Consider the following 65,515-nt stretch of genomic DNA (forward strand, 5'->3'; position numbering starts at 1 on the left):
CTGCAGGTGGAGCAGGAAAGGATCCACTCGATATATCTGAGTGGATCAGAGGGATGTGGTTCCATTAGCCACCCACCCGGCTTGCGGAGGCATTAGCCTGCTGGATCACAGGGCCGGGGAGGTGGAGGGAGGGAGCGGTGGAGATGACCGAGTCCGTCAGGGTGCTATTTGGAGCCGTCAGTCGCAATTCAGTTCACTGACCACCTCAACAGTGCAGTCAGGCATTCAGCCAATCAGCTGGCAGATGAGTGTGCCTTCGGGGGACAGTTTGGCCATATTCTACACACACGAGATGTCCTGTCCTCACGATGTATGTCACATCCAGTAAAACCACGTCTCTAATAAAACCGTAGAGATCCTTTCAAACAGCTCTGCTTGTCAGTGCTTTTCTGCTCCAAAGGAGAGAAAGATGATATTATTGATTGTACTTTGCTTTATTTTTTATAAGTAGATTTGTTTTTAATCTGAAAAACGACATGTTTTTGAATCACTTATTTCTCAGCCATACAAATAATATACATTTAAATATTAAAATGTAAAATGATACAACAGGATTCCACAAGAATATGTGTTTAACAGATGTCCGTTGCCCTTTAAAGGCATGTCGTCCGTATAATGACGGGATTCACAAATGCAAAGTGCCTTTTTTCCCCATTAAATTCAATAATTGTGAAGATGCAGACAAATCTCTGCCCTTCAACTCAAACTGTACAGTGGAAATCTCAGAAGAATACAATAACACGGTTATGGATTGGCGGTATATTTAAGGTAACGATCGCTCCTTGAATAGACAATTGTTTCTGACAGCAAGGCCGATAACATCATTTCCCTTGCTGCTGCAGCTGCTAATGCAATATAAACACTACACACATTTCCATTTATGGCAGCCTCCAAAGTTGGTTGTTTGATTGCAACCCTGTAGGTGAACTCGTGAACCTTCAAAAGGCATTCAAATATCAACAGTCTAAAATGTGTGTTTTAACAGTTTCTCTATTAAAAACAAATCAAAAACACAAAAGAGGAAAATAAAGGCGTGAAATAGGATGATTTCCCTGAGGTATGAAATTCCAGGAATAGATCTTTTGTCCTGTGAACAGCCTGAATAATTTACAGCTGTTACTCAAAAAGTGGAGATATTTAAATTCTGAACCAGTGTAATTTCAATTCTGAGATATCTCTGCATATCTACAACATTGATATGACTATTAATGATAAAGTAGACCTCTGACAATAAATTACCTGGATACATTTTGTTGCTCAATTTGACAAGTTGTTGGCTTGACCCAAATCGTTTCACACTTTTAAAATGTTATGCTCAATATTTTCAGGATTATAATGCATAATTGGGCATAATATTCTCTGAACAATTACAAAGACTGCTTACCATCCTGGTGGTCCAAAAGCTAGAAGAATCAACAAGAGCGAAAAAAAGAATGCTAAATATGGCGACATCTGCAAGTTGTAAGTATTGGGGTTAGGCAGAAATAAAATGCCCTGATGTCTATAAATCATGTGCCTGCAAAAGCATGAGGACAAGCTTGAGTTTATATCATGTCTCTTACCATTTATTATAGGCATTTATCTAGCCAGCTTGTTTACTAAAATGCTAACAACTGATAATCTTTATATAGGATGTCTTGCCTGACATTGTCAGTTTATAGGATTATAAACTTCATTCTGCCATAAAAGCATTCTGCTGAGGCTGTTTTGTATGTAAGTATGGATGGTGGCTAACAGATTGCAAACAGACTTTAGTAACTGTATTCATTTCCAATCATGAGTGAGTTCATTGGTACACTAAATAATGGGCAGCAACTAGAGCCTGGTTCATTTTTATTTCAAATCTATCTAAAATGTACATTTCCATTACTGCCATTGTTCTGTAGCAAGTTCAGTTTCTGCTTGTTGTTCATTTAAAGCTTTCTTCATGCCTTCCTTGAATGTGACTCTTTCCCAATTATTCAGTGTGATTACAATGAAAGCAACACATGCTGTTATAAATAGACCTCACTTGCTGCTTCCCTGTCAAAACGCCAGTATTGAGAATGTACTTCATCCACAATGCGGGATTCATTAATCGATTTACTTCCGTTAATGTGCTTAGTTTCACCGTCAAATTAACAACAGCCTAGATAGGACTGGTTCAGAGTAATCATTGGAAAATAGTGAGAAATCCATTGTCATGGATCTATATAGTGTAGCATTTGCATAGATCTGCTACTGTATGTGCATTCTGGTAAGATTTCCTGATTCTGACTCCTATTTTACAAGAGGAACCCTTCAACAGCTATATTATCATTACCCAGGATTTATATTAATTCTGAATTTTGACATGACGTGGCCAATGAAAATGTATATGGCATACATAATGAATGTTCTAAAAATGTCATTAAAAAGTCAATAAATGTGAAATAATTGGCATAGATTCTCATTTAGCAGAGTGGGAACAGCTTCACTCCATATAAAATAATGTCCTTGATGGCCTGGCTGCAACCATCCTTGAGGGAATTGAATTGAATCACTACATACTCTCAGCACGTGGCCTAAGTGACGTGTTGCTTGCTTCAAATAATGTGATGCCATTTCCCCCCACAGAATGCAAATGGAAACATTTGGGAAGTCTGTGGATGGACTTGGCCACCGTGAGTTGTGAAAGCCCCAGCCAAGCGTGTGGGGACAGGAGACTTCTATTACTCTCGCTCGGCTCAAACTTTGCAGATTCCAACTGCCAGGATCACGGAAACCATTTTAGAATGACTGACGTACCAGGAGACAATGTAACCCTCAGCAGAGCACACAGGTGTGAAATTGGACAAGCAGATTGTACCAGAGTCTCATTCTTCCACATGCAAACCACATCAGAGTTATACAAAGGTTTTGGCTCTACAGGGGAAAGGTCGCTGATACACACATCGGTATTGTACCCTCAAAGGGAAAAGGAAATGACTTGAATTTTTTTAAAATGCATATCAGTGATACATATAACAAACCGACACATACTATATTTGCCGTTTTTTTAGGTAAAAAAGGGCCCTCCTCTATGTGATCTCAAAAATATGTCATGCAATTGGATTTACACTATACTGTTTTTTAATATATACTGCTGTCTTATTTGAGACCCTGTGTGCCATACATATAAACATACATGTGTACATATGCACACATATAAGCATGCATGCAGATACAAACATGCAAACACAAACATACAAATGTGTGTGCAGTTCAGATGTTTTCTCAAGTGTGTATCAGGGGGAAATAATTTAGGCTGTAAGGATGTACGTATATTGAGTTATCCATGGATGTAACACACTTATTTGAAATGGCAAGTGTTAAGATGTGATCTGCTCGATAGTGGAGGAATTAAAAAAGTTAACATAAAATCTTGGGATGAAAATGCATGAGACCTTTGGGCTGCACTAATCCCTGACCTCCCAGAATCCTTCAGCCAGCTGGAAAATATTGTGCTCAGCAATGATTTGATTGGATTACTATGATAAAAGCAATGAATTTGCAGACGGGTCTCTTGGGTTTCCATAATAAATAGTTGCACTAATCTATGCTGTGTTTTGCCATTAAGAATTTTTATTTTATTTTTATAAAGGATTAATTAAACTTCATACCTGCTGAATAATACACAGATTCAGAAATTATTTAAAGTGACGCTTGATAAAGGACCCAGTGATAAAATGACCTGGACATGTGACAGTTATGAATTATAAAGAGAACCTATTGACAATTCCTATGAATGCAATATGTTTGTATATGAGCCTCATTTGAGTACTATGTGTATTTGTGCAAAAAATAAGAAATCCAGAAATGTGCATTCTAATGTTTTTTCCTCCATTTTTGATGTGCTGAGCCTCTAAATATTCACAAGGACCCATGTAAAGTGGTTTACAACAATGAATGATGAAACATATATTACTATCACGAGGAATAGGAAATAAAAACATTACCACCACCAAGAAGAAAAAGAAGAACTAATAAACAATGCAAACAAATGAACAACATGACTAATTCCCAATGCATTTATTAAACCTGACAACATACATTACTTTGTTCATTACATTTCAATAATTCTGGCAGTAGGTAGCCTAAATCATATTTGACAAAGGCTAAAAAACGGCAGTGCTCCTGCATACATGATACTAAACAGGGTATTGCAAACTGTACGCCAGTAGCCTACAAACAGTATAAATTACTTCCGCGAACCAATAGTTTAGATGGTGGAACGCATTAAAATACTTCAGTTTTCCATTTCAATTGACTTCTGTTATGCTCACTGAAACCAACAGATGTTTAATAATTAAAATTACGTCTCGGAGTTCATGTTCATGTGTCCAAATTTGAAAAGTGGTTATATACATTCTTTGTGGATACGCTTTGGCGACATGGAAAAGTGGTCCCCAGTGGTCCCATCGAAACATTGTCCAGTTTTGTAAACAGGAAAACAGAGCAGATGACCTATCTTTGTGTCAATTACTGACCATAATCTATCCTTGTTTGCAAACTTGTTCACACAGGTGCTACAGTCATGGAAAAGGCATTGTAGCATTTGTCCGTCTTCCGATGTGGCTTCTGTTAATATGCACCCACAATGACAGCCTCCACCTCTTTCGATGGTCTCCTGTCCGTAACCAAAAAGTTGATCATCCCCTCAGATTTAATGAGAAGATTACACCCTAAAAAGAAAATTCCGAAGACCACGGTCAGCGAGAGCACGCACATGACCGCTATTTGCACAACTCTCATGATGAAGAGGCTCCTCTCATCCGGCGCTGTAGCAACAAAACCGTTATCTGTCACTACAGACGAGAAGTTGCAACATTTCAAAATCCCATCAGTTCTGTTGGAAAAGAGTCCACTGTCTGATTGATTGAACGCTGTAGAATTCATTTCTTCTAACTTTCAGTGCAGAGACGACACGCTTAAAACAAGTGGCCCTTACTTTTGCAGTTTTGCAAAACGTTGAAACAGATTTTACGGACTCCACATTACAGTGCTGAAAAAAAACTTTATACTTTGTAGCAAGTGGGGAAAAATCAGATAATATGCCAATATTGAGCAGGCTTTTTCTTTCCTTTCTTTTGGCAATTTAGATGCGAGGCGATCCCCAGTTCATGCAAAGAGGCAACAGTCAATGCCGCTTCTCTGGAAACAAGTGGCTAATATACCTGGTTGGGTGAAACCATTTCAAGAAAGAGGAGACTGAATTTTGTTTTTAAGTGGCAAGAATCCCTGTAAACAGCGCCCCTCTGCGCACAATCTCGTATGATACATTCAGCAACTCCACAGTTGGTCAGTTATTAGGCAACATTTCGTCAGAGGAAGGTCTCTGATTTTGTCCTGTCGTTTGAAGATAATACGTCTTTTCAATCCACACAACATAAAGCCCTGTATAAAATATATGTTTTGTAATATATAAAACTAACTACAGTGTCTACCCATTATGTTCTATTCACTAGATTACCCAGAATGTCGACATACAATGTAAAATTAGATTCGTCGCACAGTTCTAATCCCTCCAATCCTAAAATAAAGTCAAACTCCTGGTATAGTCATTATTAATTATGAATTGAAACTTACAGAGCTAGTTGTAGCACTGGATTCAAAGACCGGGGTGCTGACCAACGCTTTCCGTTGTACACTGTCCTTCCATCAAAAAATAATTCAGTGCCAAAAATTAAGAAGCAGAGCAAAACTACAACGGAATAACTTCAGACGCAAACATTCCGATGTTACGTGTGCGGTAAAAACACGACCACGAAGGGACTCGAACCCTCAATCTTCTGATCCGAAGTCAGACGCCTTATCCATTAGGCTACGCAGCCAACGCCTGCTTACAGCCGAGTTTTAAAACATGAAAGTCCTCCCCAGTCTTTTGTTATAATCACCTAGATTTGGAAGTTAGAAGTAATTAGTGAAATCAGCGGGCGAGTTCATGGGTGGAAGAAACAGATGGCAGGACTTTTACTTTCTGACCCCTGGACTTTTTTCTTATTTTTACCCCTTGATTTGTAAAGTGTGTCGATACATTGTTGATAAATGTTATTTAAATTTTAAACTGAAATAAACTTAAAAGTATTGCAGTATTTTCTTTTGTAAGCTGTCACCGAAAAAAATACCCCGGTACTCATGTTGAAAGCTTTACAGCAGTGGTCCTGGAGAGCAGCAGGGTGTGCAGGATTTTTTGTGACTCAGCACTTAATTGATCAATTAAAGCAGTTAATTACGCAGTTAAATCACCTTACTTGGTTTCTTGGGTTTGAATTGGTTGTTGATATTATTAAGGCGAAAACAAAAACTAACACACAGCGAGTGACTACCGGATGCTCGGTCTCCAGGAACAAGGTTGGGCCGCCCTGCTTTAAAGCATTGCTTCCAGGTTGTTCAAGCAAAATGTTCCTCGCATAACTGTTTAGTCCAGGGTTCAGCAATCCAGGTCCTGGAGAGCTGCAGGGTGCGCTCTCGTTGTTACTCAGCACTTTATTGATCAATGAAAGCAGTTGATTACATAGTTAACTCATCTCATCTTGTTTCTTGGGTCTGAATTGGCCTGCCGCTGTCCAGGACCAGGGATGCCGACTCCTCGTTTAGTCAAATTTTATTCTATTATGCGCAGCAGGTGGCAGCATTGCTCCTCTTACAGAAACATGCTCTTTGGCACACAGAGCACTTCGCACGCAAGCGCAATGTTATTCTATTCATCTAGCTGTTGCATGCACTGACAAACGCACTATTCTGTACTGACTGACGTTGACAAGTTTAGCCTTATTATGTTTCAGGTACTTAATGCAGTATTTTAGAACATCAAAAAACGTCAATATCTTAATTCTACGATATATCAATATTGTATATCAACAAATTATGGGAACTTGAACAATGCATATATTGTACATTTATTTAAGAGGCAGTCATCAAATTGTTTATCTTGTCCTCTCCCAAAACTCCTAATGTCAGTGCCTATCTAATGCATCAAATCACTGATGTCCTTTTATTGATAGTTTTAGCAATTGTACAACATCTGAAATCTGTCAAGCACATTGATAACCAGCTAATATAAACATACCCACTGCTGAATAGTTTTGCAATGAATAGTCTAACACTGCTCTGGTGAATAGACATCCAAAACATGTTTATTTATACCCATTAAGGGCATTATTGTGAGAAAGTTTGTCTTAAATATTAATGCACGTCTTAAATATCATGATATTAATGCACATTTTGAATATTTTATATATTGTTTTGTAATGGGAGATTCGTCTCATAATGACAATATGTTCACAAGAGCATCAACATGAATTTTGGCTATCAGTTAATATACAGACATTCATTGGTGAATCCATGTGCACAAATAATATATATATATATATATATATATATATATATATATATATATATATATATATATATATATATATATATATATATATATATATATATATATATATATATATATATATATATATATATATATATATATATATATATATATATATATATATATATATATATATATATATATATAAAAAAGTCTCATTATTAATGATGCAAGCTGATGCTTAATGGGATACTGTTGACTGTATGTTATGCTTATATCCATTTTGCCATTCTTCAGGTTCACGGTCCACTTTTTGGAGAGAAATAATTATTATCTCATTATGAATCATGGGCGGCACGGATGGTGCAGTGGGTAGCACTGCCGCCTCACAGCAAGGAGGTCCTGGGTTCGAATCCCCGTCGGCCGGGGCCTCTCTGTGCGGAGTTTGCATGTTCTCCCCGTGTCTGCGTGGGTTTCCTCCGGGTACTCCGGTTTCCTCCCACAGTCCAAAGACATGCACGTTAGGCTGATTGGAGAGTCTAAATTGCCCGTAGGTATGAGTGTGTGAGTGAATGGTGTGTGTGCCCTGCGATGGACTGGCGACCTGTCCAGGGTGTATTCCTGCCTTTCGCCCAATGTATGCTGGGATAGGCTCCAGCCCCCCTGCGACCCTGATCAGGATAAGCGGGTTCAGATAATGGATGGATGGATGGATTATGAATCATTATAAGTTGTATATTATAAAAATCACTATAAAATGTAGGGGTATGAATTTGCAGGGATGAATTATATTGTGGGAAACAAACCACAGCACTTACCATACAGTGTGTTATGACCACAGATCCATGATAAACTTTTCTTTCTATGCGAAGATTATTTATTTTTTTATTTTTTCATTTTTTTATTTCAATACATCTATAATTATAATAGAACTCCCAGTGGATATTTCTTGGACACTGCATTATTCACGTCAATGAAGGGTCCAGTGTAAAACACTGAGCTCTGGAATGCATTTTCGAATAGCGGAAGCCCCCATGACATAATTGTGACATGGCAAATATGTCTGGAAAAGGTGAGACCAAATTCAAATGACGTCAATGGTCTGACGTCACAATAAGAAATTCAACACGGTGGAGCTCTTTCGGTACATAAAAGAGATCATTACATTTGTAAATTAATTTATAGACAACTGATTATTAAATGATTCATTCGGTTACACATCTTGCCACCTAAACAGTAGGCTACTTTTCCATACGTCGAAAATTCTCAAAGAAATACATTTACCAGACGTCTTTGCTAAACTGGTAGGCGAGCACGTGGTGATTGCCATAGATTACAACCAATCACACGCTCGTAAATGAACAACGAAGCGTTGCGGAATCATGTTAGACTGCACCAGGATAGCTTGCTGTTCCCGTTATGTACTGTCAGAATTCAAGTGTGCGTGAAGTCAAGTCGTAATATTTTATGCGTTTCAAAAGACAGTTGATTACAATGACATTATGATTCCTCCTTATATTTAATGCGCGTTGGAAATATGCTATGCGAGAACGGCGGTGCCCCGAAATAAATATCAGATGATCTCAGACGAACGTGATTTTCTGCACCCCTAAGAGACGTCAAGATATCCCCGCAGCGCTATCATTACAATAACAACACGCGGAATTTCAAACTAGCTAAATCTTAGACATTTATTTCTTAAGTTCTTAATGGAGATTGGTGTAATTGTTTTAAACTCATGCAACACGTTGTTGACAAGAAAGACTATAGCAAAGCATCGTTTTCTCAGTTAGCTACCATTTTCCAGTAAGTATTGAAGACTTCTTAGTTCTGTCTTATGTAAAGTCATACTAAAAGCTGTATGATCCATCGTATGGCAGAAATGTTCATTATCTACAGTAACCTACCATTCGCACATTCTTTCACTTTTGCTGTTGGCTAAATGCTCCTTGTTTTGTTACGTATTATTATGTATGGAAAATGAAAATATCGAACGCTTTTGCAAGACCATTGAAGTTTCTGCACTATTTTATCATGCTTCGGTAACTTTGAATGAAGACGGTATTCAGTCTGATATTTTACCCCAATAACTATTTGGGACGTGCATTTTCTAAATTCTATTTCGTCATTGTCTCTTATCGGCAGTTATATTTAAAGATGGCCCTTGAATTAAATTGATCGTCTTTTTAAAACGGCTGTAGACATTTTTTAAATGCTAGCATTCATAAAGCCATCACTGTAGTTGCCATTGGAGACCGACAAAGCTGCAAATCTGCAGTGATGAAGGTATTGATCTCTTGTCTCTACTGTCAGATGACACAAAATACAGTGGAAAGCATCAAGAGTGGCTTTATTATTAAAACTATTTGGATACACAAAAGCCATTTATTGCAACTCTAAAGGTCAATGGGATATAGCCCATCACATTCTACAACTCAGAATTGCTTGGAACACCTCATAGTGTATTGAGGGCGTTTTTGCTAAAGCATGTTGCTCATTTAGCCTCTGTTATTTAAGCAGTCAATGTATGAATTTAATTAAATTTTTCCAACATGAATGGTCCATTGAAAACTGGGAGTAAGATATTGTTGTAATTGTAGTGGGCATAGGGCTACATTCAATAAAGAATTAATTCAATTTACATATGCAATTTTCATGTCATCTTGCTGAACTCACAAAACTGTGTTCATGAAGAAAACATTAAACACACGTATCTAATTATCAAGTTAATGTTGAATGTTGAGTGAATATTGGCCATAGTTGCTGTGGCTGTATCCAATTGTGTCAATGTTAACATTGTTTTTGTTTTGTTTTAAAATTCAGAGTGGGTTAGTTAATCATCATAGTTGATTAGAGCCTTAAGGGCAAAAAGATACTCCCGGAGGAAAGTGGAGGACCGGAAACGCTGGCACACAGGATCACACAGGAAGAGGTGCCTAATATGGACTAAGAGCATCAGTGTAGCCTATGCTCTTGCTGTTGAAACTGTTATTGCTCATGCATGGTGACTGTGCCTCACCTGGGACGCTTTGACAGACAGATTGCTAATGAGGTCCTGCCGGTGTTTGTCATCTGCACCCTAAATTGGATTTGACGCCTGTGACACACTCACTGAGGCTATGCCCTGGTGTTCTCCTGACTGGCGTCACAGTGATCCATGGAAAGAGAGGGTTAATGAGGATCAGGCTTTTAAATCCTTATCGTCACTTCTTCGCTCTTGTAGTTCCCCTGTTTTCCCGTTCCTGGTTCCCTAGTTGGTTATTTTCTTTCAATTTCCCCAGAAGAAATACACGGTATACACGTTACACAGTCAGTTGTTGTCATAAATAGCTAGACGAATATATTATGCCATAATATAACTTGTAAATTCTGGATATTTTATTGCACTCCAAACTCATTTCTGGCAATGTTGCTATTGTCAATGTCAGATATGACAATTTGGCACAGCCTATCGGAGAATATTTTATATGGACATCGACATTATCATATTTTCCTTTTGGCTAGGTGAGATTCAATCAAAACTTAAAAGTTTATTAAAAACAACATTATTAAAAGTTATGAAGAGGTGGGAAAGACTGATGAGTCACAAAAGGTGTTTGCTGTACGACTCATTGGGTCCGATTGACTGGAGCCTGCATGCTCTGTATAACATAAATGAAGGCAAGCAAAAAAGTGAGCACATTGTAATAGTGTATTTTGCCTATGAGGCCTTGATGGCAAAGACACGTGTGTTTCTTCTAATTCCTGATTGTTATGAGACAAAGCATACTTGTGCTGTGCTGCTCAACAGACAGGAAATATTCACCTGTGCAGATGGTTGATCCATTTCAGGGCAGTCTGTGCGCACTGCATGGGGCGCAATAGGTGCCACTAAACCCTCCAGAAAACATGCTGCAGAAAACGTGGCAGGTAGCTTAAAAAGATAAATTGGTGAGATCTGCGATACTAAACCGGAAATGACTGCTGCTTTTTTAGGACTCCAGCCGTCTGTGTGAGTGACAGGTGGTCCAGCTGGACATGTAGCAGATCAAAGCACTGTCAACAGAATGCATTTTGCTTTTCATGTGCTGGGATGAGCTGGCAAGAATTCAAACTCAGTTGTTCAGGTTATCTGAACTTTATTTTTCATCAGTTTCTCTGAAGGCTGGAAATTCTTTTATTTATTTATTTATTTATTATTATTTTTATCCGATTTTTTCCCCTTTTTTCTCCCAATTTGGTAGCCAATTGGACCCCGTCTGATTCAATTAGAGCTAGTATTAGATACACCGCCCACACCCCGTCCCTCGGCGGCCTACGGGAGAGCGACACGCCTTCTTCAAGCCGTCTCGCCTCCCAAGCTGTAACCGTGATTCCGAGGCGCCCGAGGTGCTTGTTTGTGCGGCTATCTACTAACCCTGCCAAGTCCCTCCCTCTGGAGCAGCGAGCCAATTATTGCTGCTCCACGTGAGCCGGCCAAACTTGGCTTTTGGCAGGACCGAGAATCGAACCCCTGTCCCTGGTGTGCAACTGCAGCGAATGGAAATTTTTACTTTTAATGGCCAACCTACATTTCACCATGGCTTAAATTAAGGTGACCATTCCTGACTGTCATTTCAGTCGGTACTGACTGCTAACTTAGCACTTTTATTTGGTAGCGATGGTGCTCCAAGCTTTTAATATGTTCGGAGCACCTATGAAACTTTAAATACCACAAAACAATTAAATGATTTAGGAAAGTGTGTACATCACTGACATAATGTGGTCGTTAATGCTAACATTAAGCAAGTTAGCTAGATTAACTTTCATTTTATTTAAGTACTTGGGTGTGCTAAGTTAATGGAGCGCGTCAATAAAGTGGCTGTTAATTGACTTATGCAGTCTTTTGTGAAGTTACTACAGTTCTTTATACATTTCACTTTAGATGGCAAGAATCGAGTGTATAGACGCCAGGAGTGCACGGCTGTGTAGCTGTCATCTGTGGCTGTGTTGGACAAGTATTTGCAGTCGCACGCAGAACAGCTTCATCCAGAATGATGAAAGGAATTCCTGAGCTTGGGACACTTCCTAAACCATCTGTCGCCAGTTCTGCTGCCTGTGAAGAACGGATGAGAGGAACTCTGCTAAAGCACTTTGGAAAAGGCACAGTGCAGCCCTACCACTGTGTACTGTACCATACCCAATATGGCGTGCCAGACGTATGCCAGGTACAGCAGGGTTACAAGCTCAGGTCTAGCTGTCAATAGCATGCCTTTATTGAAATTCAACGTACAGCTGTTGCAGTTTGTCGGAAATGTCATATCGCATAGGTATACACGCAGCTGTGTGTGTGTTCTGTCCATGTTTCTGTGTGCCCGTTTGTGCGTCTGTGTGCTTTTATGAGTAGGAGCGTTTGTTGCCGTCGTGGCTGTAAAGTATGTTGAAACGAAAACGGCTCTTCGGAGCATTGCGGCCCCACGCCCGAACGTGAACTGGTACCTCTGCTGCTCTGGAGTGAGATAAGGGATGGCCCCCCAGCGGACGCAACGTGGGCTCTGATGGACCGGGGCCCGGGGAGCGGAGGGGCGGGGCAGAGAGAGCACAGGATGCTGGGAGAGAACGATAAGGAGATGAGATTCTCACAGCTCTTCCTGGGAAGCTCAGGAGGCTTTGGGGGCACAACAGTCAGTCGGCTGCAGCTTTTGTAGGGTGCTGAAAAATGCAAGCCCGACATCAGCCGTATGTACACTCGGTGAACACTTTTAGGTAGACCTGTACACCAGCACACCAGCTTCTTAATGACAATATCTAATCGGCCAATCATGTTACAGCAACTAAGTGCATTAGACATGTTCAAGAGTTTCAGCTGTTTTTCAGACCAAATTACTATTATTGCCAGTGAAACATACTGTAGTCAGCTTATGGAACTTGTCAGGTGTTATGCAAAGCTTAATTGATACAAATGTAACGAGAGAGAGATTTTTGCCCCGGATTTGAACCCCGGCCTCTCACTTGTCCGAATATTTGTTGGACAAACGCGTTACCAGTCAGCTAAAGATGAAATCGCCCCTAGCCAAGGGCAACGATGTTCTTTTTGAATTTGAGGGTTATGTCATCATGGAGCGTTGTCGTGGTAACCTGCTACGAGCCTTCGGCGCATTTCACCGTGCTTACTAGCGAACTAGCCGAGCTGACCCTGCTACACTCACACACTCTCTTCAGTGCAACCTAGCGTTAGATTGTTCACTCACCAGGACTAAAGCCAGGTCTGATTGGTTTAGAGCCATTGACCTTACGATAAGTAAGGTGTCAGCTGTCTGTGCCAAGGCTGTGATTTATATGATTTGGGTCAAAAATGCGATTTACTCCTGCCCTTTTCCGAGTTTAGCTTTTAAGTGCTGTCAATAAAAATGACATTAAGCACTAATGGGCCTTATTACTCATGGACAAATTCTTTATTTCATTAAAATGATGTTGTCTGTCTGCAGCATATCGGCCTATTCTGCGTGGGCTGAAATCAATTTTTCTAATGGATGATCCAAGTTTTTTATCACAGGAAATGTATTTCCAAACTCTGTATCCCTGTTTTGAGAAACACACCTCTTCCCCGATTAAGACTTCGGTTCAATATATATTCGCTCTTAGTTAATGTGGACAGAATCAAGGCTTGGTGTCTGTGTTTATGAATGTGCTGTACATCTGCTTTCATTGTTGCATAAGGGCTAGCACAAACGAGGGAGAAAATGATACACTTGATTCAGGTTGAGTGAATACATAGATTTGATTAATTATGAGCTGCAATTGCCTAATGGCTTGCTCTTTCTGTAGGCTCGTGTTATTGATAGCTTGCTGTCTCCAGTGATATTGTGTGGGATTTGCAGGCAACATGGTCAATGTTTTGTTATCACAGTATTGATTGAACAGTTTTTTTTTAGTTTGTTGGCTGTCAACTAAGTATTGTTTAATTTACAAACCCTTTTGCTACCCCCCTCCCCCTTTCCCCTTACTCCAACAGCATAGTACACCTGCCCAGCTAATGTTGGAATCATTTTTGCTGACTGTCAGATAGCATCTGGTTCTGGTGCAGATTGCAGACACTCGCCCATTTGATGTCCTAGAGTGGTAACTACCCGTGTGAAGACGGATGTAGTGGGATGTGGATCAGGAATCGAAAGAGCAAGAAGAATGAAAAACACAAGGCAAGCATAGGTTCAGAATCATTTATTCTGATGCACAGGGCCCCGGAGACTCTGTCTGCCGAAGTCTACCTGCTGGTCTGTGGGTTTCTCTCTTATAGGCAGTGAGTGTTCAGTTTAATCAATGATCCAAAGTTTGGGTGAGCACGGTGCATGTGTGTTGGACTTTGGTCTTCTCGGTTCAGCTTACAGTGCATACCTGCATCGGGGGTTGTTATTGTCGTTGTCTGGTCATCCATGATGGACTATTGCCTTTCCTGGATCTTTCTGGTGTCTTTCGCTCTGGTGTGCTACATCACTGACATTCTGACAAACAGATATGCTGCAGAACATTCAACATAATAGTACATAGCAGTAAGAAGGTATGCTTACCATTTCTTTTTAACATAATTATTCTCTCTACCATGTCCTTGAGTTCTGGAATGGAATTACAAGCACTGTTAAGCTTTCACCTATCAGACTAGCAAAGACAGCTTGTCAGTCACAAGCTGATCTCGTCTCGCTTTGTAGAAACCAATGTGTGACTCAATGTGTGATCCACATTTTAAACAGCTCCAGGCCTGTATGCGTTTCATTTCGCATTACATTCAATAAGTGCACAACAATTTCTGTCCAATTGTGTTGGAAAAGAAAGAGTCGTCAGTTTTGACCCTGTGTGTTTCTGCCGTTCTGTCTTTCTCTTCAGTGGGATGACTTCCGCTCCTTCCTCATGCTCCATCGCTCCGTCTCTTCCTCTCCTCTCCGCTGGAATCCCTCTCCGTCAGGGGAGAAAGGGCTGACCCCCGGGCGGGCTAGCGGGCAAGCATGCGGCGGTTCGTCTACTGCAAGGTGGTGCTGACCACCTCTCTGGTGTGGGTGCTCCTGGACGTCTTCCTGCTGCTCTACTTCAGCGAGTGCAACAAGTGTGACGACAGGAAGGACCGTTCCCTGCTCCCTGCCCTGAGAGGTGAGTCAATCCACCGCCTGCCGCAGGTCCAGACCCAAATTCTCCAGGGGAGGGTACGCTATTGAGATGCCTGCTGACTGAGCTCGATTTTCTGCATCCTTAATTGCTGCACTTCCTCTGAGCAATTTACTGAGATAAGAAACATTCTGCTAAAGTGGCGAGTCCTGCTTTCAAGCTGAGATGCTGCGTCTAAACATTGCCACGGCGGTGTTGTTTGTGAGGCGAGCGGTGACCTCGCGTAACTCCCCGGAGGACTGCTCGCCTTTAAGGAGCAGTGTGCGGCAGAGGAAAGGAGGTGATTTGCATTTACAAAAGGAGTTGTAAATCGAAGGCTTTAACAAGATTCCTCCAGGCCCCCGGAGATTTAAGGAACCCCCGCATCTTTGACCTGAATTCAGTGGCTACCAGGGTCTTTACTCACTCACCCAGGGCCGCTCTGCTTTAAATAGGTGGCCATGTGTTCAGATAAGCAGCTTGGAAGGTTACAACTGGGGACAAACCTTATGCTAATTGTAGCAGCATTATAATACGAAATAACGTTTACAGTGCTTATTCAGCTCTCCTGGCCTACGTGCTTCAGCGTATGAGTTGTGGGAAAGAAATGCACTTCTGGATAAATAAATAAAAAAGGAAGCTGTAAGTTTCCAGGTTAATAACTGCCTCAGCCTCAGTCTGAATGTGTCTGTTTAAGCTTTTGGGAATTAGTTTGTCAAATAACATCAGGTAACAATTCTTCCTAGGCAAGCAAGGATTAGGTACTGGCTATGCTTCTACCTATTTCAATTTGTAGATTCACAGCTAGAGCAGACTGAGAATAATCATTTGTCATGCACTTCTATTTTTATCTTCGCGAAATGAAATCACCCATTAATTTTTCATTTTGTACATGCAGCAGGCGATGCAGTTCTTATTGCCTGTCCATTGAGTCGGCATTGTAGTGGGGTTATGTGATGATTTATCCATTTTCTGGCAGTGATGTGTTATTCATGTTATGCTGGGTATCCAGCTGATGCTTCATTTGTTGTTTTGCCTTCTTGTTTCTTTAGATACTTATATAACGCAGCAAATACGGAATGTTGTCTTGCATCAGCTAATGAACCGTCTCGTGTTCATAGTGAAACATTATTTTTGTTTGACGCATGCATAGTTAGCTAGCAAACATTAAGTATTCAAAACAAACTTAAACCTCCAAGGTCATACATATATGCCATTAGGTATCAGCCCACTGTCTTGACTGAACTTGTTGATGGTAGTCTTTGTATGGTAGATATAGACTTGGCCTGTCTACCGTGTGGACTTATGTTAATGGCCTTACAACCAATCATATATTGAATTGAATTGTACCTTATCTAACCTGTTTGGTTGTTTGTACTATGGCCTTGATGTACATTGTTTTTTTACGTCGCTTTGGATAAAAGTGTCTGCTAAATAAAATGTAATGTAACTTGAAGTGAGTATAGCCACTGAAAGTACATTAACACAAAGGTTCAGTACACTGGCAGATATCATGTTTATGCTCCGTAACATTTTAAGTGCTACAGCTATCTCAAATGCAAAGTCCCTTTAAAAAGTGATGTTCAAATGTGCCTGTATAAATTCCCTCCCACACATACAGATTTATAATGTATGACTCATTATTTGAAGGTGAACAAAATTCCCAATGCCAGTTTTACTAAAATAATAAAACTAATTATGAAAATGTAAAAGTCATTTTATATTTCAGGATTCTTCATTGCAAGATTAAGATATTCACTTGATTTAGCCAATCCAGTCCAGAATTATCACAGAAAAATCTTTCTATTCATCATGTTTCTTGGCTCATTACTCAATGTACAGGTAATTCTCGTGTTCTTGTTTTGAAATTGTCTTTACCTTGCACTAGCTTCTGGAGAATTCTTTGTCATTGAGTTGTCAAGGTGACAGAATAGTCTATTTGAAGACGGATACACAATGTTTTCACAGAGTATAAGGTACTCTGAGACATGAGTTGGAAATATTTATTTGCGGTATGAAATCTATCTGTGATGTCGAATCCACCCCTAGCTCTGTATGAGATTACATCTTCATTGTGAGTGTTGTCAAGCACTAGGATATTGGGACATGCTTGTGTTCAACCAAGCACATACAGTATACTGTACATGACATAGCCTATATTTTGTAGGACCATCGTATGTCCCCTTTAAATAAAAATACACTCAAGTTAACGTTTTGGGTATAATTTGGTAAGCCAGACCTTGAATTTCGCAGTCTTGGAATTCTTTAATTTAGCTTGGTTGTGATCCCCTTTTGTGGAAGAGGCTGTTTAATTATCAGCAAGTTTAAATGAAGCATGAAACGATGAAGAAAGTTTTTAGGTTGTGTGTAGCATTTTCTCTAACTTTTCAGTCTCATTAATTATGTGAGGATATGTGTGTGGGGCTGGTGACTAGTGAGTAATAAGTTGGATAACACGTGTAATAACGAATGCACATGTTTAAAAACGGACTGAAACCGTGCCTGAAACATGGAGGCTATGCACTCTAGAGAGCAAGTGGCCTTTAAAAACGACTAAAACGCATGCTTTTTCCATCTGTAAAATTATATTAGATTTCACCACTTATTTTTGCAAGAGAAACACTTCAATTTATTGCGCTCTAACTTATCTACCCCACAAACCTTTTCACAATGTAACATGCTTGAAAATGAAGGTTTTGTTCTTTGTGGTATTTTTTTAAGTTGACTACCAGTGTGTTCAAAGTGTTTTCTTTTGCAGGGTCGAAATATGTTTTTATCAGAAAATTGGTGCTATTTCTTTGCTGGTAGCATTTTTAGGGAATGGGGTGAGCAGTTAAAGCTATGCTGAGAAAATTGATTTATTATTTATGCCAGTGCAGTAGTGTCAGAGTATCTTATCAATAGATGGGTATTGGGTGAAATAGGGACCATGCAACCCAAAAATGGTTGTGCAAGATGCAGTAACAATTGGGAAATGTGATGATATCATCAATTTGTTCAGAGCCTTGACTGGAGTCATTGACTCTGCCACCATGTAGGATCTGATTTCTCTTTTTGAAATTGCAAAGCACAAACTCAGTAATATTACCCTCTATACATTTGTGAGAAAACAATATCAGGTGAAAAAAGGTATGACAAGCATATTTTGTGCTTTGTTTTATCACAGACAGGTGATAAGCAGACCTTGTTTTTAGATGCGCTGTGGATCACACTTTTATATTTGTCTTGCTTTCAGATAAATTAATTGTCATAGATTTGGCTGTGGCACTGCTGACTAGCAACAAGCTACAGTAACAAGCTCCATCTCCCTTGATAAAAGGAATGAGATCTGTCACATCCTTACCCATTGCTAAGAGGAAGACATTAGTTGCATCACTCAGTCGTGTTTACTTATTGTGCACTTTATTGACCTGTTCTATACTAAATCTGATTGGCTGATAGAAAATCCCCGGACATTATACACTGTACCAACATGGGCTTTTTATTTTTTATTTTATTGAAACTTTAAGACATTTAAGAATAAGAAAACCCCTCGGTATGTTGAATCTCTTGACAATGGGATATATTGTACGCAACACTTAAATTGTGAGCTGTCAGTCCTGCGTATTGCATTTGTGAGTGAATGTTTGAAGTGGTCAGTATACTGTTCAGGAGTTTGGACTGATTTGATGGCATGGTGCAATGCAGCAGCCCTGTGTCAAATAGGCAGTTGCTTTGGATTCAATTACATATCTGTGCTTAACCTTGAGAGTATTTAATAGGTTCCAATGCACCAGTATGCTCAGTATATATAGAAAGTATTTAAATCCAAAACAATTACGTATTTGACCCAGGTCTGCAATACAGGCCCACAGAGAACTGCATTTGCCAGGAGAGAGAACAATTCTGTTTTTAAAAACGGCTGCCATGTGTATAAACAGGCTTTTGAAAATAAATTGGCATAGACTGACCCAAAGGCTTTGAACCTTCAAAGCCATCCTCCCTTCTAAATGGTAAACTGATAAAATGCAGGAGGATGAAAGCACACCAACCACAAAGTGAGCTGCACCATCATACCCTACAGAGGTGAGGAACACTGTACGCTTTTAAACGTTAAACTTACGTTTTCTGGACCAACTGCAATCATTTTCTACATTATCAATACATGAAGTGTATAAGGCATAATGCATATACACTCACTGAGAACTTTACTAGGAACACCTGTACACTTATCCATGTGGTTATCTAACCAGCCAATCATGTAGCAGCAGTGCATAAAATCGTGCAGTTGCAGGTCAGGAGCTTCAGTTAATGTTCACATCAACCATCAGAATGGGGAAAATAATGATCTCAGTGATTTTGACCATGGCATGATTGTTGCTGCTAGACAGGCTGGTTTGAGTATTTCTGTAACTGCTGATCTCCTGGGATTTTCCTGCACAACAGTCTCTCGAGTTTGCAGAGAATTGTACGATAAACAAAAAACATCCAGTGAGCAGCAGTTCTGGGGCAGAAACATGTTGTTAATGAGAGAGGTCAGAGGAGAAGGGCAGTCTGGTTGAAGCTGACAGGAAGGTGATAGTAACGCAAATGACCACGTATTTCAACAGTGGTATGCAGAAGAGCATCTCCAAACACAATATACCAAACCTCTAAGTGAGTAGGCTACAGCAGCACAAGACTTAATAAGTCTCAGAAATAAGTCTAATAAATACCTAATAAAGTGCTTAATGCAAAAAGGTACAATCTTGTAATATGGAAATACATTATGTGAGTCGTTGCAGCATCTTGAATAATACATTAGTAATACATTGTGCACTACACTTGAGGATGTATTAAGATAAGGAATACATTTTCTCACCGAAATAAATGATTTCCATGCATGGGACACACATATTTTATGATCCAGGAAAGGTCAGACTGTTCATGTCAAGACAAAGTTTATTATGGGTAATACATTTCAAAGACGACCAAAACGATCTTGCTCCCATTGTTTGTCCATGTATTATTCACTGAGTGTATTGGATTTCTGCAGTACGAACATGGGGAAAATACACCCTGGATATTAATGGCCCTGAACAAAATGGCCCGGTGTTAATAATGAAGGAGTGCGGAGCTGTAGTTCTGATTGGAGTTACCTGGCACAGCAGTGTCATGGGGGTTTCCGCAGGTTGATGAAAGCTTGTTTTGTTCTCCGTGGCTCAAACAAATCACGGCCTGGAATTTACTGTACACTCGTATTTCCTTTTTCGTATCATTTATCTTTTAACCTCGACGCGAATGTAAGGTTTACTGCCTTATTTTTCATGTTTTAGAGAGTCATTTGTGCTGTTCTCAACCCTGTCATTTCACTGCATTCCTTTAAAATGGCCCCTGAAATCTGCCACCTTTCACTTTTCTTAAATATTGGATCACTTATCGTTGCATTACGACATATACATGTTTATAAACCAACATAGCTCAATTTACACCTCTGTATTTTATATAGCTTCTTAATGTATTTATTGCTCTTTGTTTTCATGATATAATTGCTGCTTTCCATCCACATCATGGTAGATCTGTTATAACTAAAGCACTCTGCGAATGGCAATTTCACCATTAACTGTGCTGCAGAGTATATTAGATACAGTTTGATTGATTGGACCTGAGACAGTTCAGTCAAGAGAGAAAAAATGGTTTCATTTATTTTGATGACAGGAAGTTATCGCTCTGTATATCTGTTGTTTCCTGTCCTGAATTTCCAGACATTTTGGGGCAGTAATTTAACATCACCCACAATTTATTGCATACCACTATGCCAGAGCCTTGTCATATCTAATAATTGCAGACATTGATATGCTTAAAATTGCCAATTCCTTGCAACACACTCAAATACAAGCTATCAATTCCTCAGATTGCTGTGTTTTGCAATGCAAGACTGACATTACAGAACCAGTTTTACTATTTTGTGAAGATTTGACAGACAGCACTGTTGTATGTGCGTCTTAACTGCAGTGTATAAAGTCTTTATTCCAGTCCTTATTTCAGTGTAGGAAACATCACTGTCCAATTACAGTACAGTCTTGAAATTGGGCCTGTGTGAAGTAGGATGCTTGTGGAAGTGAACTGTTTGGTGAACCACCAAATATTTTCAGCAATATTTAAGCTTTTTAAATGGATGATGGTAACTAAAAAGCTGTATATGTCACTGTGGGCGAAAGTGGCTGTTAATCAGAAATTATACAATACCTTAACTATTAATATTAATACCATGAAAATGAATATATGAATATTGCTACATCTTTGTTCGTACTCGCTGTGGCTGTTAATTATCAATATGTTATCAATTCTAGATACAATTTCTTGCCAAAGGAATCCCTTTCACAAATTTCTGGTATTGTGCATACAGTGAAAGCTCTGTGAGATGTGGCTGAAGCAAAGACACATTTGTTACATTGGTTACATTGTCCGTTTAACACACATCAAGCAGCCTAATGTCTCTGCTCTCAAAGTGGTGTGTTGGGGTATTTCTGGAACTGTTGTCTTGTTCCAATAAAATCCTTGTAGAAAAAAATTTCATTTCAAAGTATCAGAAATAATGCAAATCGAACCATTTTAATGTTATAAAACCAAGCTCTGCTCTTGGTTTAAAGCAAATAATAATGACAGTTATATTTACATTATTTGTGATAGTATAGAGCTCTGAGTATGTCACAGCTAAGGGTTAACAGTTGTATTGCTCACATACAGCAGCGATAGCATCAGTTTTCTCACTGTCCTTTGATGTGTCACCCTGATAAATGCACCTCCTGCCGTTCCTCGGCAGAAAATGGCACACTCTAAGTAGCATGGAAATTGATTTTGCTATGAGTGTATGGAAGATCTCTGGAGACAAACGGTAGGCTGGCCTAATGGCCAGAGAGACCCCGCGGCTGTACAGCTCCGTAGCTGGAGCCAGCCCTTAACAATATCCTGCTTCTGCAAAATAATATTACACGCACATTAAACTACTGTATCTCATAGATACTGTACACCTCTCAGATCAGATAGCATTGGGAACTGGTCCTTTCATTTCGTCAGTCTTCAAGTAGCAATCATTCTGGAAATGAAAATCTTCATTGGTAACCATTTGATTGAAAGCTGAATATAAGCACTACGTTGGGTTGAGGACTGGGTTCAAAATATGTGTGTCATGGTTTAAATATATTGCTATATGCTGAATACGATGGGATTTAAATTCTTAAGTCCTGTTTTGTTTTTTAGATCATCAAGATAAAAAATCCATCTCCCGTAATGCTTTCCCTTTCATCATTTTTTTTTGCAATCAACTTTTTTATAATTTCATAATTATTTTTCAATTTAGGAAACCAAAAGACATCCATTTTCATGGTTGCAAAATCTTACAATAGGTAAGATTTTTGTGTTAAAACATTGTTACAAGATCATTATAAATCCCTTCCTCATCATTTAAAAATGCTTACTGACATGTTGACTCACCCTCTGCCTGTGTTTATAGTTCTTGAATTCAAGATAGGCATATTAGCACTCTGTACAAAATCATTGTATAGCCGTACAATAATTCAAACTCATTGGTTGAAAATTGGTTCTAATTGCCACAGCCAATGGCGTTTCTATGTCAGCGCATTCGCAACGAAGGGGTGGGATAAACAGTGTTGTGGTTTGAGTATGTTTGTTGGGGCAATTCCTCTCTTGACCATTAGAAAATTTCCTATTGTACCTTTAATGCTTAATTTGCTTATAGACGTTTTTGCTGTTGTTGTCTATGATGAAATGCGCTAACATAGCATTTAGCAATATACCGGAAATGCCATTCATGCCATTTCCACTTTACCTCCCTATGGGCGTAGTCACTATGGAGCGGGGCTTAAATGAGTAGTAGACTCTCCCAGGAGCTAGGTACCATAGAGCAGGTCTCTCTGAAGTAAACGGTGAATTCCTACTATAGGTAAAAAGAAATAGCCTTTTTTGTACAGAATTGGGTTTACCCCTTGGATGAAGCCTAGCCTGCCTAGGACATTGTTATTTGTATCTGCATTTGTATTCCATTGTGGGTGCTGTGAATATGTTTGGGTAGGCCTTAAGCCGACCGTTGTCATCCTTCGAGACAGCAGGTAGATGTCAGGAGGGAATTTGTGTTGTGACACATGACTGGTTTATCTAATTGCATAGAGAAAACAGAAGCAACACAAGCCAATAAAGACATCCCCCAGTGTGAGGCAAATGACACTGCTTTGCTTTGATCTGACAAACCGTCTTGCACTTTTGTAAAACGAACATGAAAACATACTTTGATTTGGGGTGGAAAAAAAGTCAGGTATACTAGCATTTCAAATGCAGTACAAGTGCTCCAGGAATAAACCACTTGCTAAGATGAAACAACATAATATCATGTATTGATAGTGTTTCATTTCTGCCTGTATCGGGGGTTTCAGAACCTCTTCAGCAGTAGTGATTTTTTAGCACATGATTGTGTGGCTACTGTGAGTGAAGGAGGTGAACATCGTGCTCCCTTCATATGCAGCAGTGTAGAAGTGGGCATTAGGGATTATTACCAACTCATATCTCTTTCTAAAATAAGAAAAACATGGGCTGAATATAGCGAATACGCTGTCCTTTACAGCTCTTAAATTTGACCTGTTGGGTAATAACGATGGTAATAACATGGCCTCTGCTACTGGCTGGCTTATGCTCAACAGTGTCATTTCTTAACAGTTCATTTTTAAATTTGATTTCTGATCCCTGATACAACAGTATCGGAACTAGAATGGAGGCTGCATTGACCCCCTATCGGCTACAACAAACTCTTTGAAGCCTCATATTTGATCAAAATACTGTTAATAATACGAAATAACCAACAGAGCAATTCTAGAATCATTACTACATTTCAAACCATTGCATAAGAGCAAAATGAGTAATACTTAATCCATTTACTGTGCTGTTAGCAGCTGTGCTTGTTGCGTTAGCTTCCGTGTTAGGCTTCCCTTGTGTAGCTCTATTGGCAAGGTAAGCGATATAAGACATGTCATGCGCGGATTGCATCATGTGTGCTTCTGGGGCTTGCTTGCTTGTGAACACAGAAAAACTGGTCATGGAAAATCTAGAGGAACACAAGTGCTTACCTGGTTGTGTGATTTTGAAATTAATTGATTCTCTACCACCCTGTATGAAATGATTGATCAGCCCAGGATATGTTTTTGTGATCAAATGTTTTTTATTTGACGAAAGATTTCAAACAGAATATTTAACCGTTTTTTTCTCCTTAAGACATTAATATGATATTATGATATTAACCCCTTAAGAGGTTCAAGAATAGTAACCATTTTATTATGAAGTCTTCTGCTGCTGTAGCCTGTCCTCTTAGAGGTTGTATATTGTAGCAGGGACCTGTGAGAACACTGTTTGAGTATAACACCGTGCTTTACTTTGTTCCAGCGGTCATATCGCGGGGCGTTGAAGGCCCAGGGGAGATGGGGAAGGCCGTGCTCATCCCGAAGGACAACCAGGAGAAGATGAAGGAGCTCTTCAAGATCAACCAGTTCAACCTCATGGCGAGCGATCTGATAGCGCTCAACAGGAGTCTGCCTGACGTGCGGCTCGACGGGTCAGTAGGTCCAAACCGCCAAACCGCCAAACCAGACACAGCAGTACCGGGGGAGGAGCATTGCATTACTAACCCCAGAAGTCACAGGAGAAGTCTCTCTCTCTGAAACATTGGTCTTCATCAGTTCTCAAAGTGTGGGAAGTGACCCATTAACTGATGGGGAGGCAGTGTTCATGGTGCAAGGCTAGTTGCCATTAGTGTAATATGTACCCCCTTTTTGACTGGTTCAGTTTAGATGACAACACTGAATTTGATGTTTTGAAACTAACAGGCTATGATGAATTCACAGCAGGGATATGTGTTCTGTGGTCTTATCTGTTTTGCCCAATGGCGAGAGGCTGTGAATATGCAAACTATTGCTTGAGAATTTATTCAGTGATTTATTAACATTCATTAAACCTGTTGAAGCAACATTTTCCCAATAGTTGATTTGTTTGATGATATATTTTTACAGCAGTGATGATACATACACAGTGCTTGTTTGTACACTGCAGAAGAAACTCCATTCCTCCATTCCTCCAAGATGTAATTGAATGGAATTGAAGGCGATTGGGCCATTTTTCACTGCATTTAAATGGATGATACAGACTAAATTCAATGTTAAAGTAACGTGCGGTGAGTTGAAAGGCTTACCAATAAAAGCTTTTTCACATCCCAAATGATAGATCTTGTCAGATAGATGATCTCAAGCACTCCGAGCGTGCTGTGCATTAGCTCCGATAGCTGAATAGGTGAGAGTTTCTGTTTGCAGGTACCATGGAGCAATTTGAACTGCATAATGACAAGAGAGAGAGTCGCTCTTTGGCAATACTGCAGCATTCACTGTGTACTGCTGATTTAGAGATGCATTTTCTTCTCTCATTTCTGCCATCTATTTTAGAGTTCTGCAGGGCTCTTAACTATGTGCCCAAGCAGCACAGCTCTCAAGATGAATACATGTTTTATTCCTGTGTATAGATCTCTAACCACCACTGCCTCAAAAGCTTTTGTACATAGAAAAGATATGCCTCGTTACAAACCTTTAACTCAGAGTTGCAAAATAGCAAATCCTTCTGTGGCACTCCTAGAATGAAGTCAGAAAAAAAAGGAGATTGTTCCCAATTACCATGAGAAAAGCCAGAGAAGTGATTTATTTCCCACCAAAAGGTAGCGGACTCCTTCAGATCATTTTCGGAGGATACTAAACAGAGGAAATGCATGCAGCAAGTGGAAGCCTATGCACCCTTTCATCTAATGGTTCACTCTCAGAAATAAACTTCTGAAAAGTGCCAAAAAAGGTACAAATGCTTCTGCTGGGGCGGTACCATCTACCCTATTGTACATTGTACCCCCAGCCAGCAATACTGTATATCATTAAGTATATCATTAATTTGTACCTTTTTTGCATTTGTACCCCAAAACACATTACTGTATTTTCAGGGTACATTTGGGAAATTTGATCTTTGAAGAGCAAAAATGTACCTCCGCTGTCTGAGAGAATTGTGGAGCTGGGCTTTTAACCAGGCGCTTGCAGAATTTATTCTCAAACAGCTCACTGCCACTGTATCGCAGAGCAAAGCAACGTTAAATATGGGGCTCTGAATGACGACATTTGCTAAGCGAATGAGCAGCGTGGTGTGAGAGGAAGGGAGCTCTCTGCGGTAGACACGACTAGCGCACGCGACATAAAGGAGACGTTTCGACGCATGGACTCTGTCCCGTCCCCATTCTGTCACTGTCTGCTGGGAGGAGGGGCGGAACTCCACTGTCACCTCGCACGTCCCCGGCGGACCCTCAGTCTTCATTGTTAGCACGTTAGCGCATGCGCTCATACGTTATTTAACGGCAGCCTTGCTCCCACACACTCCCCTTTCCCCCTAGTATCTCCATGGGGGAGGTAAAAGCATTCCACTGAGATAAGACAATGCCCTCATTACTGTCCTCTGCTCTACGACTTCTTCTGCCAGCATGCTCCCCCCCTGCCAGACCACGCTGATTCAGTATGTGACTGAATTATCAAAAGCCAAAAACTATGTGACTCAATTAACAGAATTAGTCCTTTGATAATTCAGTCACATAGCTATCCCACAGTTAGGGTTGACTCCTGCCGAATAACCAAATTAATTGCTCTGTATTCATATATTGTGTATTGTGGTAGAACCAGGATATTGGCTTCCAAGTTGAATAAAATAATTGAGGAAGAACTACGATTTATTAACCATTTAAGGTGTAAGATCACAAATATGTGTTTAGAATGTTCTTAAATTGAACATTCTAATGCTGATGTAACAATCCCTGCTGGTAATTGAAAGCAGTGTTCTAGAACACCAAAAAAAAACAAAAAAACATTCCAAAATCCTACTCTTCAAAGGGTTAAAGGAACTCACAGAGAAGGGGAGCCGAAGTCACCAGGCAAACCAATCCCCATGGCACGGGATCGTCAGCATCTTCGCCAGTCCCGAGTCATGACAACAAAATTCCCATCCTCAAGTAAAGGCTCTCTCTATTTCTTCTTTACCCTAAACTGGCAATCATAAAATCTGGACTTCAAATCCAAATCCGCTCCTAGTTTTCTTTTCTCCCAGGTAAATAGCTGAACTAGTAATGCTACTAATTGGCCGGATCGTCTTCTTTAGGGAAGGTGGAAAACCAGTAGTTCTCGAACGTCCGGGACCTCCAGGCCTCCCTGCTCTAAACTCTGCCAGCATTGATGAAGTAGCCCCCTGGTTTGCTGTGGTTCTTGTCTTTTGCTTAGCTGCAAGACGAAGGTGTACCCGGACGACCTGCCCAACACCAGCATCGTCATCGTGTTCCACAACGAGGCCTGGAGCACCCTGCTACGCACGGTCCACAGCGTCATCAACCGCTCGCCCCGCCACCTGCTGCTGGAGATCCTGCTGGTGGACGACGCCAGCGAGAGAGGTACCATTTACATCACATTTACAATGACATCACATTTACAATGACATCACATTTACATTTACATCACATTTACATCACATTTACATTTCAGTCATTTTGCAGCCGCTTTTAATCCAAAGCCACTTACAAGTGCATAGGTTCTTCCACAAGTTAAAGCATCAAATCCATAACTAGGAAAATACACGTTCTAAACAAAAAGACAGTCATCGTAAGTGCACTTTTTTATAATTGTTTTTAAAATTTGTTTTTACCACTTCAGCACTCAGACCAGCAAGGCCTCAAAATGATACGCTTCTAACTGACATTGTTTGGCGGAAATGAGTGATAGTCACAAATATTTTGTTTATAGGGAATTTGATAGGATTTTGATGTTGAGGGTTTGCTGCTCACAATTGCCATTTTCTGAATTTTAGAGCCAAAACAAATGTTTGAATGAAGCAAGGTTTTTGGATGTGTCTTTAGGTTTTTACCCTTTATTTCAATGTACTTAAGGATGGCACATCCTTTATTTTGTCATGAGATAGATTTAGAGCTTTTTTAAATATATAATACTAATTTTGGCCCCTTGCGCACCTACCCCTCGATATTGTACAGTTCTTTTTAAGATCTATGAAAAACTGTCCTGCATTTCAGTTTTGCTATGTTAGTAAAAGCTTTGAAGATAAATATCTACTCAGAATGCCGATTTAAAAACTACTCAAAAACTACTCAGAATGCAGATAGAACCTTATTATTCCAAGGTTATGCCACAGGCAACCCCAACCACAGACCAAATACGTCATTGTTTTGGATTAAAACTTTTCTGCACTTTACTGAGATTGTCTTGATTATTGGAACTTATGAAACGCTATCGAAAAGTGCAAACCCAGCCTTCTGGTCCTCTTGGTTGGCTCACTTGCACTAGGCAAGAGCACAGAAAAGTAGTTGAATCCAAAATAATTATGAATTTGACCCAGGACTGACTCGAACCCCAACGTTTTCAGTCTGTCTCTCTCCCAAACAGGCTGTCCGCATCGCAGTCTAGCAGCTTGTGCCTACATTTTTAGCTGCAGTAATCCTACTGCGCTGACAGTTTATGATATGATATTTTGGGAAGTAAGAGTTGCGTAGCAGAATGTCAAGCAAAAAGTAATGAATGTGACTAATGCTTTGAATGCTGGCAGCTCTTTCGGCATCGGGGGTGGACATTGTGGCAGAGATACCGTATCGCAAAACACTGACGTAGCTCACCGTGATTCCCCCCACACCCAACACCCACCCCTACACTGAACACCCCCCCCAGATGACATCACCCCACCCCACCAATGGAGCCCAACACCCGAGATCTCAATAGGGATTTAACCCTGGCAGCTGCTGCTTGCCGGGCATCCACTCTCCCGTAACCCGCTCCATGAATCCAAGCCATTAGCGTCTCCACCCCAGTAATCTGCAGCTGGCTGTTCACTGTGGGCAGACTTCCTGAAGGAGAAGCTGGAGAGCTACGTGCGGACCCTGGAGGTGCCGGTGCGGATCCTGAGGATGGAGCAGCGCTCCGGGCTAATACGGGCGCGGCTCCGGGGAGCGGCGGCCACGCGGGGGCAGGTCATCACCTTCCTGGATGCCCACTGCGAATGCACGGCCGGCTGGCTGGAGCCCCTGCTGTCTCGGATCAAAGAGGAACGGTGAGCGCTCGCTCAGGTTTTCACTGAACTTCAGTGTTTTGGTTAAAGTACCAAAATGACTGGCGGAAAGAAAGCAATTTCAGAATTTATGGTTCAGTTCAGAACTGTAGTTTCTGTGGCTGGTAGATAAAGTACAGTGACAGTGAGCTCCCTGCTGTAAAATCCAGCTGCGCCAGCTTGAGCAGCTTAAAAAGTGACCTGGTAAATCTGGTCATAAGATGGTCTAAGAGGGTATGGTCAACCACCATGGCCATGCTGGTCATAAACTGGTCTTGCTGGGTATGAGCTGATTGACCAGCTTGTTTCCAACTGTTTCAAAAACATAGCTTGAGCTGGTCAAACCTGGGAATCAAGCTGGGAACTGAACTGGTCACCCAGTTAAACTATGTCGAGCTGGGAACTGAACTGGTCACCCAGCTAAACCATGTCGAGCTGGGAACTGAACTGGTCACCCAGCTAAACCATGTCGAGCTGGGAACTGAACTGGTCACCCAGCTAAACCATGTCGAGCTGGGAACTGAACTGGTCACCCAGCTAAACCATGTTGAGCTGGGAACTGAACTGGTCACCCAGCTAAACCATGTCGAGCTGGGGGCTCGTCTGAACTGGTCAACCAGCTGCCAGCTGTTTCAAAACCCAGCTTGAGCTGTTTTTTTTTCAGCAGGGTTTTTACTTCACTGCTTTTCTAATGTCTGACAAGAGCTTCAGTGTTTTGGACACAGTAGCAAAATGACTGGCAGAAAGAAAGCAATTTCTGGTTCAGTGCTCAGCTCAGAACTGAAGTTTCTGTCTGTGGCTGGTAGATATGGTATAGCAACAGTGAGCTGCATTGTTTTCTTCTTTGATATGTGGAAGGTAGGACCTGTAATCATCAAAAGTTAGAGCTGCAAAATCACTGAATTGCTGTCTGTGAGAAACTTGCTCTGATCTTGTTGCTTTTATGACCAACTGTGAAGTGTGACAGCACTACCAGACGAATGGATAACATGAAGGAACCCCAGGCGGTTATTGCATGGTGATGACGATTTTAAAAAGTGGTGAAATTATGCCGGTGGCTTTCCAGTGTCTGGGGAAAAGAAGAAATCTGTTTTGGGAAGTTCAAGGAAAGTATCAGATTTAATGCGAATTTAACAATTTGGCTTCTGTGTCAGACAGAGATGTAAATCTGGGACAGAGGTCTTTGAGGACTGCTTTAAATATTAATGTTGAAATATAATCGTATTTAATTAGCTAACTTGGTGAACATGGCGTTCTATCAGCACATTTACTTTTGTATGGTGTTTGTGGGAATACGATATAGACTAAAGTGGATTAAGCTGTCTGTTCTGTACTGTACTTCCTGTGTTAACATGTATTTTATTTCATAGACCCCTGGGGTTAGTAATCCAAAATAAAGTACTTCTGTATGGAAATGAGCCCCTAATAAATGGAAGAATAATGTGAAATGTTAAACTGTGTAGCCAGAACTGAGCCATTTTCATTTCTGTTCTTGGAAAAAAGTTGTTTCCTGTGCAAATGATTTATTCACCAAGAGGGAATAGCCATAGGTTCTGTTGGCCACATTTTGACATTTAAGAGCTTATTTAAGGGGCCTGAAGGCACGTCCATATTAAGAACTATAACTATAAATGGTCAGTATATGATAATTCAGGTAAAGAACCTTTTTGGCGCACTAGTACTTCCACCAGCCTTACGGTTCCGCCCTCTCGCAGGAGGTCTGTGGTGTGCCCGATTATCGACGTCATCAGCGACGACACGTTCGAGTACATGGCCGGATCCGACATGACGTACGGCGGATTCAACTGGAAGCTGAACTTCCGCTGGTACCCCGTGCCTCAGAGGGAGATGGACCGACGGAAAGGGGACAGAACGCTCCCAGTCAGGCAAGTGACCTCTCGGCAGTCTTCAAAATGGCCGCCAACACACAAAATGGCTGAAGAAGCCAATGGATTGGATGAGCAGAGTGTTGAACTTCCATTGGCGCACACTCAAACTCCTCATATTAATGTGTTCTTGTGAGAGCCCCTACTGCTTCTTGTCCACAGGAAGACAAGCTTGTTTCATTAAGAGGTAAATTCAGAGCATATGCTGCTGCTTTTCTGTAATAGACTTGGACAGATGCTTGCTATAGTAGTACAATAGCAGTGCTAGCAAGATTAGAGTCATTTATTTGGTACATTGCTGGGTGTCCCAGCATGCTGAATTTTACCAGAAGAAAATACAAAAGATGTATTGTTTTTCTGAGGCTGGCTATGTCTCTCAATCTGTTGCAGAGTAGGTTTTTCCTGAAATCTCCAAAGACATATACATGGGAGGTATACCTGGGAGGTTGTGTGATGTGTTTATAAAATAGCCTCATATACAGAGTGTAATAGCTTGCTATCCTTTGAGCGTACCATGCTTGCATTCGAAAGCAGGACTAATTATGTGTTAAATGTGAGCTGTCTAGCTAGCTGCTCTGGAAGGCTTTCTGCTGAACAGGTGAATAATACAAATGAAGGCAGGTACCTAACGAAGTGAATGTGAATGTGAAAAAGAGAGGAACAGATTCCGCAGAAGAGGCATGAAACCACTAAATTGCACACACATTTCACACTGTTACTGTTGTAGTGCGTGCGAGGCTTCCGCTGTGTTCGGCATATGTTAAATAATACACCACTTAGATGCGAATAGCTCGCACGCTTGTGTTTCTGACATGAATCTGCATTTGTTCAGCGGGGTGGTAATGCCGCATATTGGCAACTGCTTCTCCGAGGCGATTGTGTTCGGCACCTGAAGAAACCAATCGCTCAGCGCTGCATAAATCTAAAAGCTTATCCTCGTGGTTTCTCCTCATGAAACCGCCAATATCCGCAGAATGCCGCAGTTTATCATTTGCATAGCTTTAGGAAGCTAAAAATGGTTTACTGAGTGTGGAATTGTGGGCTCAGTCAGACCAGCAGCCACGGCAGTGCTCTCCTTTCAGTGGTTGTAGACGTGCCGGTGTACAGTACATGACCATGACATGAGTAATCAGTGGTATTTACATGCTTATCAGTTTGGAAGTGATTACTCCTGCAAGGGTCATTGTAATGCACAGTGCATATTGAAGCACATATTGCATTGTTTTTTTTGTTTACAGTCACAATGGGTACAGTTAAAGGAGTGACAGGTTTTTTTTAAATAAACAAAATTATTAACTGAAACCTATTCATGTCCTTTATAAAACTACTGGATATTTGAGGTTGAGCACCTAGCTGTGTGATTTTGAGGTTGTTTCTCATACAGGGTAAGATCACTGGCAGCGCCTTGCTGAGGTGAAGCATTGCTACCGTTCCATCGTGTTGTGCTGGACTGATTTTCTCCTTCTCCACAGAACCCCCACCATGGCCGGAGGCCTGTTCTCCATTGACAGAGCCTACTTTGAGGAAATTGGAACGTATGATCCTGGAATGGATATCTGGGGTGGAGAGAACCTTGAAATGTCTTTCAGGGTAAGCCCTTCATCGTTCATCTTTCCTCCTTATCACAGTCTGTGCTTCAGAGGATTCAGGATTCAGAGGTTTTTAGAGGAAAGTTCCATGCTTCACTAACATATATCAACAGACTCCCATAACGCTCCCTGAAACGGCTAATAATAACCAAAGATGTTACATATTACAAGTTGACTTAAAATACACAAGTAAATGAGCACAAACCTTCGCAAGTTTCACACTTAAATATGAGCAATGTGGCACAAGAGTAATGTTCCGCTGATCATAATGTCAAGGAAAAAAATGTTTTGCAAGATAATATGCAGTATACCACAGTTTTACTCCTTTGTTTGCCTCTAAGCATAGCTGAAAAAAAATCTAGCAGTGGTGCAATACATTTGGCTGTCCCACTGCTGCCTCTACACTGCAAAAAACAAGCATTTTAGTCTTATAAATTCAATGTTCATAAGTTCTTAAGATTTTTAAATATTATATTATTCTCTTAGCTTAAGTGATTGTTTGCTTGAAAAGATACATTTTTTGAAAAGAGAATGACCTCATTGGCAAATCTTTAAATGAGTCAAAACGTCTTACCTCATTGGCAATATTTTTGTCTAATTTAGCAAAAAAGTTAAATCAATAATTAATTCCACTACATACACTGCAATAACCAAACTGTAAGTCAATCTCATTATAAGATTAAAATACTTGTTAGCATTGACTTATTGTTTGGTTATTGCCGTGTCTGTAGTGGAATTAATTATTTATTTAACTTTTTTGAACACTAACGCTGCTCTGATCTTCACCGTGGTGGTCTGATTGTGAGCATTGAGAGGGTTGTCCCCTCCAGATTTGGCAGTGCGGAGGCTCTCTGGAGATCGTCACGTGTTCGCACGTGGGCCATGTGTTCCGGAAGGCCACCCCCTACAGCTTCCCCGGGGGCACGGGCCAAGTCATCAACAAGAACAACAGGCGCCTGGCGGAGGTCTGGATGGACGACTTCAAAGACTTCTTCTACATCATATCCCCAGGTATCGCCTCCCCCCGCACTTCCGCCACACGCTATACGGCTCTCCGGGCTCGGAGAATCCGCTCAAACGCCCGATAAATATTTGATGAAGCGAAAACCAAGAGATATCAACTCCAATGCAAATTTATTCCACGTGGAAAATAACCCCAGATATGACCTCAGTGTTATCGGCAGTGTTTTGCTAGCGATAGCTATCTGACTGCGCCAGGAGAACTCTCGCTCCCGTGGGCTTTGGACTGAGATGTGTTTGCCGTCCCTAGAGCCCGTCTCTGGTCAGGCAGGAGAAGGCAGATCTTTTCTGGAGGAGACAGTGAGTTGGCTAGTGTCTGAACAGTTCTTGGTGGGCAAACCTGTCAGTGTGAAAATGAAAGTCCACCCTGAATACGTTTACATACTTATACTCTGATCTTACCCTGATTATGGCAATACTGTGTTTATTGAAATGGTCACGTAAATGCCTTTATACGATTTTCTTTATTGGTGTAAGGTCATAATTGGAGTTGTCAAAACCTGATTATGATTATCGATTATCAATTTTTTCCCAGTGTTTCGATTTTTTTGGAGTGAGACATCTTACTCCAGTTTCTTTTGGCTTTTGGAAAGTATACACAGTATTATGTAAGCCTGACTATTGGAGTAATATCCGATTTTCATCCATGTGTTGTGTACACAATAATCCATACACTCTCATTTAAGCAAATTATTCCCACTAATTTGAGTGTTGCTGTGCAGGTAAACATAGCCATTGATAGCTTGCCCATTCCTTTACGATGATGTGAAAAATAAAGTACACACTCTTTCTGTTCTGTAGTTTAACATCCTGGATTAGGACGTAACTAACCCTGTTAGTCCTCAAGAAGTCCAAACAGTAGATACATTTAACAGGATATCATGTGATTTGTGTGATAAATATCGCAAACTGAAAATAAGCCAACATGCAAGATGCTGTCTGTGAAGAAGTAAGCGTACAATTACTGCTTCTGCATCAATTAAGGTGGGTAATCAGAACCAGATGCTGCTCATCCAGTCTACATATCACTTGAGGTTAAATATATCTACTGGACTCGGTGAGGAAGAGTCGATGAAGGTTAGTTATTTCCTAGTTGAAAAAAACATAGAATTGACTCCCCAAAACTTTCAAGCAGTGGTGAGAAAAGCGGTGGTATGGGAATAAATATCCAATTGTACCATGTATATGATTGTATATATGATATTGGCTTGATGTATGATGACTTCTGTACACTGTAGACTCTTTTAAGCTGCGATAGGCTGTCACCTTAATGTACGCACGACTCGACCACTGCAACATGGTGGCTGGTGTGGCAGCCATATTAGCTGGCAAGCGAATAGCCAAAGAGACAAAGCTTCCAGACTGCACTACGTGGCTGGCTGTATTACTTTCCCTCTGATCATATGATACGAAGCAGGGCTGGAGGAGAGAAACTAATTTAAAAAATACAACTTCACACTTTCTATGTATATAATTATGGAAGCATGATAATTATGGAAACAAATTTTTTTAATCGTACTGGTTGTGCTCATTGGGGCACATTGCGTATGACTGGCCCCTATAATTGCCATACTGCTATATCTGTAGTCTTGGAAATGTGAAAATAATTATTTCTCCATGGGTGCGCTTCAACTTGTGAAGTCACAAGTTGATGCTACACAGTGTGTCTGTCTGCAGTGTGGGTGAAATAGCCCGGTTGCTCCATTTGCCTACCTCGTACATGCAAGGAATACAAACGGCAGCGTTCAACAACATTTCAGTCGTGCTGTCATTTGGCAGCCACCTTAGATCACCCACTGGTTAATATCCAGCCTCCAATGATAGTGTGTGGAATCTTAATGGTAAATACCGGGATGCTCTAGAATTAGGCTACGTGCTACATGATAGTATGAACATGTGGCTTATATGCTCATCCGCCTGGCTGTAATTCACAGTTTCGGACAAGTAGCCTCTAAATCACTTTGCTGTAATTCTGCTGATATTTGTGTGCCATTAGTGCAGACACTTAGCTTACTGAGGTGAAAGTGCCTCACACTCTTGTTCTGTTGAAGGTTGAAGCTGGAGCTGTGTTTTATTCATGGAATCATTGTTCCGAGTGCATTTCAGGATGTTGGAATAATGCAGTGTCACATCGCGGTGCAGGTTTTCACGCATGATAACTTTCTGACATGCATTTAAGGTGCAGGAATTTCTTTTGTCTTCTTCACAGCTCATCAGCCCTAAAGATCTTTGAAGCTTTATCTGCCACCTGCAGGCAGACTGGTGTCAGAGCGTTCCCTGACACTCAGTGTAGCATCGTGTTTAGCATGCAAGGCCTTGTTTCAGGACTTCTCTCTAACGTGCCCGGTCTGGAGAATTAGTTATGCGAGGTATTCCTAGGAGAACGCTCACTTTGGAGTTCCTGGGCTTTTTGTGCGAAGAGGTCATCGGCCTGGCAGTGCATGATGTGGAGCATCTGTTTCTGTGTGTGTGTGTGTGTGTGTGTGTGTATGGGTGTATGTTTATGTGTGTGTGTCTCTGCGTGTATGTGTATGTGTGTGTGTCTCTGTGTGTATGTGCATGTCTCAGTGTGTGTGTCTCTGTCTCTGTCTGTGTGTGTCTGTGTGTGTCAGTGTGTGATGGTGGTGTGGAGACACCGTGCTTCTGGCCTGTTTCAGCAGAAGGCTGAAAGGCTGCTCCGGTTGTGTAAATGGGCACGGGGCACTCAGTCAGATCTGGCCTTCTCTGAAGCCGCTCTCCCCAGTCCAAACAACCCGCCGCAAGCGTGAGCTATCACCCGTCTCCAGGCAGCCGAGGGCCGGAAGGAGCTTCTGCAGCGCTTCAAACCGCCAGTGGCCGGCTCGCACTTCCCTCTCAGTAATCACTGCCCGCGGTAGAGCTGTCTGCTGCCGCAGGAGTCCGACTTCAGACCGCAAAGCGGAACCTCAGAAGGGAAGCTCGTCTCATATGCATAATTGACATCGCGTGTGTGGTCTCCTCGCGAAAGTGCTAACCTCAGCCATTCCTAAAGGCGAGTCGCTAACAAGTACATGTTTTTGCTCGGTTCCTGGTGTTTTGAAAGGTAGCGCTGAGGTTTTAAATATTGATGATGTTTTCTGCAGTGAATAATTTTCTGAGAAGCGGCAAAGAACTGTAAGAATTGAGTCTCTCATAGCTGTCACTGGGGGGGGGGGGATGCATTCACAGAGCTTATCCAGGATTTTGCAGTATCAGCGTTCGGTATTGTCACTGACAGTACCACAGACTGTGATAATCACACTAATGGGCAAAGTCTGCTTAGATGCCAAGGATCAGAGGAATTTACGCAATCAGATTGTCAGAATTTGCCCAATCAGTCATTATCGTGCATGAGTGACCTTGTGTAACTCATCTCTGCTTAAGCCAGCTTAAATATGAAACGATCCCTTGTGCCTCTTGTCGCAGTTTGATTAACATGTTTTTTTTTCTTTAACTGCCGGTGACTTCTGAACCTCATTTGTTAAAGACAAGCTGAAATCAAAATTCTCTTTATGCTCAATTTAGTCCATTCTTCTTAACTACAAAAAAAATATTTCCATCCACTTCCTGGGAAACTAGATTTACGAGATTTTACATCATCGTGTACCGGTGTATGTCGATCAGATGTCTATACATTTTCCTTTCCCCTCCAATCAAGATCCTTTTCAGACAGTGGTGCGCATCCTCATTTGACGTCCCCCTCCTCGTTTGTCGTCGGTCAAATTGACTCCCCTGAAAGATCCATGTCTCTTGTCTATATGTCATATCACGGAAGCTAGTGTTGCTCTCACTTCTGTTTCAGCTTGTTGTTAACGTGTGCTTGAAAATTTGCAATTGTCTCAAAAGAAAAATGGATGCAGTTACAGTAGTTGTATAGACACTTGATTTACCGTACACACAAAGGGTCTGTCACTAATAGATGCAGTTTTTTGAGATAGAGGATCCCCCTGGTGAATGGTCATAGTACTGCAGTCAGATCCTCTATCTTCTGTGGTGGTGGTACTGTAGACTGAATAAACATGAAAGCAAGATCTGTGCTCTGTTTGCTTAGTCTGCAGAGACATTGTTACTTCTGCTAGCATCTGTATTGAAGAGCCAGGATAGCATTAAGAACATGAGATTCACCATGCAGTGTGGAAAATGGCTAATCGCTGCTAGTTGCCTGTGTTAACCACATGCATGGAGGCTGATTTGGGAGAACTGTGTTCTGCTTCGCGGTAGTGCCAGAGAAGTGCTGCAGCCACACATATGTATCTCCGCACACGCACACGCGTGTGCAGCACTGGGTATGTTGTACTTCATTTTGACCTCTAATTGGGCTCATTAAGATAATGTCTAGGAGTGGCTGCTATGAAAAGTGGTATGTTTTGGTTCTGAATTGGAATGAGGGACATGTCTTGGCATAGGAAGCTGTGTTTCTCTTTGGAATAATGAACACAGAGGCATGAAGCTGTAGTAAGAGGTGGAATAATGGGTCAGAAGCTTTGGACTTGTGAACCAGTGTTTGCGTTTTAATGGGGATTTTAAAATCTGTTTGAAAACCAGGCAGCCGGTGTGAAAAGGGTCCGCTCTCTCCTGCAGGTGTGGTAAAGGTGGACTACGGGGACGTTTCTTCACGGAAAGCCCTGCGGGAGGCTCTCCAGTGCAGGCCCTTCTCCTGGTACCTGGAGAACATTTACCCCGACTCCCAGATCCCCCGGAGATACTTCTCGCTTGGTGAAGTATGATGTCTTTCAGCTTCTCCTGTGTGTGTGTGTGTGTGTGTGTGTGTGTCCAGCTTTTTAAAACACATTCTCAGAAATAAAGTCACAGCAGAGATGCATTTTTGTTCTTCAAGGATCAAGTATATACCCTGAAAGTACAGTACTGTTTCCTTTGTGTACAAATGAGTTATCCAAACAAAAGAGGTACAAACTAATTATATATTGCCGGCTACGGTTACTGCATCAGAAACAAGCATTCGCATGTTTTTTGGCACTATTCGTACCTATATTTCTGAGAGTACACAAACCCTTCCAAACAAAATCCATCAGCTGAGGACTAATCCGACTGCGATATTGCCAGCGGCGGGATCGATTCGGCGCCAGTCGCCTGGCCCGTCGGAGAGATTAGGGGTTAAACCTGAATCAGGCCTGTGTGTTTAGGGGCTGCGCTGATAATTAGCAAGCGCGAGGCGCTCGTGTTTTGATGGATCGCACAGTATGCGCGCTGTGGCGTGCGGCGGTCTGGGAATGACGCGGGATGAAGTCGCCGTGCGGCGGGAACGCGAGGCAGCGTTCCGGGAGGGGGGGGGGGGGCGGGTGGCGGGGGACCGGGCCCTAATCCCGGGCTCGGCTCCGCAGCAGAGCGCCAGCTTTTCCCCCGCCTGGAATACACTGCAGTACGAGCTGTCTGTTACACTGCGGCTCTGCGCTCTCCTGCTCCCCGTCTGCCTGTGCGAGTCTCTCCGCAACACACAGCTCCTTCCTCTTACTGCCAGAGACACGAGGACCAGCTCCAGAGCTCCTTAATCAGCACAACACGCCTGGCCTGGACTCCCACAAGTGTATTAGCCGGGTATTAGATGACTCATTAATTTCCAAAAAATCAATATGAATTAGTGAAACTTAGAGGAATCTTTTGCAGAAGCAGACTTCCTGATTTATGGGGTCATTTGCATTGCTAAATAACGGCTATAATTACGTATGTTCGGTGGTTAAGCATGGCCAGTGAAGCGGTTTGTCATTACTTGTCTAGCTTTATTGAATAGGAAGTGGTGTAATGTTGTCATTTTGCAGCCTTGTTCGCGTTGATTATCGATTCCTGTGTGAAACATGGACAGAAGACGCACCTGGTTTTGTTACCTGAAAAACACGGGCTTACATTAAAGACAAGCTGAAACGGTTAGAGTAGCACTAGCTTCCATGTTATGATGTATACAAGTTAAACAGGTCTGTAGGGGAGGGGTACATCAAATGAGGATCATTGACAGAACAGAACATTGACAGATATTTATCGACATACAGACCCACTGGTACACAATGATATCAAATCTAGTCAAATCAAATTTTCACGGAAATGAATGGAGACTAACTTTAGTGTCTAAATACACAAGCTTGGAATATATACTTTAAGATGTGTTTGGTTATGAAAAATTTACTAAATTGACGGAAAAGTACATTTTGATTTCAGCTTGTCTTTAAAGAACAGATCAGGAAATACGGTGAAAGTAAGATCAGTGCTGCGTCGTTTCCCATAATGTTGATCTCTGCAGTCTGCTCAGTTTGAATGGTCTGGTTTGCAGCTGTTCTCTGTTAACTGCAGATCAGAAATGTGGAGACCAATCAGTGTGTGGACAACATGGGGAGGAAGGAGAACGAGAAGGTGGGCTTCTTCAACTGCCACGGAATGGGCGGGAACCAGGTACGGAGCGGGGCTTATTAAATGGCAGTGTATTACATTCACTTAGCACCTTGCTACATGTTTACACAGGTGTAAATCGACATCTTAAGTGTTAATTCATCTCTAACAGAGTCTATATGAGTTTGCAGTGGATAAAATGTACTCTGTAATGTGGTAGATCAGAGCTGTTTTACTGTGCCGTCACTGTTACAGCGGAAGACATTGACAGTGTTTCTCTCAGGAATACGGAAGTGTATCATGAAGGCCAAATTTGGCCAAACAAAAGGACAATTTGTTTTCGAAGCAAAAAGTAAATACCACTACACAGTTAAATCTATCCTTACACAGTCGTACCTGTAACATTACTAGTGCAAACGTAAATTAACAGAAGAGAAAGAGTGTGTGGAGCCAGAGTGCAGTGTCAGAAGATGGGCAGGGTTTCCACCGCCTGTGGGAAGCTTCTCAGCCCTCTGGGAGCCCAGAACAGACAGTAGACGTGGCGGGGAAGCGCTCCATCACTGTCACAAACTGCCTGGTTCCTCTGCTGGAGAGATGGCACACGATGAGTCTGATCCACGTTTACGCGCAGGTGTTCTCCTACACGGCCGATAAGGAGATCCGCACGGACGACTTGTGTCTGGACGTGTCCCGTCTCAACGGGCCCGTGATCATGCTGAAGTGTCACCACCTGAAGGGGAACCAGATGTTCGAGTACGACGCAGAGGTACGAGTAACGCCCTTTCTCCCATCCGCACCCTCACTGTTCGGCTGACTCCCTGCCCAAGGTTCATCTCAGCTCCGTGTGGTAAAGCCTGCAATGCGGGCTTCTGCCACCAGGGGGAGCTGGAGAACAGACGTAGATTTATAATCTGTATTACGTCATCATTCACAGTTGTGTAATGCAACTCAAAAACATTGAGAAACGTTTGTGATAACTTGCTAAGCATTATTCTGTGAAATGTTTTTGCATGTTTAGGCTGCTTGGATATAACTGCAAATATGGTTTCATGGAAAGCATTGAGCTGACGTCAATACCAAACAAGCGCAAAATACAATGTACAATGGATGTGCGTATATCTGATTGTGGATGCTATGTAGAAAAAAAAAATCATTGTTGATTCATTGAACCCTCCTTTTCTTCGTGTTTAGTATGTAGGAAAGTGGGAATATGATTTTAAGGTAAGATGCTTTCAGTGTTGTAGATGACTGCAAGGAGTAGCTTCTTTGTCAAGTGAATAGTTAGTCATGTGTCTAAGTCCTCTATGAACCATGTTATCTGTCAGTAGAATCCTTTTTCGTTTGACTATGTCGTAGTTTTTGCCAGTTTATCAATCAATAAACCCGGTGTTGTATAGTACACAACCACTCTGACCTAGTTTTCAGAATTCCGCATTGCCTTTTGTCTTTCATATAACATGGAGCAGTTTAATAATTGATAAAAAGTGGCTTTGACTTGCATAAAATGGGCTGTCATTGCCGTCAGTCAAATTCCTATTTTTAGACGTAGCGCTCCCCGTGGGGCTAAACTGAAGTATTACTCCCATAATGCATTCTGAAATCATCACTTAGCACTAAAACAGCTGGCTTTCACATACACCTTCAGCAGCCAGAGACCATTAAAATACGCTCATTTTAATTGCGGTCGTATTTAAAATCAATATTCTCAATCAAATGCAATGCCATATCATTATTATTATTTTCTCCTGCTGTTAATAGTTTAATTCTCTAAGCCAGGGATCAGGAGCCCTGGTTTTCCTTTCTCCTGGGTAATTAGTGCTACGATTGGCCAGACGGGCTTCACACGCGCTGAACAGGTAAAGGGAGGGTGGAAAAGCAGCAGTTCAGGGCTGCTGATCGCAGCTCCGAGCCTTTGATTTTCTGACTTGCTCTACTGCAAGAATAGGTGCACTCCTTTTCCGTGTTAACGGCGGAACGGAGTAAATTTCTTTTTGCCACAATATACTCCTCTGTCAGCGGCCATAACGCTTCACGCGCGGGGTGTGGGAAAGTGACAGATTACATTTCTCAGGAGTAATGGATCTGGGTCTTGTGGCGTGATGTGCGATTGGCCGCAGCGTCGCGCAGGCAGGGTTCCGATCAGCCGGCGACTCCCGCGCCCAATCAGGCGCCCGCGTTCGTCACGCACCGGCTGCACAGGAAGTGTGGCGTAGTCCTCCCGTGTACTGGCTGCGCCGCTCGGCTAGCAGGCCCAAATGAAAAGAAGTGGCAGCTGGATGCCTGTGCCGGGAGGATGTGTGTGCTAGCTCGCTACTAGCTTACAAATGCGATTTAGCATTAGCATTCAGAGCGTATCGTCGCCAATCAGGACGAGAGCGTGCAGGGACTGGGAGTAATGCAGGACTCATACTCATTGACAGGCTCTTTTAAGTGTTCAGGACAAATCAATTGATGCCAGGCAGACCTGGGTCCGATGCATAATTGTTTTGGATTGAAAGACTTTTCTACACTTTACTGAGCGTGTCTGGTGTATTGGAACTTATGGAACGCTCTCATACCTGCAGTACAAACCCGGCTTCTGGTCCTCTTGTTTGGTTCAGTTGCACCAGGCAATCGAGCGCAGAAACGTATTTCAGTTGATGCCAGGTACTGTGCTCTGTGATAAACGTGGTTACATTCTGGCAGTTATTTATTATATGGAAATAACATGAGTAAACATTTATTTTTTATGTAAGCCATCTGATACAATACTAAACCCCTGCTGTAAAAATAATAATAATAATTCGCTGATCTGTACCAAATATTTAAAATGACCTCTTTTAAAATGAGTAGTTAAAAAATAAATAAAAGTAAAGCCGGCTTTTGTTCTGGAGAGATTCTAGACTAGGTAGAATCGGCATTCAGTCTGCTGCATTCAACAACCTGTCACCCGTGTGTGAAGGCCCGTCCACACCAAGAACTGAAGCCATAACTATAAATACATGCTTTTAAAATTCTCAAGTAGCTAAGTGAAACTCAAGTGAATGTCAGAGTCCACACCCAAACTAAAACGACAACGACAGTGACAAACTCTATGGTTGGAATCACTTTCAGAGCGATTTTTACCAGCTGTATGAACAATAAAGCACTCACAACCAACCAAATTTACAGGGTGTCACGTTCAAAACGGCCGATCACATAGCCGAGAGTCTATTTAGAGAACGTTATCGTTCATCGGTGTGGATGCTCCCATCGTTATGGTCATCGTCAGTGTTATACAGTAAGTTTTAGTTCTCGGTGTAGACGGGCCTTTAGCGTAGCGCCCTGGTGCCACATCATCCCTCATCATCCCACCCCTTCCCCCTGTGTGTGACGGCTCTGTCCCCTCACCCCGGTCTCCCAGAGGGGCACGTTCCTCCACGTGGCCACCCAGTCGTGCCTCACCATCGGCAGGCTGGAGGACGGCTCGTACGGGCCCACCGTGGAGCACTGCGACCACAGCCCCCTCCAGACCTGGGCCCTGCGCAACTACACCCGGCAGCAGATCTTTAGGAGGATCTTTCACAGCCCCTCTGATTATGTTCTGTAGCTGTGAGCGCCCCCTGCAGGTCAGTACGCTCAGGCGGTGCCGTAGCTGTGTGGTGTGCAGACCTAGTCAGTTTGGTGCTAGCAGTCGTCTCTCCATTAAAAGTGTTGATTGTGTATCCCTTGTGTATTGTGTAGCTGGGTATGGGTTACTTCTCCTGGCTATAGTATCGTACAGTTCCAGTCTGGTTGTTTTTGCTCCTAATGTTTAGCTTAAAAAGCCATACTGTGCGGTTTTTAGCTGTGGCAGGGCTGCTGTTGTAGGTTTTTGAGAGCGAGTGGAGGCTGTGCGTTTTTGTGGCATTTAGGACAACTTACATCCGACCTTTGGAAATGACTGCAGAGAGGAAAAAACAGGAGCGGAGACGTGTTCGGCAGTGGCAGACATCCCCTGACAGCCCTAAATGATGCTGCGTGTCACATCTGCGGGACCTTTATGTAGCTCCAGCTCCATAATAAATCTCACTTGACATTTATTTTCCTATATAAATATTTTATTTTGATAGGCAGTTGGAGTAGCTCCGTGCATGGCGGTCTTTAAGTGGGCCGAGCCTCGCTGAGGTGGGTTGTATTTTTAGCAGATCATTTGTGCGCGGCTCCAAAATGTGTTTTCCCTTTGTTTACAAGTCCTTTTGAAGTGTACCTTCATTGTGGAAAGGCTTTCATGGTCCTGGGTCCGCTTCGAGCGAGCAGCGCTTTAGAAAATGTCCCCCTGACCTTGGACAGCTGTGTTCCACTTGGACAGGCTTTTTTGTTCTGCGAACGCTGAATTTCAATGAGCACACTTCCTTTGTGTTGGGCAGGCTGGCTGTCCCTCACCCGCCCGCCCACTTGTCTTGCATATGTATGTTTGTCTATCCGCTTGTCAGTCCCACCGTCACTGTTTATCTGCTGCTCTGCGCCTCGCTTGGCTGTCTGTCTGCCTGCTGCTCGCTCCCTCTCTCTCTCTCTCTCTCTCTCTCACCCTGTTTCTCTCCGTCTGTCTGTCTCTCTCACTCTCTTTGCCTCTCTCATTCTCTCTGTCTCTCATTCTCTTTCTCTCACCCTGTTTCTCTCCGTCTGTCTGTCTCTCTCACTCTCTTTGCCTCTCTCATTCTCTCTGCCTCTCATTCTCTTTCTCTCTCACCCTGTTTCTCTCCGTCTCTTTGTCTCTCTCCGTCTCTCCTTCTGTCTCACTCTCTGCCTCTATCTCTGTCTCGCTCTGTCTATATTTCTCTCTCTCTGTCTGTCTCTCAATCTCTGCCTCTCTCTCACTCTGTCGCTATCTATCTTGTGCTGTTTGTTAGCTGTGTCAGTTGCTCTGTTGTCCAGACTCTCATTCTGTCTCTCCCTTTCTCTCTGTCCCTCACTGTTTCTCTATGTCTCTCCCTCTGTGTTTCTCTCTCAAATTCAGATTCTCTCTATCTCGTGGTGTTTTGTTAGCCGTGTCAGTTGCTGCGTTATGCAGACTCTCACTCTTATTTTCCGTGGCACGCGGGTGTTTTGCGTGTCAGCGCTCCGTACTGTCAGGTGAGTCAGAGAGAGCTCAGGAGCGGCGGCTTCTCCCGCTGGGGGCGAGGTGTGAACCAGCACAGCCTGCGCCCACACTGAGCCAGGTCACGAGAGACTGCAGCCTCACCGGCAGTTTAGCCTTCAGATTAGCTCTCTCTCTCTCCACCCCCCGTGGCGTCTCCACCGCCGCAGAAATAAGCGCGGGTGTTACAATAACAAGCAGGTGCGCTGCGCCCGCCGCCTTTTCGCCGGCCGTCTGCTACCGTTCGGCCCGCGAAAAGACGGGTTCCCGAGCCGGCCGAGGTCGACCGAGGCTCCCCGCCGCCGCTCGCCCTGTCCGTCTCCGGGGCGGGCGTTTCGAACACGCCGACCGCGCCGGCGGAAATGACACGGTCATTAACAGGGAGAAGCCCCGGTCAGCAGTCCTCCCGCGTTCTGTCACGGAAAAAGAAACGGATGAATATCCTCGCTGAGGGCCGACTGTTAGAAGTCATCTTCATTTAATTAGCAGGCCTCAGCTGTGCGCACACACGGCGAGCGCCTCATAAGCTGTTCGCGGAGAACGCCGAGGCCTTAATGGGAGCTTTCGCTGCCAGTCAGGAGCGATGAAATAATAATGAACGCAGGACGTGTCCCCGCATTTTTTATATTTCCATTAAATATGCATCCGCTTCTCCTTGCCCGGTGTATTTTCATGCTACCCTTCAAAGTGGGACATTACAGTATGCTGAGCTTACTAAAAAGTTTGAGCCATTTTGTTTTTTGTTTTTCTACGTGCTCGTTGGACGACGTGGAAATGTCACTCGCCGTGAAAGAAGGAGAAAAATAAACTTTACATCATTAACCACATGAAAGGCTCCACCTGTTGGTGTTTTCTAGGAAAAAACAAGATTGTGCAATTAGCATCTACAGTGGGTAGCCACCTCCCTTTGCTTACAAGATTTTGCTTTCATCTTCTCGTTTAGAGTTTTAACAAGTGATTTTTGGATGAATTGCCATTAATGCAAAAATAAATATATTCAGCTTCAACAGGAGCTATTTTGAAATTCTATTCTGTCTGCTCTTTCATCAAACACATACCCTTTCAATTATTACAAAAAAACTACTTTGGTTAATAATGATCCTTTCACTTCAGGGTAATTGCACTAATTATCAAATTGTGCCAGTGAAATTCACGTCATGGCGACAAATTAAACAGGTACCTAATAAACCTTACTATCATCTCAATAAAATCAGATATGTTCAGGTAAATAATTAATTATATTGCTTTTCTCGCTGATATGTTACCAATCTTTGATTCCCACTATATACATTTTTCAACATTGAATACTGGATAATAAATGTGCTCTCAAAATATATTTAAACAAAAAATATGTTCTGAAAGTGTTGCCATCATAATTTTGTTTCTCTACTGGGTGGGTTTGTTGTACTTCCCTGGATTTTGTAAAGATGTAGTTACAGAAATGGAATACTCCCATGCCCTGTTTTGAATTCAGTTCATGAGGCTAATACAGTACTTCCATTTTTAGGTAAGTCAGGCACAAAGCAGACAGCCACTGCTGTGACCACACTGAAAAACTCCCACTTGCAGCCTCTTACAGAAATTCATCTTTTCTCTCTCTGTCCTCTCAAATGTGGTGCCACTTTACCCCCTCCGAAACTGTCATTTAGATCAGCGCTGCCCAGCCCTGCTCCTGGAGATGTACTGTCCTTTAGCTTTTCACACCAACCCTAATCTGGCACATCTGATTCTACCGATTAGCAGTTGAAGGAGTTTACTAGCTGTTGAATGAGGAGTGCTTAGGTTAGGGTTGTAGTGAACATACAGGACTGTAGATCTACAGGACCAGGGATGGGCTGTGCTGATTTAGATTAATCTCTGACAGACACATTGTGGGAGACGCGGAGAGCGCAGTCGCATTCGGGTCACAGGATCGCGCTGCGTATTAAACTCTCCTTGAACCTCGTTATGATCAGGTTGTCAGAGCTGCCGGAGGGAGCTGAAAGCAGCCCAATTTTTCAGCGCGACGCGTCTCACCCGAGCTCGTCATGCTTCCTGTTCGGCGTTCAGAGCGCTTCCCTCGACGCCTCTATTGAAGCAGGACCGCGCGGCTCACGTCCCGAGCGGTTCTGCTGGCCCGGGCCGTGTTCAGGGCCTGCTAAAGCCTGTTTCCTCGTTTCCTGTTGGTTCCCTCAGAGGCTGACGCTCCTGCACGTCAACAGTAACCAGTGCCTGGACATGCCCGCGGAGGAGGACAAGATGGCCCCCACCCTGAGGGACTGCACGGGCAGCCGCTCCCAGCAGTGGCTCCTGAGGAACATGACCGTGAGTGCCTGAGAGGCCCCGCCCCGGGGCTGCCGCCAGCTCGCCACGGCCACGGCCGCTTCCTGTCACGTGACCGGCCCCTGTCCCCACCCGCACTCTCCACCCCCACACCTTCTGCACCCGCCGCTTTGGGATGGCCGGTGGCTTCCTGTGCCAGCATGTCCGCCCCTCCACCTCCCCCCCCGCCCCCGGAGGTGAGTGGCCCTCTGTTCACGACCGGCGACTTCAGACGCTCCTCTCGTTCGGACGACGGGCCGTCTGGCTTCCCGTGTGTTTGTTTCTGGGGTCTGTCCGGAGAGCTGTGCGGCACTGCGCTGTTGCATCGCACTCCTGCCATGTCCCTGTGCGTTTGGCCCATGCCCCTGTGCTCTGCAGGCTGTGTCAGCGTGTCGTCCCCACTGCGTTCAGCTCAGCAGGGTGGCATCCGGGCACTGTACCCACCGCTCTGGGTGTTTATCAGGGCCGGAGCTGCTCCAGCGTGCAGTCCTGAGGTCTGGTTTAAACAGTCCTGAGGTCTGGTTTAAACACAGTCCTGAGGTCTGGTTTAAACACAGTCCTGAGGTCTGATCTAAACACAGTCCTGAGGTCTGATCTAAACACAGTCCTGAGGTCTGGTTTAAACACAGTCCTGAGGTCTGATCTAAACACAGTCCTGAGGTCTGATCTAAACACAGTCCTGAGGTCTGATCTAAACACAGTCCTGAGGTCTGGTTTAAACACAGTCCTGAGGTCTGGTTTAAACACAGTCCTGAGGTCTGGTTTAAACACAGTCCTGAGGTCTGATCTAAACACAGTCCTGAGGTCTGGTTTAAACACAGTCCTGAGGTCTGATTTAAACACAGTCCTGAGGTCTGATCTAAACACAGTCCTGAGGTCTGATCTAAACACAGTCCTGAGGTCTGATCTAAACGCAGTCCATCTGCAGAGACTTATCAGGAGGGGATGTGTCTCACATTCACTCTTTTGTACAACCAGCGGTCTAATGTGGGAACTCAAGCTGAATGAAAATGGATTCATGTTTTGCTCTTAATTAATCTTGTAGTTCTTTTTTTTAAATAACATTTCATATTTTCAACTTGCAAAATAATCACTGAATTGAGTCGTGACTCTGGAATGGCAACATGGTGTTTATACTTGGAAAAAGTTTGAAAATTGTTTAGATACAGAACAGAATGAATTTCATATGAGGATATCGTAACACCTTTAGTACTAAGACTGTTACTCTGTATTGGACGTGATTCTGAGGATTTGTATGTATGGTATTTAGCTGTATCTGAGGGGTTTCATTTATATCAAAGTAGTCAGAATGATTTGCTTCAGTATAAACTTGAAAAATGAAAACTGTGAAACGACTGTTTCAATCAAAGAGAAATAAATTAATATTGCATGTATCATATAGAAATCATATACACTCACCGAGGACTTTATTAGGAATATTTTTACTCTATTACATCTTGTTATTTATGCGATTATCTAATCAGCCAATTGTGCGGCAGCAGTGCAATGCATACAATCATGTTAGATACGGGTCAGGAGCTTCAGTTAATGTTCACATCAACTGGGAATTGGGAGAAAAAATTGGATCTAAGTGACTTTGACCGTGGAATGATTGTTGTTGGCAGACAGGGTGGTTTGAGTATCTCAGAAACTGCTGATTTTTACGCACACTAGTATCTAAGAATGGTGCAATGGTGCAAAAAAAACAACAACAAAAAATCCAGTGAGCAGCAGTTCTGCAGACAGAAACACCTTGTTAATGAGAGAGGTCAGAGGAGAAGGGCCACACTGGTCAAAGCTGACAGGAAGGTGACAGTAATGCAAATAACCACACACAACGCATCGTAACTCTAAGTGGATAGGCTACAACAGTTGAAGTCTAATAAATACCTAATAAAGTGCTTGGTGAGTGTATTGTATAGTACTAATTGACTAAAGTGTAATATCAAAGTGACTACACCGTACAGTATTAAACTATTAGGGTTCCAAAGTGCTTTTTCCCCCTTTCAGACTGATACTGGATATACATATTTATTAATAATGCCATTATGCTCTTTTCTTTCATTATTATTAATGTTCATGTATAATTGAATGTTTGGATACATTTACATACAGTATATACTTTGCTTATCAATGTGCATATCTCATATCATGGTCACTGTATTTAAGAGTTTCTATTTTAGGTTGTCTTTTATTTTAGGTTTTCTCTTTAACAGTGGTTAAGAATAAGAAAGGTAAAATAGAGAATAACACAGTGTATTAATTGCTGTTTTTAGGTGAAGGAACGAGTGATGGAATTGGAGTGGTGCGTTAGATATCATGTAATATTTGTCTCTACTCATTGATACTATATAGAAATTCCTTTCACTGTAGTATATTATGACAATCTTTGAAGAAAGCATGTCATCTGTGGTATATGACACTAATTAATAATGTATAATTGTTCATCACATCAAACAGGTATGGTCAAGACACAATGATGGCTAATGAAGTGCTATATATAACTGCAATATTGTTTGCCATGATTTAACACAGTCTACTTGTGTTGAGTACAAATATTTGTCCAGTACATTACTGTTAAATCACTGAATTCACTATTGTAAATGCACCAACATTTCTTGGTAAAATAAGTAGTTTTAGCCTTTGGCACTGTTGGCGCTATTGGAATATCTTGTGCTTCATTTTTGTTTTTCAACATGATATCATTATGCTCACATTTTAATTATGTTTACATAATGTAAATACTATTTACAGTAAAGTTTGAACACTGTTGTACATAGAAAAATATTTTTGTAAGAAATATGTATATGGACGCCCCACTAAAGTGTGCAGTGTTGATCTCCACCCTAAATTGAATTGGTCTGCAGTGCTCGTTATAACTTTTTTTCTGAAGCCCACAAATACATGTAGCGTTTAGCAGATGGTAGATTTTCAACTCAAGGCCAATAAAGGGAGGTGTCGAAGAAAATGTGGAACTTTCTCTCTTTTACAACAAATAAAATGGCTGAGTCTGCTTGAAGAACAATGGCAGTGATTGACGGCACATATGTTGTTATTGCCGCAGTGACTTAAAATCCTACACCAGTTTAAATTCTGGCTTTTTATTGAAACCGCCATCCAGACAGAAACTGTGTTTGTGTACTGTTGACCTTGAAGTCGGAATATGAATTTTACAATTGGGCTTTTTCAGACTGCTGCTACTGTCTGTGCATGACTAAGGAATAGCAATGTAGTTTTATGTTTGTTTTGGTCTTAATGTGATGCTACCTGTTTGTACATTTTTGTGAAGACTAAAACAAGATTCTTTATTTGTGACGATGCTTTTATTGATAATGAATGAAACTGAATTTCAATAAATCAGCCTGGTGTGCAATAATACTTGCTTTTTTGCTTTGAAACTATTTATGATGTTAGTACTCTCTTTTATCGATCCGTTATCCTCCATACTTACTGTTTGCTATTCACGATTATTTTCGGCAAGGTCACAAAAATCAATGTGAGTGAATGGGAGCTGGACAGATTTGAAGATATGGTGAAAGTGTTTATGGTTGGTATTGACAGCTGGTGTTGCTTAATAGTCACTCTATGCAAATGAAATAGGGGTAAGCACCACAAAATGTAAGAATTCTAAACAATTGTACTTCATTCATTGACATCCACAGACAGTCATTCATTCATTCATTATCCTAACCCGCTTATCCTGAACAGGGTCGAAGGGGGGCTGGAGCCTATCCCAGCATGCATTGGGCGAAAGGCAGGAATACACCCTGGACAGGTCGCCAGGCCATCACAGGGCACACACACCATTCACTCACACACTCATACACTCATACACTCATACCTATGGGCAATTTAGACTCTCCAATCAGCCTAACCTGCACGTCTTTGGACTGTGGGAGGAAACCGGAGTACCCGGAGGAAACCCACGCAAACACGGGGAGAACATGCAAACTCCGCACAGAGATGCCCTGGCCAATGGGGATTCGGACCCAGGACCTCCATGCTGTGAGGCCTTCCACAGACTGTGTGGTACTGAATATCAACAAAACTGAATTTCAGCCAAGCTTGAAATGATAGGATAATGTAAGGAAGAAGCATAGCTAATGCTTATATGCAAGGCTTCTTCTTCATTAAGATCAGTTCTTGGGGTAAACAGGAATTGAGGTGAAGTTTTAAGGTTAAAGCTAATTCAAGTTTGGTAATTATGGTTTTGAAATCCTGCTCCAGTTTCCGAGACTAGGAAATATAACTCTGATCACTAAAAAGTTTTTTTATGAGCTGAGTCTAGAAGTGTTTTCATGCTGCATTTCCAGGGGTATGTAATTACTATAGTTCCGATTACACTTTTATGTCGAATTTTGTTTTAAAGACGTGGCACATACCACACAGCATTTTAATAAATGCACAACATATTTTGTAGCACAAGTTATAATTTGTCTTAACCATATTTTTTACTCTTGTATATGTCATCTCATTTAATCATCACTGTAAAGTGAAGGAAACGTAAACATGGGAAAATTACCATGTTGAATAGAGGGAATAAAATGGAGTAGTTGAATGTAAGAATCAGCCTTAACTAGGGGTTCCCATCTTTCCTGAAACTTATCCTGTGATGAGGCCACTCGGGGACTCTTGCATTCTCTTCCTCATCACAAATATGCAGGATATAGATTAGTACAAAGAAAATTATCTTTATAGAATTACATAAAGCGGAGCAGGCTGTATTGATGTAGTACCTCTCAACATATCCCCTTCTTCCCCAGCCCTACCTCAGATGACAATCTTCAGATCAATATTTCCCTGCCTTGAACTGGAGAGCACCACTAGAGATAACCAGAGCACTCCTTGGGCCCTGGCAAATAGCTATATGTAGCAATCATATACAGCCCTGCTCTTCTTGTCTAGTTTTACTGTTTTTCTCCAGCTGAAATAGGCTTGCTGCTTTTACCAACACTGAACTGTTAATTCAGCGTTATTTGTAGAGGATGCTATGCCTGATTGAGTGAATTATTGTTGACTGACTGTCAAGTAGAATCGCACTTGAGTAGCATGAGGAGATATCCCCAGAACAGAACTGAGAAGGCCCTACAGGAGTAAAGTAGGAGCTATTGCCTGGGCCTCAGAGGCTGCCCTCTTTGTGGGACTAACAGGTCTGAGAAGAGAGGAGAAGAGAGTTCAGAGATTGGCTCATGATTGCAGAGAGATGGGTTCATGGTGAGCAGAGAGATGGGTTCATAGTGAGCAGAGAGATGAGCTCATGGTGAGTAGAGAGGCTCTCTTGCACTACCAGAACTTTTTTTCCAAGCATATTTAAGTTTATTTGGCAGTAATCTTTATTAAATATGGACTAAACCATTTAGTTAGCTTGGTACACACGACTTTGTGTCATTCATATGTATGGTATTTTATTTAACAAGGGCCTGTGATGATGAAAGAAATACGAACCCTGCGTACGTTTGCTCTTGCAGGCAGTGTGTTATTGCTAGCCTTCTCACAGCTCCTTCCTCCAGAGGGAGTGTGATGTCCACGCTCTCCCTCTGTCCTGCATGGTGCTGTCTTACCCCAGCTGTGCTGGCAGAGAGTGGTTTGGCTCACCGCACACACCCATCTGCTTCTCTCTCACGCACCAGCCAACAGACTGCCCTTCACTCGCGCATCGCAGGAGAGAAGCAATCACGCACCCATGTACACACACACGTGCACACGTGCACATACACGTGCGTGCACGCAGACATACACACACACGCATGCACGCACACGTGCACATACAAGTGCATGCACGCAGACATACATACACATATGCATACACGCAGACATACAAACGTGCATGCACACGGACATACACACATACATGCATGCACATACACATATACGTTCAGCACACGCACACACACACCTACACATGTGCATTCATGCAGACACACATAAACGCACATGTATGCACATGCATAAACACACATATGTGCCTACATGTACACACATATACCTGTACACACACATACTCACACAAGCACACACACACGCATGCACACTCACACATGTTATTCCAATCCTAACTAAAATAACTTGTTCTCTCAGTACTTGTTCTCTCTGACCTGAAGGGATAATGACTCGTTGATACAGGTGATTCATGTTATTTTCTTTGTTCCTTATTATCTCCATTTGTGTGTGTGTGTCTGTGTGCGTGTGTGCGTGTGTGTGTGTTTGTGTGTATGTGTGTGTGACAGAGAGTGAAGAAAACTGTCCCTAGATTGCTAGAAGTGCCAATGAGACAGTGATATCCCATTAAAGTATGATATGAATTGTTAGCCTTGCAGGCTTGTGTCCACAGGTTTTTCTATTTTAATTATATTTAATTTACAAAAAATGGGCTAAATTTAACTTGTTCTCTTCATCAGCCTTTAGGAAGGTTCATAGGTTCATCATCTGATAAAAAAAAACCTGAAAATTACTGAGCTGAGTTAATTTGCTATTTTTACATTTTCAAAAGGTTCATATTTTGTTCGACTTGAAACTTTAGCTACTAAACTATAGTTACCTCTATCCAGAAGAGCACATAGCTGACAGCACGTCTGCCTTTATTTTAATGAGATAAGTTGAAACGTTGCCAAACCCATTCATTTGTGCATTTGCATTCAGGTTCATGTTCAGCGGTACAGTAATTACACCACGCCATGCGTGCCTTTGCTAAACGGGGTAGGTGCACTGTACTTTGAGTAAATATTTGTAAACCTCTCCTAGGCAACCACTTCAGTGTAATTAATAAGCCCTCTCTGAGTGGAGTCTCTCCGGAGCTACAGAGCCTGTCTGTGAGGCAGGAGCTCGGTCTTACAGAAGGGCTAGTGTCGCACCTGTGAGAGAGGCCTGGGGCAGATATGGGCTACATGCTAGGATAAGATAGCCGTGCTACGAGTCGGAAAGTGGCTCCATTACAAAGGGAGAGGATTTAAAATAACGTCCTTAATGGTGTTTTTATCTGCTACTGTTAACAGCGATTGTCAGGGTTTCTGATAGTCGTTTCCCCCCTTTCAGATTAGACGCTAACTCTGGGAACCGTTCTGCATTACAATGACTCTACTGCTGCTGTACAACTGAACTGTAGACTTGCTGGTAATGGTAGTATCTGATACCGCACAAGTCACTCCAGGTAAAGGCATCTGCCAATTGCATAAACAGTGGAACAAATGAACAATGCCTGCATATTATGTTAAATACTGCAGGAAAGGTCCTGGCAGCTAGGAGACCAATCGCTTGTAAAAGGCACTCTTTTTCATGTTTCATATTGAGGAGACGCAATTCTAGGAAATCAGTTTATGTTCTTCTGCCGTTTACTTAACATTCACAGTAAATCAAAATATGAATTTCTTCCTTGATTTCCTCTGTATTTATACAATATGTATTTGTAGTTTTATCAAGCTAAAGCACTGCGTGTGTGCACACAGGTTGGAATTTTTAGCTTTCTTTTCCAGGTTATGTAGCAATGTGGAGCTCAGAGATGGAACATACTTCACCAGTATATAGAGGTGTACAGATGAGTCTTTGGTCTGAGAAGAGTTGCTTCATTTGAACGTTGTACAGCCTTGTCGCGGCTTACTGCTGAGCTGAGAGATTTGGCGATGCAGAGCTACAGGAGACTGCAGAACCAGGTAATTAAAAACAAAATGTACAATCTCGACAGCAATGGCTTCATTTTCATTTGATTAAAACAAATAAAATCAACCAAGCGAGGAGCTCTGTTTTTGGCGTGAGCGTTCATCAACTATCTGCCAGCCATCCTTCGTTTGTTGGAGCGCCGATAATTATCGCAGTGCCAGAAAGCCGGTTTCACTTCATCACGCTGCTTTTTGGATACTTTCCAAATGAAGCCGTTTGTTTTCACGGAGAATTTCCACTGCCGTGAATACATATAAGACCATTTCCATATTCTGCTTTTAAGGAATCCTCAGCTTTGCTTTAAACAAACTTGAACTTTCATTGTGTATCTGCATTGTGTGTCCATTATACACTGATTGGGGGGGGGGGGGTAATTGTGATGTGAAGCTTTTCTAAGGGAAAAAAATTAAGTGATATCAACTCATCTTAATGTGTTCTTCCTCATCCCTAATTTGCTCTTGATTGTGAAACGGTGTGGATCTCTGAGCAGGATAGGTGTGATAGCTTTGCTTCCATTTAGCTTGGACTCTGCATATCGTGAAGAAGCAGTGTTTTACGCTCACCCTGAAAGACCCTTTCCACAGTGTTTTGCACAGGAGGAGAGAGGGATTCAAGGGCTTAATTGTGGTAGAAACTTGTGGCTGGACTGCTGCTGAAATGAAAAGCAGGTTTAATTAGCTTTGATCAGACAACTAGAGTCAGATAAAATGGGAAACATGTAGTTAGGAAATCTGCCCCCCGCCCCCCCCACCTCAAACATACACACGCTCACACACACACACACATACACACACACACGCACAATAACTTACACATACATGAATGCCTGCTTACATGCTTACATGCTTACATTCAAGCTCTGTCTGAAATGACTCATTCCTGTCTGAATGCTACATATGGTACAATTCATGCTACATGCTAAATACAGTGTGTGCAGTAGCCATGCATACCTGTTCCATGCTACTCGATACTCCTAAAAGCCTGAATAGCTTGAATGTTGTCATAACTCTGCAGTGCAGGCAATGCTTTGGGGAAAAAGCAAGACAAATAATTTCATTGTCTAGCAACTCATGCGACAAAACTTTTGCAAATGCTTTGAAATATGTAAGAGAATATCAAATGAAACTGTGTGTGTATAACTGTGTGTGCTTGTGCTTGTCTCCAAGTTTACATGTAAACACTGAAGCCTATTTGTATGTCCATCATAAATAAGAAATCAAAGTGAAGATCCCATTTGGTTCAGTTCAAGAAACACGGAAAGGTTTAAACTCAAATTTCACATTCATGCCAATGGGGCCACCATACTGAGTTTATAAATCCAAAAGGACTGAAGTTGAAGCAATTTAAAATGTTCTTCAACATTGTACCTTTTCCATTACCAAAAAGTAGAGATCAATTGCGTGTTTCACAGTGTCTGCTGTGGGGTGACTAAGGTCCTGTCTTCTAATACTACCTTTTGACATCTGTTACTCTCACTTTCAATTATCTTTTTTTTCTTCCCTGTATAAACTAAACCACAAGGGCACTTTATCATGTACATCATACAACCTAGTGGCACAGCTATTGACACACCGGATACTGAAAACCCTCCTGCACTTCTACAATACACTCCATGGTTTAGCTCCAGCCTACCTTACTGACTGTCTCCTGGGCTACTCAACTACTCACTTACTCTGATCCTCCTCTACAAATCCTCATTCTGTATCGTGCCATTTTAGTCTTAGTGATCAGACTTTCTCCTGTGCTTCGCCCAACCTCTGGAACCACGCATTGGTAATGCTGAGACTCTCTCCATTTTAAACTTTCCTCTTCAAACTAGCATTCACACAAACAGTTAGCCTCCTTTTCCTGACTGTTTGCTTTCTGTAGCCATCTGTATGTGATATTTGTAACTAACTGGCATTCCATTAAAATTATTTTATACGCTTTACTGCTCTTGTCTGCTGTGTTGGAACCTATGAAATAATCTCAATGTCAGTGCAAACCCTGCCTTCTTGTCCTTTTGATTGGCTCAAGAGACAGCAGAAGATAGTAGTAGACTGTCTAAATGTGTTTCAGCATAAAGTAGCATCAAGACAATCAATAGAGTCATAGCTCATTTTGAGTTTCATAGCGCGAAGTAGGTCTTACATTTTTACTCCTTTAAACTCTCAAATGTCTCTTGATCATCGCTGATCTCATGGAACCAAAAATGAGAACCAGAGATGAACAGAAAAGATGTGCACAAATGGAAAGGGAAGCACAGTGTTTTAAACTGTAATGTATATTGTTATGACAGGAAACATTGAGAAACAGAAAATCAATAGAAGAGGCTGAGTAGTCAATCCACGTGGCATATAGCATATATCAATGATCAGTTCATTGTATGTTGTACATTTCATATGACATCTGATTGCACAACATATACTGTGCAGTAGACCAAATCGATTATATTCTAAAGAATGGAGTGCCAATTAGATCTATACAAGCCAACCTTGGAGTCATTTATTGGCACAATGCTATCCCCATAAGAGCTCTGTGATTCTGGACTTTCTGTGTGTTATTTAAAAAGTGCGTTCAACAACCTGAGGAAAAAAATGAAAGCAGTATGCTAAGTCCTTCTTCTGGGGGAGAATGTCATTATTAAACTTCAAGCAAACCTAATTATCACTGCCTGACTGCGGCCCTTCCACTGTTATTGCTGTCTTCTTCTCATTGTCTTAACCCTTTGGATCGCACAGTATCATGTTGAGTGAATATTTCAAGACTATGGCTGTTCAGTTTTTTACTACCTGCCCTTCTATTCCCTTTATGGAGGCTTTTGCATTTGAAAGTGGATATGAAATTTATATGTTTAACACTTCCTTGTGTGGAAGCAAATTACCGTACAGTACAGTGAGTACATCCTGAGAAGCTATAGCTAGCTGGAAAGAGCTAACTGTATCTACTGCTCAGCTGATTCATTTAATCACCAATATCCTTTGTTCTTTAAATATAGTGTAAGTCTCGATTCCTTAATTACTTAAGAACAAGACAGTTACTTCGATTCACTACATACCAAAAAATAGTTCTGGTGTTGAAATTAATGAAAATGTGAGCGATTTAAAAAGTGTGCTCTCAAATAATAATGAATCATAATGAAATATCTGAATAATGAATAATAATGAAAATACGCGTCTGTTTTACCTGAACAATGCAAAACTTTAAAATACAGTATTGTGTGTAATTGAATAATATAATACATTCTTGCTTACACAAAGAAATAAAAAATACTCCCCATAATATAGGCAGTGTTTGCTGCAGTGGCACGCCGTTAAATAAAGAAAATCACACCCACTTTCACAGGACATTGAACTTATTTTTATAGTTTGTGTTATGACACCTCTGTCTAATTTGGTTACTGCTAAATGAAACGTCTGTTTCTTAGACCTGCCACGAAGCCCAGCTGATTAAAACTATTTTTGGCACCTATAATAAAGCAGAAAGATTAGTCCCTTACAGTAAAATAAATCATTCCCGATCCTACCTCTTTTCCCCTATCTGCAGTGGATTTGCAGTGTGTCATAGTAGGATCTATCCTCTACTCTGCTTCAGGATACAGCCCTTATTTTATGCTGTCTCTTTTTCAAACCTTCAGAGCATGCCTGCTCTTTTCTTCAGCCAGACACAAAATCCCATGTCCCGTATTATTTAATAATGGCCTCCCAGTCAGTCATTCTCTCAGCTTAACGTACAGTACACACAGTTCTGCCTGTCTGCTGTGGCCTAGAACCAAACCACTTCTGCCCATTAATACAAGGATGCCCAACCATTGTTTCTTAATCACAGGTGAAAATGACACCGGCATTAATATAAATAAAACTTGTTTGCAGTGGAAGAAAGTTAAGGGCACATTTTGATTGAATCCAGACCAGTTGAAGAGGAGGCTTTCCACATCAGTGTGTCCTTTCTCCAAGACAGCCAAATGACTGGGGACTATAATTAGCTCCTGATGAGCTCTAGATCAGCTCTTATTAGTGACCTCACCTTGCTGGAAAAACAGTGCTTCACCTGGCTTGGTTCAGATTAATGTCCCCTGACGACCATCAGGTCTGACGTGTGTCCTGTGTTCATCGATAGCTCAGTTCCTGACAGTGCCAAAACATGCATTACCAAAATACTGCTTTATTAAGATGGACTCTTGGATTATCTACAGTAGTGACTATATACACTTTATTAGGTATTTATTAGACTTAGTTTTTAGACTTCTGCTGCTGTAGCCTATCCACTTAGAGGTTTGACATGTTATGTGTTTAGAGATGCTCTTCTGCATACCACTGTTGTAATACGTGGTTATTTGCGTTACTGTCACCTTCCTGTCAGCTTTGACCAGTCTGGCCCTACACCTCTGACCTCTTAACATTAACATTATCTCTTAACTTATCATGAACAATGTGTTTTTGCCTGCAGAACTGCTGCTCACTGGATGTTTTTTGTTTTTGCGCACCATTCTCTGTAAACCCGAAAGACTGGTGTGTGTGAAAATCACAGGGGATCAGCAGTTTCTGAGATCAAACCACCAACAATCATTCCACAGCCAAAGTCACAACTGAACTTCTTGACCATGCCTGCATTCTTGTAGGCATTTAGTTACTACCACATGATTGGTTGACTAAATATCTGCATTAACAAGCTGGTGTACAGGTCTACCTAATAAATTGCTCACCGAGTGTATAATCCATCAAAAAACTATTAGATTATCTATTAATACACTCAGTGACCTGCTAGTTAATCCAAACATCAGGAATGTGATTTAAGTGACTTTGACCGTGGAATGATTGTTGGTGCCATGTTTAAATCTTAGAAACTGCTGATCTCCTGGGATTTTCACACAAAACAGTCTCTAGAGCTTACAGAGAATGGTGTGAAAAACCCCCCAAAAAACATCCAGTGAGCAGAAAAATGCTTTATTAATCACAGAGTTCAGAGGAGAATGGTTAGACTGGTTAAAACAGTAACTCGTATAACCACGCAATACAACAGTGGTATGCAGAAGAGCATCTCTGAACGCACAACACGTCAAACTTTCATGTGAGTGGGCAGTGCAGTGAACAGAAACAATGAATTTGCGCTTAAAGTACAGATTGTCAGCTTTAATTTGAGGCTATTTACATCCATACCAGGGGATCTACTGTATGAAGGAATTACAGCCCTATACATAGTACCCCCAGTTTAGGGGCCCCAAAAGTAATTGGACTAATTAGCATCATTTGAAGTACTCATCATATTTAGTACTTTGTTGCAGATCTTTTGCATTCAATGGGCCGAGACTACCTTGAAAAAAAAAAAAAAAAGCAGGTGAACAAAAATTACTGACAAGTGAGGACAAAAACAAACCCACCAGCGTGCCTGAATGCTCAGATTGAATTCTCAGACTTCATGCTGCCACTCGGGTCTGAATGATTAGTGAGTAAGATGGAGCATTAGACCTGAGCTGGCTTAGCCGTCTGAAGGGGGACCAGGAGTAGCATCTCTGCTGACAGAAGAGCACAAAGAATGCAATTCCGTTGGGGTTGTTCAATTAAATTCATAAAGCAATTCTCGGACCCGTATCTGATCTTCTCCTGCCTATTTTTATGAAATGGATCGCACAAGTACACAAAAAGCCTTCCATCAGCATCTAATGTGAAATAAGGCAACGTTACCATTTTACAGATGTACTGCGATGATTGAAATTTATTTTAGCGGCTATTTTACAATGCCAATGTAATGTCACTCTAACTGGTCGGAAAATCTTTCAAAGCGATTATTCTCCCAACCTTTTCAAATTGAGCATGGCAGGTAATGTGTGTCATTGCTGCTTTTGGCAGAGTCCACAGTGTCTCTGTTACATTATCATTTGATTTGTTAAGTGCACATGGAGATGGCCAGGTTCATGGGTGCATCAAGTCAAGCTCACAGTAAAGCACTACTGATGCTTGTACTAAGGGTTATTTCTCAGAATACGGACAAACGGACATGCCTTTTCTTCAAGAGTTATTTTTATGCAACGTAAAGTCCACAAATGAGAACCTGTAAACCATTTGTCTTCTGGTGCAAATAATAAAACAATAAAATTGATTGTTCTGCTGGTACTGTGAGAATTTTCTTGCTGTGGGCGTTTCATAAATACCATATGTTTCATAATACCATATGTTACTGCTAACTATACAATAGAAACCTACAGTCACATACTGTGGTGGCAATCTTCCTGAAATCTTAAACATCGTCTTCTTAAACACCCTAAATTTAGTACAAGAGGTCAAGAAGAAACATCTTTACTGTATTGCACTAGTCACGATTCCTTGCAGAATTTATCATAGTTATCTTTATTGCCTATCACTATTTCACTTACTGGTTATTATTATTTTTTATCATGTCATACACTGGATTTGGGGCTTCTCGTTTTTGAAATAGTTTTTAGAAAAGCAAAGGGTCAGCCACAGTCAATTCCCGGGTGTGACAATTAAAAAAAGCACCCACACAGAAAAGATGACATTTAGCTATTCTATAATTGCGGCCATGGCACTCAGTGGTCTTTCCTCATTACAGGGGCTGGAGACTCACTCCAGGTGACCTGCTTTGACCCCGTACTCATTATGAAGCAATTTCTACATAAAATATATGATATGCCCTTTTCCCTGCCTTTCTACCGTTTCTCTTGATATACTGCCAGCACATCAGTATTTTCATTCTCCTCACAGTTGAAGGCGTGTAATAATGAATGCATTTAAGAAGCACAAAAGATAAAAGCATAACTGGTGATCAAATAAAGTATTGATCTGCAAATGGACACGTTTGCCAAAAAAAGCCTTGAGAATGGTCTATTCCATTTGCCAAATGTAGTCAGTTGTAAGTTATATTGCAACTGGGAGGTGGTGTTACAAAATTAATATGTATTACGTGCTGTAACAAGGCCCAAAGGACTTATATTATATTATATTATATTATGTTATATCACACAGTCATATTGGTTCTCTCTGGCAGGCACATCCTTTATGGAATCAGAAATATAAATAAAAAATAAGTTTAAATAAAATAGAAGATATTTAAATTGAACATGTCCAGTTCAGTATATTGCACACATGGGGCTATGTACTGTATGTGCGGTAACATTTCCCTTATAATATTATTCTCACCAGTTAAACCAAGCCATTGAAGCAACATAACATGGATATCACATTTATGTACACAGCACATCCTAAGCTTGGTCAAATAAATTCATCTAAGAGCTGTATGTACTGTATCCACAGTATATAATTTGACTGTGAAAGAGTGACTATGACCTCTGCTCCGTTCTTTCCAGTTGAGACACGTTGTTGAGCGGAGCACTGCTCCGGTGAACAGAGCGCTGGGTCGGACGGACAGAACGGCATGAAGCCTCCCTCCACGTGCACACCGGAGAGAAGGGCCCGTTTAAAAAGATCAGCCAGGCTAAGGCCCCCTGGGGCCACGGGCGTGCTCCCGCACCGCGGAGCGCAGTTCAGGCCCCGTGACCCCCGGTTCGCAGGGGACCCGACGCGTGGAAACCTGTCCTTTCCCAGCGATCAGCAGGACAGACCCGTGTTCTGCACCGGGGGGGATACAGCCCTTTCCCCAAGCCCTCTTCCTCCAGAGAGAGACACCGCTCGGGAGGGGGTGGCGCTTCGACGCAAGCCATCGCTCTGGAAAAAGATTATGAAAGATATCTTCTTCTGCGACTGGGCAGAAAAGCAATCTGGGAACAAAACGGAGGGCGGAGGTGGAGGAAAAGCGGCCCGCGGTGGAAGTGACCAGGACTAATAGAGAACGGAGGAGATATTCATCATCGTGTCCTTGAGAAGCTAGCGCGCTCGCCGATTGCTTTCTGCCACCACACGTGACTCGGAGAGCCCTCGCTTCCTGCGAGAAGCACCTCGCCACTTCCCCCGATCTTTGGGATATTTTCCTTCCCCAGGTCAGAACGTACGCAAATAATACGCCCGACCGACAACGTGTGACACGCAGACAGCCATCGTGACGGATGACGTCTGCGTCCCCGGTGATTAATCAGGAAATCAGAGGCAAAACAGGAATGCCACAGTGTGGAAAAATCTTGCTTATCTTGGCTGTGAACCCAATTCATAGAGACACATGTCTTTTAATAGAGCGCAAAAAACAATGCCATGCCCCCAGCTGTTACATTCTGTCTATTCCTATGAAGGTAAGTACTTGTAAGCTACAGTATATAGGCATTTTTTTAAATGTATGGCTTATTGCAATATTCAATGAGGAGTGCCTAAAATGTGTCACTGGCATGGTTAGGTACGCGGAGCCAAATAGCCAATTTGCCATTAATCATAACCAACTATTATACTTTGATTGGGCTATTATGAGTTTTTATCTTTCCGGCATGACGTTATGCTTGTAACAATCAGGCACTGGTGATGGGAAGAAGCCTGGAGTCCATCTTGGTGTCATGGTAGGGGGGAAATTAAATTTCATCCACGGGTGTAATGGCTGGCTAGGCCCCTGTTGTCCCTCAGATATTATATTAAACCTCTTCTGGCAACAAATGAAGTGGATTATTGCAACCAAGCAGATCCAATGGAAACCTTTTCAGTGTACCTGAGAAGACTGGAGGGTGTGAAGAGTTATCATTAGACTTAGCCTGCTGTGATAATGCTGAGGACATGCTGGAGATGACGAAGGAGATTTTGGATTTTATATATACAGTATATATACACACACAAGCACACTTATTTTTTCCTTTTGATTTAATTTTCCTTTCCTTTTACTAATACAATTTCTCAAAAAGATTTGTTTAAACAGCCACAATTATCACATCGCACCCCAGAGGAGTATTTTAAGTACAATCTAAGAATAATAAATGCCAATAGGCTTTTGGGACGGGTTGCCAGAAAAGCCTCTATTAAAGGCAATCAACAAAAATAAGCATCTGTAGTTTGCCAAACACTATTGGAACTTTGATCGGGAATGTGTGTTATGATCAAATGAGATCAGAATCCAGGGAAGGATGCCTCTACTCTAAAGACTTTTATACCTGCATGAAATATAGTGGTGGATCTTTGATGTCATGGGGCTCTTGAAAAGGCCAATAGAATATTGAACTCCAGGAAGTACAGGGATATTTTGGCCAAAAACCTGGTTCCTGCTGCCAGGATGCTCAAACTTGGCCACAAATAAATCTTTCAGCAAGACATTTGGAAACTCATTTATTTGTTTAATTTGGTACCCAATGTTGTACACATTCAATTCCCACCTTCAGTTTGGAATGTCTAATAATCTGCAGCAGATCATGTGCTAACCCTAATGCTGATTCAGGAGCGTGCAGACATGTTTACACCGCAGACCACAGCCATGAGCTCACAGAGTGGAGTCAGAGGAAGACCCTTTATATATGGCTTTAACATACAATCCACGCCAATAACTGAATGTAACTATTGAACTTTAGATCTGATTTTGTCTCATTTTGATGCCTATTGTTAAACATTTGCCCTTCCTGCAGTCATTTTGCCGGTACACAGTCAATTGTCAGACGTTGTGGGAATGTTCTTAATTCAACTCATTTGGCTGGGGATGGGTGGTTAACATCCCCCAAATCAATCAAGGACCCCTGTAACATCCCAGCCCTGCAATCCCCTATCACTGCCCCAGTGGACATGTGGTATGTGGTATCCATCTCCGTTGTCTCATGACCAGTTTCCAGTTTCATTACATTTTCTACTCCTTGAAATTCTGTTAAAACACATTCAGCTAAAGGCATGGTGTTGATAAACATAGCTATATGCCCATTTGCATATTCTCAGTTATCATGTTTCATTTAGGAACCACCACTTCAGGGTTATACTATATATGTGAGTATATTAGTAATATGGTATATTTCTAAAATATTCAGGAAAGCCTAGTCCTTCTGTGTGCCAATGTGGCTTGGTAAAGAAAGTGTGCTGATATATAAGGTTGCTGGTAGGGTACTACCAATTTAGCCTTATTAGGTATTTAGCTCAAATACTTAGTTATCCGAGAGTGGACACTGACAAACACATTATAATATGCCTAAATCACTGGGGACTGCAGTGTAAATACAGAATATAAATTGCATCCATATATTTAATTCATATAT

General features: G+C 41.8%; 1 protein-coding gene and 1 non-coding gene across 3 annotated transcripts; one reads left to right on the forward strand and one right to left on the reverse strand.

The window, feature by feature from the left end:
• Positions 1 to 5,758: 5,758 nt before the first annotated feature.
• On the reverse strand, positions 5,759 to 5,831 carry trnar-ucg (transfer RNA arginine (anticodon UCG)). Its single transcript has one exon. It is a non-coding gene; the product is annotated as a tRNA-Arg (tRNA).
• Positions 5,832 to 8,733: 2,902 nt separating this feature from the next.
• Positions 8,734 to 47,807, forward strand: galnt13 (UDP-N-acetyl-alpha-D-galactosamine:polypeptide N-acetylgalactosaminyltransferase 13). Of its 2 annotated transcripts, XM_061226538.1 has the most exons (13): positions 8,734 to 9,127; positions 10,145 to 10,253; positions 15,161 to 15,421; positions 24,827 to 24,995; positions 27,730 to 27,896; positions 29,350 to 29,557; positions 31,270 to 31,440; positions 32,913 to 33,030; positions 33,860 to 34,040; positions 38,628 to 38,767; positions 40,350 to 40,448; positions 41,017 to 41,151; positions 47,638 to 47,807. In XM_061226538.1, the coding sequence occupies exons 3-13, from the start codon at positions 15,280 to 15,282 to the stop codon at positions 47,776 to 47,778; spliced, it is 1,671 nt and encodes a 556-aa protein (XP_061082522.1). In that variant the 5' UTR covers positions 8,734 to 9,127; positions 10,145 to 10,253; positions 15,161 to 15,279; the 3' UTR covers positions 47,779 to 47,807. The 2 variants fall into 2 exon arrangements, with proteins under 2 accessions (XP_061082522.1, XP_061082521.1); XM_061226537.1 differs by lacking the exon at positions 10,145 to 10,253.
• Positions 47,808 to 65,515: the final 17,708 nt, after the last annotated feature.

Source organism: Conger conger, chromosome 17 (genome assembly GCF_963514075.1).
Source record: "Conger conger chromosome 17, fConCon1.1, whole genome shotgun sequence".
In the NCBI taxonomy this organism is placed as follows: Eukaryota; Metazoa; Chordata; class Actinopteri; order Anguilliformes; family Congridae; genus Conger; species Conger conger.

Coding starts and splice junctions, on each gene's coding strand:
- galnt13 (XM_061226538.1), top strand. CDS start 15,280: ATGCGGCGGTTCGTCTACTGCAAGGTGGTGCTGACCACCTCTCTGGTG. Junction 40,449..41,016: donor ACGGAATGGGCGGGAACCAG/GTACGGAGCGGG, acceptor GTTTACGCGCAG/GTGTTCTCCTACACGGCCGA. Junction 41,152..47,637: donor TGTTCGAGTACGACGCAGAG/GTACGAGTAACG, acceptor TGGTTCCCTCAG/AGGCTGACGCTCCTGCACGT.